Source organism: Arvicola amphibius, chromosome 18, assembly GCF_903992535.2.
Source record: "Arvicola amphibius chromosome 18, mArvAmp1.2, whole genome shotgun sequence".
NCBI lineage: Eukaryota > Metazoa > Chordata > Mammalia > Rodentia > Cricetidae > Arvicola > Arvicola amphibius.
Genome location: NC_052064.1, coordinates 24,218,014 through 24,290,102, shown reverse-complemented (window position 1 = coordinate 24,290,102; position 72,089 = coordinate 24,218,014). Strand labels below are relative to the sequence as shown.

The 72,089-nt window shown below is 45.3% G+C and overlaps 1 protein-coding gene and 1 long non-coding RNA gene across 4 annotated transcripts; both read right to left on the bottom strand.

Annotated features, from left to right (window-relative positions):
* Positions 1-17,709: 17,709 nt before the first annotated feature.
* On the bottom strand, positions 17,710-59,042 carry Nab1 (NGFI-A binding protein 1). Of its 3 annotated transcripts, none has more exons than XM_038315197.1 (8): positions 58,911-59,042; positions 47,941-48,775; positions 38,053-38,186; positions 36,670-36,721; positions 26,931-27,020; positions 24,970-25,129; positions 22,246-22,362; positions 17,710-19,594 (listed from the first exon to the last, which is right to left on the bottom strand). In XM_038315197.1, exons 2-8 carry the CDS (start codon positions 48,754-48,756, stop codon positions 19,506-19,508), a joined length of 1,458 nt encoding a protein of 485 aa, XP_038171125.1. In that variant the 5' UTR covers positions 48,757-48,775; positions 58,911-59,042; the 3' UTR covers positions 17,710-19,505. The 3 variants fall into 3 exon arrangements, with proteins under 3 accessions (XP_038171125.1, XP_038171128.1, XP_038171126.1); XM_038315200.1 differs by having other exon boundaries at positions 24,970-25,126; XM_038315198.1 differs by lacking the exon at positions 58,911-59,042 and adding an exon at positions 58,552-58,674.
* Positions 59,043-60,131: 1,089 nt separating this feature from the next.
* LOC119803975 lies at positions 60,132-60,993 on the bottom strand. The gene is made up of 2 exons (XR_005283772.1): positions 60,775-60,993; positions 60,132-60,655 (listed from the first exon to the last, which is right to left on the bottom strand). It is a non-coding gene; the product is annotated as an uncharacterized LOC119803975 (long non-coding RNA).
* Between the last annotated feature and the right edge of the window lie 11,096 nt (positions 60,994-72,089).

Genomic DNA, 72,089 nt, shown 5'->3' with positions numbered 1-72,089 from the left:
AATGCTTGTTTGGAGATTATATTCTGTTAACAATAAAGACTCATGGGAATCAGTTGTTATGCCATGTTTTTCTCTCTCAGAGAAAAGTTGTGTCAAGGAAGGAAGGTCTTACTGAAACAATAAACCTTACATGTTGTAAAGCAGAGAGAGGTCGAAATTTCATGTGCTAAAAGGGGCTGTTCTAGAAGGTGGCTATAGGACTAAACAGAAGTGTGTGTGTGTGTGTGTGTATGTGTGTGTGTGTGTGTGTGTGTTAGAGAGAGGATGGAATAGGGACAGAAAAAAATAAAATAAAAATATCTGGAGAGATTGGTGTTTAACTAAACATGAATAGTACAGAGACTCAGGTTTTAAAGATGACTTGTTTCAAGTCTAGCTGAAGAGTAAAAGATTGTCGTGAGTCAAGAGTTTGGGGAACGTGAAATGTTCCTCATAGGCTTGTGGTCCCTGAACATGACTGACACCATCACATGGGGTTGGGGGTTCCACCATGATGGGCTGTATACCCTCTTAAGCCATCTGCCGAAACAAACCTTTCTGAAAACTTAAGTTGCCATGGGGAATAGAGTCCAAGAGCCCCAGAGGATGCCTGAAATCAGGGTAATAACAAATCTTCCATGTATATACTAAGTCCCGCCCCAGAGATATATACCAATGACAGAATTTATGTTAGGCACAAGGATGATGAATAAGAATTGTAGATAATGGCGAACTTCCATGAGTCACATTCTGAGGTACTGGAAGAATGGATTTTTTAAATGAATTTTGAGGAGGGACATAATTCAGCCCATGGGATCTGAAAAGTCTTTGGTACTTAAGAATTTAATGACATTTAGCTCTCATTTGAGTGACAATAGAACCTTGCCGTCTCAGGTAAGTCGGGTCCAAAGGTCCCCCAAAGCGCACCAGCCCTGCTTGCACCCCCAAAGTGCACCAGCCCTGCTTGGCTGCATGTCAGCCTTTCTTTCGATTCCTTTACCCAGCTCCATCCCATTCACCTGCTCCTCTCAAGGCCACTGGGAGAAGGCTCACTGTGTCCACCAGCTTGTGAGACCTCAGGGGTTTATCTCAGGTGCCAGTCTTTGGGGGTATTCTGGCAGTGTTCCCAGGCATACGGATCCCTGAGCCAGCTCTCCTCGTACTCAATACTTATTGTAGCCCAAACCTGTGTAAGGGATTTGGAGCAGAAACTTCAATCTGCCCTTCCCATTTTTCTTCTCCCTCAGCCCACTTATCCTACAAAATGTCTTCTTCCCCAAATGGACAGAAATGCTAATCCTAAAAGGTGGAAGCATTTACCCTCTCAGGTAAGAACGTGTGTAGGGATGGTGAGGGAGTTTGGGGTGGTGGGTGGCAATGCCCTGTGTGGTGCTGAGTTGGTGTTTGAATGAGTAGCTAGTGTTGGTTACCTTGGGAGATTTTAATCTTTTTAATGCCAACTGTTGGAAAGTTTCTTCGCATCTGAACTGAACTGATAAACTACAGATCAAATGGAGAAAAGCATACAGACTCATCTGACGGCTGCTTCTCGTGGCACAAAGAAACAAAGAACAAAAGGATCCATTAAAGTCAGTGACCTAAAATCTGCAGACAGAATTCCACAAAGAATATGTTTCGAAGAGACAACCAATTCTGCAAGGCTTCTTCAAGGTCTGCATAGTGTCCTCTCCGCTTTGGCTTCTACTCTTTGGCGAGGAGACTGCTGGCTTTCCTCCAGGTGAAGAAGAGTGTTTTTCATACGGGAATGTCTCCTCCATTTAAGAAGCGGAAAATAGGTCAGAGCGATCTTTTCACACCTGCTGCCGCTTCTTAAGTGTTTTTAATTCAAAATAGTCAATATGCCAAAGTGCTGTATTTTTAGCTCCTCCACTGTGTAGAGATATGGTGTCATAAAGAGGACCATGGAATCTTCAGAGCGATGAGAGCTACCACAGCTACTTCTAGAAGTATCTTTAGAATTCAAATAAAGAAACTGGGGCACGAGAAGCATGGTGCCAAAGATGATTAAAACAGTTAGTAAGCGATTCAATTCTGCAGGTCTGAAAGCTAAGATATATAATGATTTGTTCCTATGAATTAAAAACCATCTGAAGGACTGGGGCTCAGAGGTTAAGAGTGCAGATTGCTCTTCAAGAGGACCTGAATTTAGTTTCCAGCACCCACGTTGGGTGGCTTACAACCTCCCGTCCCTCTAGTTCCAGTGGTATACGACACCTCCAGCCTTTCCCGGAACCCACACAGAGACACACGTATACACAACTAATTCTAAAAAAAAAAATCTTTAAAGCACGCGTAAGGTCCCATGTGAACTGGTTTATCAGTGTGCCGCCATGGCATGAAACAGCTTCTTTAATTTGCCCAGCCCCTAAATTAGGTCAGCCTCTCCATGCACCGGCCCCATTTGGTTGGACTCGTGGACTTCTAACCCAGGTGTTACGATTTCAATCCTGCTGCTACGATAGATACTGTAGCAACAAGAAACTTCTTGGAGAAAGGACTTATTTGGCTTTTAATTCCAGTTTTACCAATATGCTTGAAAAGTGTGTTGATTTACGACTTTCTTTGTTGATACTTTTAGCCCCTCATGAAATAGCACATCACTGAAACATAGCATTTGGGCAGGTCTGAATTTGTGTTCTGAACCCAGGGTCACTCATATTTGTCTCTGGAATAGACTGTCATTGTCTTCCTTCGTTGCGAGAGCTGTGTTTTGGGGTCAGCATTGGCAGCGTCTCTTGGAAGTGCTGATGGTCTATAAGGGCACACGAGGGACCCACAGGTTCCTGAGTCTGAGACACCAAAGTGCTGTGTTGATGGAAGGGCCCCAAGGTAGTAAAGCAACAACATCCAACTCACTGTGGCTCCTGCACAGAGTGTGTGTGCTCATTGTCCATACCTGCAAGACAGGCTGGGCGCTCGGGGTTGCTTCTAGCCAAGGGCAGCAAGGTCCTCGGCTCTCTGTCCCCACGCCATTGGCTATGCCATCTCCTCATCCTGCTGAGTTCACCAGTCTAGGCTCCTCTTGCCTTGACTTCTCTCTTCCTGGCAATGGGTAGTGTCAGTCCAGACCTCTTTCTTGTTGTTCTTAGGACACATAGACTCTATGCTTGCTTCCCTAAGGTCTTCTCGTTCAGCTCTCACAGTCCTTTAGTTCTCAAACAAACAAACAAACAAACAAACAAACAAAAAACAAAAACAAACAGACAAAGTCCACCAAGCTCAAGCTTGTGTTTCTAATAGCCTTTTGCAAAAGAGTCTATTTTGTAAATCGAAACAAAAATCTTTAGAAACACTGTTTCAGTCTTTGCACATGGGCTAAAATGGGTAGAATTTCCTTTAGTCAATGTGGATTGTTCTCTGTGAGCAGAAGGACATGAATAACATAAGTAAAAATGAACACGCACACACATAGTAACATACACAAAGGATCACAGAAACACACGCAAACACAAATATATAATGAACAAACACACAGAAACATACACCAAAAGACAAGTACACACAAACGTTTCTACTGACACATAAAGCTAGTCTGTATAAACATAAAACACACAAAACCAAATGGATATACACATAAGAACTAACACATACATCCCAACATAGAAAAATACACATCATTACACAGACATACAAAACACACAAAAACACACCAAAATACACGATCACACATGCATAGATACAGACACATAAACACACTCACACAAAACAACAAACATACAACAGAGGCAGACAGACAAACATGTACACAAATGCACTAGCACATAATACAGACATACAGGCACACAGAAATACAAAACATAAACACAAAGACATAAGCACACACAAAATAACCACATACATACAAGAACACACATATACCAAATATATCAAAATATATACAATAAACACACAAACGCTCATACATGCAAACCCACAAACACAATAAAACACATGTGAATGCAATACAGTATACAAAGAGACATGCAGAAACACAAATCCAAACACACCTGAGAAACCACAAACACACACATTGACAACAGATACATGGAAATATAAATAAAATGCAAACACAGAAAATACAGAAATACAATCACACAGGCAAATCCACACATACATGAATACAAACACAAACATAAAATCCCAGGCAAAACCTTTCACAAAACAAACAAACAAGCATATACACAAACACATAGACACTACAAACACAAACATGAAAACATATACAGATGCACACAAACTACAGCACACACAGAGTACATAAACACAACCTAGAAAGATACAACATGTAACATAAATGTATAGACACAGAAAAATGCATGACACTCATACATAAACACATACAAACACATAGAAAAGCATATACATAAACATATAAATAAAAATATATATAAGTGAACACACAAAACACACCAAAATTCACACAAGCATAAGCACACAAACACAGTCACATGTAAAAACACACACTACACACAAAACACATAAATAAACACACACAATCACACACCAACACATAAGCACAAACATTAACATACCAATACAGACACATAAACATGTAAGGTTATACAAGCAGACACACAAAACACATAAGCATGAATTCAGTTACAAACACAAACAACATATACATACAAACTCACACCAATTCAGAAACACAAAATTAGAAACACAGAAACATACAAATGGAAACATACATGAACATGTTAAAAACATACTCATGAATGAAAACACACAAATACATAGACCAGCACAAACACACATGATGTGGGATTCCCCTCTGTATGCTGTGAATATGTTTTATTACCATTGGTTAATAAAGCTGTCTTAGTCAATGGCTTAGCAGAGTAAAGCCAGGTGGGAAAGAAGGGGAGAAAGAGAGAGAGAGAGAGAGGGAGAGAGAGAGAGAGAGAGAGAGAGAGAGAGAACAGAGTCAAGGAGATGCCATGTTGCTGCCAAAGGGGACAGATGCCCAGAACTTTATCAGTAAATCACAGCATTGTGGCAATACACAGATTAATAGAAATGGGTTAATTTAAGATATAAGAGCTAGCTAGAAATACGCTTGAGCCATTGGCCAAACAGTGTTGTAATTAATATAGTTTCTGTGTGATTATTTTTGGGTCTGAGCAGCCGGGAAACGAATGAGCAATCTCCATTTACATACACACATAAAGACAGATGCACATATGGAGACATAAAACTGCAACCATGCACATACACAAATACCAATACACACAGACACACAGGAATACTCAAACACACAGACACAATACAAAGAAACAAACACACTAACAAATACACAAAACATACAAAAACACACAAACACAAAGACATAACCACATACAAACATATATCAATAAACTATTACAAACACATATAAAGACAAACATAAACACCTAGATACCAGAAACATACAAATAAAAACATCAGTAATAGCACCTATGCCCACATCAACACACACACACACATGCCAGCATGCACAAGTACAGAGACAGATAGATGCACATACGCACAATCACACATTTACACATACAAGTAGAAATACAAACACAAGCATACAGGCATGCATATACAGCGTATATATACACAGCACTCATACATATAAACAGACAGAGAAACATATGCTCCAACCACAACACTAGCATGCACACAAACAGGAGAAAGTCCTACACCAATGTTCAACTAGCTTTCCTGTACATTACAGGCCTGTGTACCCTGGGTTGGCCCCGCCCACAGTGGGCTGGGTCCTCCAACATAGTGTGCAAGCAAGAAGATGCCCCGTAGACTGCTCACAGGCCAATCTGCTGGAGACAGTTCTTCAACTGAGGTTCTCCCTTCCTATGTGTGTGAAGTTAACAGCCAACATTAGCTATTACATGCACAAAACGCATGGCAAACAAACAAATACACACTGACAGACAAATACACATGCAAAGGTGTGCAGCATATGTGCACAAACACACAAATCACCCTCACATGCAAACAACATGCAAACATGCAAACACGAACACACAAATTACTCTCTCAAGAAAATCACCTTGAGAATGGGTGGGCTCATTGTTCAAGTCACATTCTCCCTGAGAACTAGGGAGCTGATGAAATTGCTTACAGAGATGCAAATGTATGGAAATCACAGCGACGGTCAGGGTAGCTGGTGGCGTCAGGGATGCTTGAGTTGGTGGCATGGTTGAGGTCTCAACCCACTCCATCCCTCCACTGAAGATGGCCTTTCATCCTTAAACACCCCTCTTCTTCTTTCTAAACGTGTGTATGTGTGTTTATGTGTCTGACACCTGCGTGCCTGTGCCCAGGAAGCCCAGGAAAGGGCTTTGGATCCCCTGAAGCTGGAGTTACAGGGGCCGTGAGTTGCCTGATGTGGGGGCTGGGCACTGAATGCCAGTCCTGTGGAAGAGCAGCAAATACTCTTAATCCCTGAGCCACCCTTCCATCCCACCATCCCTGTGCTTGTACAAACTAAATTTGAGATTTTCCTTAAGTTAGCTCAAGCCAGCTTCTATTTATAGCAACCAAGGCAGTGCTGCTTATTAATAGGGTTTTATAATTTCAAAGCTAAGCCACATTTCCCCAACTGTCTAAAAAAAAAAAAAAAAAGAAACACTATAGAGATGAACATCGCAGGCAGCTCTATGGGCCAAGAGCTTTCATCATGAAAGTCTGAATTATTCATTGCCGCTGTCTTTCATCCGTTCCAGGTGAAGAGTTCAGATTGCCGTGGCAACTTCAGGTCTTCAGGGCTGGAATCATCTGGAAGACGTAGAACCAAGGTAGTAGAATCCCCTGCCCTCTGAGTGCTATACAGGGAACAAGTGTGGTGCCCATGCTAGCTAGCTATTGCCCCGACTGCCAACACGGTGATCTGTTTGTCTGGATTCCAGACATGCCTTTCAGTAGAGATGCGTTCTCTCCTTACGGTTTTCACTCAGACCTGAAACTGATCAGTGGGAAACCGGGTAAGGTTCCTTCTTGGAAATTTTGCTCCATATCTCCTACTAACCAAGCAGTCGTGCGCGCCAGCTTCTTGTGACTCACTGGGTCACGTTCACGGCCATCGTGGGAGCAACCACATTCTCCCTGTGGGGAATTTGGAATCATTCTTAGCGACTTTGGTGAGTGTTGTGAGGGTCTGGTCAGAAGGGCATTGCTGATCTGAGCAGGACAGCCAGGTACACCCTGAAGCAGATACTGCTGCCCTGAGGTAGAGCACCTGTGCAGAAGGATGAGGAGACAAGACACCCTCTCAGAGAGGGGGAGATGAGAGCCACTGCCTCGCAGGCCCCGGCATCCCGGGTTGCAGATGCCCTTGAGGCTGGGTTGAATTCTGTTCTCAGATTCCCTGGGATCTCTGTGTATTTCTCCCTAGAATACACATTCTCAGATCTGAATGTACCAGAATGTATCCTGTGGCTCTTTACAGGCAAGGGATTAATTGATAGAGTTGGTCTGTTGCCCCATCACCTGATACTCAAAACAGGTAAATCAAGAAAAATAGCACAGCCCAAGTTTGTCTCCTCCCTTCCCATGCACGGCATCAGAACAAGGAAGGGTGTTTCAGCTTCTGGGCATTCGTGTTTAATATGTTCTCAGATTACAGAGTGTCCAAAGTAACATTGTGGTTTTAGTTACAGGCCTAGATGTGACATCCAAAGAACGATCTAGCATCAAGGCAAAGCAACAGCTTCTCAGCGCTCACTCCCATCCATTTCCCCACAGATTCTACTTGGGATGAACTCATGATTAGCTCAGCTCCCTGCATCTGATTTTAGTTGCATTTTGCTGAATAAAAAAGCCAGCTGAACGTGTAATGCCACCCTGTCCCAGTCAGAGGTAGCTTGGGTGTCATATTCCCAGTCACAGTTAGAGGAGATGAACCAGACTGGGCTTGCTGGCCTCCTGGTACCCGCGTATGAAGGCCAACCAGATCGGGGCCTGCTGACCTGGTATCCATGCGTGTGAAGGCCAAGCAGATCAGGGCCTGCTGACCTCCTGGAACCCACACGTGTGAAGGCTAGAGGATGATAATGGGTGTCTTTCTCCATCTCTCTCCACCTTGTGGTTAGAGACAAGATCTCTCACGGAACCTGAAACTTGCTGACTTGACTAGACTAGCTGGCCGGCGGGCTTCAGGAAACCCCCTATGTCTTCTTAAACCCCTTTCACAAAAGGAAAATGAGATCTAGCAAAAAAAAAAAAAAATCATGATGTAGGGGCTGGGAATAGTGGCCTGTGCCTATAATCTCAGAGCTTGGAAGTCAGAGGCCAGAAAATGTGAATTCAAGACCAGCCTGGACTACACAGCAACACTCTGTCTCTGAAAACCTAAATAAGTAAGGTTTGTTAAGTAACCCATGAATGCAGTGGCAGAATCCAGGTGCTGGCAATTACCTAGTTTTCTTTTATCATAGCCCTTCTGCAAGCTTAATGAAGCCCCCAAAGGTGAGAAGGCAGCAAATAAACAAACCCTGCTCTTCAGTGGAAAGAGAACATTTGTGGATACTGAGAATTCTTATCTCAATACATGCTAGTGATTACTTACACACTTAAAGACAGAACTTGGGGGCTGGGGACATGGCAATGGGCAAGAGCTTGGCATGCAGGCCTTAGGACCTGAATTTGACTCCCTAGCACTCAAGCAAAGAGTGGGGATGGTAGTACACTACCGTAATCACACTTGGCGGGTGGAGACATCAATGGTCTTGGTGGCAGTCAAGCAAGGGTAGATGAATTGGGATTCCAGCGTTTCCTACGCACTTGTTGTAAAATGTCCCTGCTATTTGTCACCCTCCCCTTTTATGCTGAGTCCAGTTTTTGTTGGCTGACTACTTCTGCTGTGAGCACTTGCCCTGCAGTGGGATGTCATGGAATAGAACATTTGTTTAGCTATTTAAAGATGTGTTGCGGTTTCACCTTGCCTGCCTAAGGCACCCGATTGGTCTAATAAAAAGTTGAATAGTCAATAGCTAGGCAGAGGAGGGATAGGCTAGGCTGGCAGGCAGGGAGAAAAGGGAGCCAGGCAGTCAGCCAGGAGCCAGGCAGCCAGACATGAAGGAGGCAGGAAAGCAGGATGGATGGTTTGTAGATGAGGTCAACGACCCTTGGAGCAGCATTTTTGTGAACAGAAATGGGTTAATTAAAGTTTAAAAAGCTAGCTAGAAACAAGCCTCCACGAAAGCTGAGTCTTCATAATTAATAAGAAGTTTCTGTGCCATGATTTGGGGGCTGATGTTCTGAGAAAGCCTGCTACAGTGGGGCCAATATAGCATTGAAGAATGCCAACTTTCCCGCAGCAATTAAATATCAACAGTTCTCCAGTGAGAACAGGACTTCACATCTGCTTTCCCTCTCTAAGCTGGGATTTGCCTACCTTGAGCTTGGTCTGACCTGAGCTTGCTGTCCCAGCTGCTGTGGGGTCACAGGGACATGGCCCTCAGTGTGTCTGAAAACCACTGGACTGAAGTCATTCGTGGCCTCTGGCACCTGTAATCTGTCCGGTGTGACACAGACATCCCATCTGGGGCCAGGCACTGTAAGCACTCTCGTTTTCTGTAGACTGTGGGATTCTGTGTCGGTTGTCACCCTCCGCAAGAAGTAGCTTCTCTGAGGAAGGTTGAGTGATGTAGACCTACGGGTACAGCAAGAAGCCAGGGCTTATTTTATTGTCATGTTTATTTATCTGAATAATAGAGTAGGTGCTTCCCAGGGGTCCATGACCTGTCAAACAGCAGGAAGGAAACAAGCATGGAACAGAGGGAATCTCGCCACACTCTCTCACCTGGGTGGTGCTCAGCCATGGCTTGGTTTTGAAACCATGACAACTACGGATACGGAGTAGTAGAAGTTTCAAAAAAAAAGAGAGAAAGAAAGAAAGAGCGATGACGAGAGACGAGAGACTAGAGAGATTCCGTCCGGAGAAGAGACGAGAGAGAGGAAGGAAGGAAGAAGGATCAGGAAGAAGAAAGCAAAGAAAGAAAGGAAGGAATAGAAAGAGAGGAGTGAGAGAGACGATGTAAGAGAGACGAGATGAGAAAGGAAGGAAGGACGGAAGGACGGAAGGAAGGAAGGAAGAAGGAAGAAAGAAGGAAAGGAACGAAAGAAAGGGAAAAATAAGCAAGGTTCTTAGGGACCATCATGATGTTTACAAGGGTTGGCCTATGACTACGAGTCAAGAATCACTTAGTTATTTTGTAGTTTTAAAAGTCATTTCTACTGAAGAAGAAAAGAAAAAGAACAAAAAGCCAACAACATGGTTATCTGTTAACATGAATCTGCCTCAGCTAAGAAGTTAATGGGGGTTGCCCAATCTGTCATTCTGTGGGGTTTCCTTCTGCCCTTTGAGACACATGTTGTGATAAGAACTGGGAGGAGAGGAAATTAAGAGTTATCGGCCCTGAATTCACAGGCATGCATAGAGTATTCATATATGCCAGGCAGTTCTATGGGACTTTCTAGCCTGTGAATGGACTCAGGATGAGGTGTCTGATGGTTAGTTTTATGTTTTATTTTATTTTATGCGTGTTTAGCCTGCATGTGTGAATGTGTGCCGCGTGCATGCCTGGTACCCATGGAAGCAGGAAAAGGGCTGTCAGGTCCTCCATATGGGATTGGAGTTACAGATGGTTGTGAACTGCTACATGGGTTCCGGGAAGTGAACCCGAGTCCGCTGCAAAGGCAGATGAACTATCTCTCCAGCCCCAATGGTTAGTTTTAAATTAATATCAATTTGTTCAGCTTAGAATCATCTGAGAAGAATCTCAGTTGAGAAAGCGTCTATCAGGTTGGCGGTGGGCATGCTTGTGGAGGGACTATCTTGATTGTCAATTCATAGATGAACACCCAGGCCATTGTGGGTAGCACCATGCCCTGGGCAGGAGGTCCCGAATGACGAAAGACAGGAGAAAGAGAGATGGGAGCAGAATGCAGCAAGCAGGGTGCATCCGATTGCTCTCTGCTCTGGACTATAGACATGGTGTGACTGAGTTTTCACCCTGACTTACCCTCGGGCACACACTGTAACCTGGAACTGTCAGTCAAACAAGTCCTCTCCTGTCTAAGTTGCTCCTTGTCAGGGAGCTCTGTCACACCAACGGATCTGAAACCAGGGAGGATATTTATCAGAAAATCAATAATTCTCAGACATGCAAAGACACCTTATATCAAGATCATCACTAATGCTTATATAGATTACTTTTTATCAAAGTGTTCTGTTTTACTTGCGCATATTCCATTAGACAATTCCAATATTGGTACCACTTGCCAAAATGTTACATAAATCTCCTTGAGTCAACTCATCTTCCTTGACTCCTATGACTGATGCCCTTTATTCTGGGCTTCTTCCTGCCTGGCTTCCAGAATGCCGTTCCTTTAGTTGTTAGCTCACCTCGCTGGCTGCTTAGTTCTTGGATGGCTCTTGTCATTCTAAACGACAAGTATTATACCAAATGAGCTAGTATTTCCAAGTCTTTTCCATAGTCACCTTCATTGCTGGTATTCTCATTTGATGCCCTGGCTTCAGCTGCTTTAGCAAAACTCTGATGACTCACGAGGGGAAGAGATTTTTGATCTGAACTCCAATCTTTTGTCTCTACACAATCTTAACTAGCTCTGAGATAAAAGGTAATTCAGCGTGTTCCAAACAGAGCTTATCTGCACGGCTCTGGAAGGCGGCCAGGATGACCTCCAGTGTGTCCCATCTTCCGGGATCACGTCCATGAATCAAGGCATAGGATGGGCCTGTGCGTTAGGTATAGCCGGTAATTCCTGCTTAGTCCCAGCATATCCCATAATGCTCTCTGTATTCAATCATACACATTCCTGGTGTTCTCACTGGGCGAGTCTCACAAGCTTGGACAATGGTTTCTTGTACTTAAGTAGCCTCTGAGGTTTTTAGCTTTGTTGTTATTTTTCGAGACAGGGCCTCACTAGCTCTGGCTGTCCTGGAACTCACTATGTAGACTAGGCTGGCCTTGATCTCATTGAAAATCTGCCTCCCAAGTACTGGGATTAAAGATGAGGACCACTACGTTTGGCATGCTTTTCAGTTTAAAAATTTTTTTTTCTTTCATCATAAAGGCCCCTAATGAGCATAACCAGGGTAAGAAATGACATTTCTATTTGGGCTTGAAGTCATCTTAAGTTATCCACACGGTTTCCCCTCAGCTTCTGCACAGCCAGGTCACAGGGGCCCTGGAGAGGTGACGTGTGCTTTTGAACAGTCTGTGTTTCCTTCCTCATTACAGAAAGCAATCAGGACAAAAAGCAACACACAGCACGAACACGGGTTCCTCCTCTCGGTATCAATGGGTTCTGGAATTTCTTGGTGGTTTTCCTTTCAGCACATACGGATGCCAGCACCAGATTCTACCGGCTTGTAAGCTTTAGGTCACAACTGCAGCGATAATGTTAACCTCGCAAGCTCTAAGTAAATGAGGTTCTAGAAATTTCTCACTGGGTGCAGGAAAGGAAGACAGAGTTCAGGATAGCCAATTAACCCTTCCTCATTGTAATTTACAGATGCAAATGAGGTTAAAACGAACTGCGGTCTGAAATACAGCTAACTGGCCACCGCTTTTGAAACTGCCACCTCTTGCGGTCCATAAAGAACACACAAAGCACACCTTAGCCACTCATCACAGGGTTCCTGAGGGTTTTGTGTGTTGATGCCTGTGGGGGCCAGAAGACAACAGCCTGTCTTGTTCCTCCCACGTGGTCCTTCCTTCCTCTTGCCTTTCTTTCTTTCTCTTTCTTTCTTTCTTTCTTTCTTTCTTTCTTTCTTTCTTTCTTTCTTTCTTTCTTTCTCTCCTTCTCTGCTCCTCTCCTCCCCCCTGCCCTCCCATCTCTCTCTCTCTCGTTATTCCTCTCACTCCTCCTTCTCCTCCTCATCCTCTTTCTCCTCTCCTCTCCTTTCCTTTCACTTCCGTTTCCTTTCCCCTTCCCTTCCCTTCCCCCCCTCCCTCCCCCCTTTCCCCCCCCTTAGACAGAGTCTCTCACTGACCACCAAGTGGGCTATGCATGAATGTCACCATGCCACCACACCTGGCTTTTTACATAGGTTTGGGGCTCAAACTCAGATGAAGTCCTTAACTCCGGCTTAGATCTTACTCTGTCTTTGGTCCTTTCCTTTCTAAGCCCCACCCCAGTGCTGGGAATTGGATCTAGGGCCTCACCCACGCTAGGCAAACACTCCTAATGAACTCTGTGTCCAACGCCCTCTATCATTTCTTGCTGTTTGCAGGACAGCTCTGTCCACATAGGCGAACGGCTCCAGAATTCTCCCAAACAAAATGTTGAGTACCAAACTTTCCTTCCTAAATTTCCCTTTGGAAAGCCTGTTTCCCAAGTTCCTAACCATGGTTAATTTCTATCCAGTGGTCACAAGCTAGACATTTAAATTATAAAGTCACTTCTGCTAGACAGAGGTGTCCCTGGAGGCAGGGACAGCTAAAGATCTTCTTTACCTACTTCCTAACCCTGCGTGTACCTGGACATCTTTAGGCAAATGTCTTTTTGTTTTTTGAGATAGGGTTTCTCTATGTAACTAGCTCTTATAGACCAGGCTGGCCTCGAACTCGCCTCTGCCTCCCAAGTGCTAGGATTGAAGGCGTGCGCCACCACCACCCAGTTTAGGCAAATGCCTTAGCAAATGTTTGCTGGATGAACTATCAACTGACTGCGTATCCTTTATGCCCTATTCTGAACATTCAGCTTGAGCTGAGGTTGGGCAACTCCAACAGCGCCCTCACACCGCTTCCCACAGCCAGAGGCCCCATAAACCCTGTGGAGCTTCTTGAAACACTCAAGCATCTGGTCTGTATTATTCTGGGGGTATTTCCGACCTTCTTGTGCCATTTCCCTTCTTCTTCAAAAACTTCTGTTTCTCAGATAATCCTTTGCCCAGTTTCTAGGGATTGGGTTTAACTGGGATTCTCCTTGCTGTTTCTCTCTGATCTTTATTCAGATTCTCTGCCTCATCCCTAAGAGTATGGGCCTGTGTCTATTTCACACCCCACCTTGGCGGTTTAGTCCCAAAGCAGTTGATCTATTTAGTTTCTGGCTTCAACCTTGGCCTTCACGTGTGTTGGCTGCCTTCAGGAGTCTCTACTGAAGTCCCGACTCATACTGCTATCTACATGATCACCTGACACTATACTATACTGCCATCAACATGATCATTCCATGCGAGTCTAGGGTTTCTTCATATTTAAGGCGAATCCGTAGAACGTGCTCACTGGGCAGTGTCCATGTTCCTGGGTTTCAGGGATATCTGTTTATGGTGTGATGGATTAGCACAGGTATGTAGTAACCATTACCACATCTCAGGGGTGTGTCCCATCTGCATAGCCGGGAGACTGTAGATTAAATGTATGGCTGTCGGCCTTGTGCCAGGAAACTGGATTTACGACACCCCACCATTGTAGTTACGACTAGTTTAAGATTAGGTCATCTGCCCCACTAGGCAGAACCAGTCCTGGCTTTTAATACGGGACCAAAGAAAAAAGTGACTCTCTCCCTTGTAAACACAAGCTTGGTCTCGGCGAAGGAAACGCCTTTTTCCCCATCTAAAACATTGCAGTATCAAGCATGTTCTTTGGAAAATTACATGATTTCCATTTATGTCACCGTCAATGTTAATTTTAAATGGGAACTGTCATTGGCCATGCTAAGTATTGGAATAAAGTGCTTAGCTGTCGCTGAGATAGCCTGATCCCATCGCACAAGCTGCCTTGGGCTTTATCAGTTGAATCAATGAACCAGTTAGCTATGAACGTGGATACATACATACATACATACATACACAGACACATATAAGGTGGAGCGATACAGTAAATACGGCCAAGCTTTGACAGCGGACAGACTGGCTGGAAGGGCAAGGACGGCCCTGTCAGCATTGACTGTTGATGGAAAACCACCCTCTCCGAGTCAGGACCAGAGAGGGGAAGGCATGCGTGTTAAATAAAAAACAGTGAGACCTACGTGTGAGGACATAGGTCTTCACAAAGAAAGCCCCGTCTGGCAAGGACAAGAGCAGGTCCAGGGCTGGACCAAAAGTGACAACTGACAACAGCAGTCAGCTTCAAAACGTCATGGATGGCCACGCTGAGCAGGTTACTGGCAGGATCCCACCCACAGACGCACTCCTTAATCATCTCCCCAAGTGCTCACGCCTAAGTGACCTGCCAAGATAGGACGCCAAAGACCGTTAACGAATGGCCTAGGATGTGCGTGGGTGCTAAACACGGCACTCTCAACCTAAATTTATGAGGTGCAAACTTTTAATACGAAGATGACTCACGGGGTTTCAGAATGTGTAAATACGAAGCCCCATGTAATTTATAATGTCATGGGCTCTCACCCACAGCGAGCCTCGTGTGCTGATCAGAAACTTGTTTGGGCTACCAGGAACCTTCAAAATGTGGCCCTCTGAGGTTGATGGAGAAGGCCGCTGTTGCAGGATTCCCACCCTGAGCTGGCGTGGTCCCGTACTCCCTGCACGTGAGGCATCTAAAAATGTTTCTTTGGGGTTGTGAGGAAGCAGGTTGATTCTTTGGAGAACGAATGAGACATTTAGACAGCGATTATAATGATTAGAAAACATGGTGCTAAGAACATAGCTCGGTGACAGCGCTGGACGCAGGGGACTCTGCGTTCAACTCTAGGACAATAAAAATGGATTTAGGTTCTGGAACCTAAAACTGTCTTCATGTCAAGTTCTGAATTTCTATCGATGTTAAACTGTTTTGCGGTGCTGTGTAGAATGACTAGTTCAAAACCACTCTACCGAAGGTTTAGCAAAGGCAAGCAAACTGATTAAGTGTGAGCAAGTGCCAGTCACGCACCATCAGGGGACACATTCCTACCCAGGTGTCTAGTTGGTGACAATCAGCGTGCACGTTATACAGCAATTAAAAGAGCAGGGCTGCCAATGTGGCCATGGTAAAGGTGTCGCGCAAGCCTAGCCACCTGTGTCCAAACTCGTACCAAGAGGGAAGCCAGCTACACCAAGCTGTCCTCTGCCCCACACACGTGTGCCATGGCCCACGTGCCACTCACATATCATGCACACACAATAGTCACATTTTCAAAAAGAATTAATGGTCGTTTGGTACACTCGAATATACACACTTTTTATTTACTGATGCATGTTTTTCCTTTTGAGACAGTCTTTCTGTGTAGGCCGAACTCCAACTCACAGTGATTTTCGCCTCAACCTTCAAGGACTGCTTAAAGACTGGCCTTCTACTGGACCAATCAAATATTTTAAAAGGAAAAAAGGAAAAATAATAGTAGCTAGCATTTCACATGAATGCAGAGAGAATCCCTAAGATTAATGTTATGTGATATATTTCAAATGTTTCTGAGGGTCGTACTGAATGACTACAGACATCTTAGATCATGAATGCTGAAACCTTAAGATTAATGTTATGTGATATATTTCAAATGTTTCTTTTTGAAGGTGGTACTGAATTGCTACAAACATCTTAGACAGATTCTTTGGTTGAAGATGAACTGGCAGAAACTAGCCTTCCATTCTTCTACGGGGAGGCTTGGGTGTAAGTGGAACTATCAGAAGAACGATCGTGGAAATTGTGACCAGAGAATCGGACTTCCAGGAGACCAGACTTCAAAAGGACACTGTTGTAATGCCTAAGAATCATGTGGCCTAACAGATGGGAAAATAGGAAGGGAAGGAGGAAGGGAGAGAGGGAGGGAGGAAGGGAGGGAAGGAAGAAAAGAGTTCTAACAACTAAACTTATAATGAAACCAGCTATCATTTATGATTCTTTTAAAAAACCGTGGTAAAAACTTTCTAAACAGACAGAAGAACACATGTAAACCAAATGTAAAACTTAAAAACGTTAAGAACTCAAACCTCTTGCTCATATTTTCTGATAAGAAACAGTGATTGTTTTTCTTCATTTTCATAATCAGTAGAACCAGAATCCACGGCAGTTTGGAAGACTGAACCATTGCTCATTCAGAAATAAAAATGCTACCACAGCGTTAGCACTTGATCATTTAGGTGTTGCAAAAGTTTGTCTTGAAAGGTCACTACGGAGTCAGCTATCACCAAGGTTTCTGGGATCAATTTGGGTTTTCAACAGCAATGTCAGGATGCTTGGTTAACGTGAAGCCCGCTGGAGACTCTCATTCCTGAGAATGCCCACAGTTAAGAGCAGGTAAACAGGCTTGAATTTCCCTGAAACGACGCTCGCACACAGCTGGGCCAGAAGTGGGGTTTAATGATTTTAAATATTTGCTATAGTATCTCCTCACAATCTGAATCTTCAAAAGAAAACCAAGCACATGTCACTGCAGTGAGCAGGAGCCCCTACCTGTCTCTTAGTTTTCTTTGGAAGATTCAGAGCAATATCAAAGCCATAAACAAAATGGTGCTGGACCAATACTACTTAGCCATCTCCAGTGTGAGATGTGTGAGCCACCCACTAGGAAGGGCCTCCCAAGGTAAACCACGACCTCTCTGGTCTACAGAGCGAACTCAAGGCCCGCTCAGGCAAGTTAATAATCCTGTCTCAGGATAAAAACATAGAACGAGTGCTGGGACTATCAATTAGTAGTAGAACCCTGGCCCATGTGTGAGGCCTCCATGTTCAGCCCCCAGTGTCACGGGAAGAAGAAAGATAAAGTCACCTTGTGCCCTGACAACGCCGTAAGCGAGGCGAGCGGGCGGCGTCACGGCTGTTGAAAGGCTCTAAGCATCGATCCGTGAGGCACAGAAGTCTTTATTGCCACAGGAAGCGAAGTACACTCATCTCTTCTTATCAACAGTTTGAAGAATCACAAAAAGTTCAGAATTCACACAATAAAGATAATACAGACCTGGGGAGAAATGGTCCCTGGGGTTATATCGGCTGTAATACTGAGGTAACCAATTGACCTTGCTGAGTGAAAATATCTTAAACCAAATGGAAAAAAAGAAATCACTAGTTATAACATCTAATTTATACACACCGTTCAAATAAAAATATATATTATTTGCTTTAATGTATAGCAAGTTTAATACATTAGTGTTTATAAAATAAAAAAATGTATTCTACTGAACTTTTTTTCATTTTTTTGTGCTTCTTTATCTCTAAGCTTGGAAGTCAGAAAAGTACGTTACTCAAGGAAACCTACTTCTAGAGTCAAAGATGCAGGGTCTAGGCCTCGGAGAGACAGTCCAATACCAGCTGGAAGATTCCATCTCCTAAAACCTGCACGTTAAAAATCTACAATCCTGAAATGTAAGACACAAGTTTGTTTGTTTGTTTGTTTGTTTAAAAAAAAAAGAAGACCCCATACATTTCTCAAAATAGATTACAGAACACAAGAAGTGGTTCATGGGCTACTACTGATCAGTGCTGTGGCTAATATTAAAAACTGAACGTTCTATTCATCTGCTCTAGCGCTCGCTCTCCACAAAGTGTGCAGGGAAACCACAGCAATCAGCGTCAAGGTAGCACAGAGGCTGAGGTCCATAAGAGACTTCTGCAGTGGGCAAAACGCCCTGGTCCCGTGGGAACCGTAGGAAGGGAGAGAAGCCATCTGAAGGCCTGAAAGCTGCTTCCTGGCATTTCTACTGTGACCCTCTTCTACGGGTCACCACGGAACGCGACGGTGACAGTGGTTAGAGACTGGGGTGCAGCCACCTCACAGGACACGCGGTCAGCGGAGTTCCGCAGAGCGGAGTGGGGACCAGTATTTATTACAGCCGTGATTTACTACAGAACTAAAAACAAGACACATACGCCATGCCGATTCACCCAGGCCGCCATCTTTACCACGTGGAGGGGTAGCTTACTATGCCTTAATTTACTCAACGTATCCGGAAATACCAATGGTTACGTCAGGGCTTGCACACGTTAGCTCATTTATTTCAAGTCGCCTGTCCAACTTTCTTACATCTCGAGCGGCTGTCATGAACCGGCTATACATTTCCCATGAACCAACATCAATTTGAATCAAGTAGTCAGTACACAGCCTCTTCCTTGGTGTAAACTGAGTGGTTGCCTCCCATCTTTCTCCTGTCGCTGCCTCCGTCCGTGCCCATCGCTACGTTGCTTAGGCTTTCTCTGTATGACTGCACAAGTCCTAAACGTTGATGGTGACATTTACTGTAAATACATTTAGACAGAGTTTCAAGTAAAAAGAATGGGTATCCACATCTATTAGACCTAAGGTTTAGACAAAAGGTTTCAACACCTAGATTTGCATCTATAAATTACACAGACACGTTGTACACTCTTAAATAGTGGATGTTTACAATATTGGGCCTCTCCATACGAACAACTTACAGAGAAAGGTAATGGTCAGTGTTTATTACATCGCAACGCTCTCTTGATTTCCTCCTCTGTGGCTGTTGCTTTGTCCTGGTTTCCACAGACTCGTGTGAGTTCTTATGCTTTGGCTGTGATCTGTTTGAGCTGAATGAGGCAACAGTGGTTATTAAGGCTTATTCTATGATGGAGCATTATCCTTGAATCCGGTGCCGTTTGCAGAGAACAATGGGAGAATCTCAGCTATCTTGGGTCTTCTGGCTCCGTCTTAATAGTTTTCTTTTCCAAGGGGAAAGCAGAGTGAGGGTAGTCTTTTAAGATGCCAAGGCTCTCTACATTAAACAGAACCAGAAAGAGTCAAGTTATTAAAGCCCCAAATCCCACAGCAAATAGTATTGACTAATAATAATTGTGAAAGTCTACATGGAATTTTATTTACAGACTCGTGGTTAAAAGCATGCGTTTTGGCTGAACATGGTAGTGATGTATTCCCAGGACATTCCCAGGAGGTTGAGGCAGGAGGACTGCCTTAAGGAGGAGAGCAGCTAGGGAGCCAGGACCACAAAACAAGACCCTGTCTTATGGAAAACAAACAAAAAACAAAACAAACAAAAACAAACCACAGTTCCATTTAACCCCCAACTACATCAACTGCTAGCTATAAATCAATGAATTACAAGCTGTACCTTCATGTCCTTACCTATAAAATGAGCAAAGTATCTTACCCAGAGCAGGAGGGGTAACCACAAAATGTATATGAATAAACAGACCCTTCTAAAATGCTCACTGCACTGTGGTCAGTACATAGACTCAAACAGGTCACATACAAATGTCAAGAGCTAAAATATTTACTATAAAACTGTGATCGAAATACATCTTCAATTTTAAATACTAAACTACATCTAAAAACCTAAAAGCCCAATGGCATTCTAAACCAGGGAATCAAGTGGGAATGAAGAATGAAAAGTTTACTTTCCTAAGCGAAGATTCTATGGAGTTTTATAAATAGTTATTTTAACAACGGAGACCACTAAATGTGAAGTGCAATCTTTACATAATGTACTAATACTTGGAGATACTCTCTCTCACACACACACACACAAACACACACACACACAACATATGTGCAAACATGTGGACTAATACACATATACATAAATCACACACACACACATCCCTTGAGAGGGCTATAGAAAGGGAACCAACACACCTACCCCATGTGAACACGGGCAGATAACTCACTGTCTGCAAGCCTCTCTACACAGAAAGGGATTTAACTTGCACTGAGGGGTAGGAAGAACAGCCACAGTCGTTTGATTTTTTACCAGCAGGACGGTTCACACGCTCTTGGTCATGGCTTACAATGATCCTGTGGAGTACCCACTTTACAGGTAAACTCACGAGAAGCGGGGAGAACAAACTCTGGGTCACATGGAATACGTGTCATTTCTCCTCATTTTCCTTAAGGAAAAGATTCTTCGACGGACTGACACACGGTACATATGAACCACACTCTGGGACAGGTCCCATGTTCAGGAGTCACTGGCCAACATGAATCAGACTCCATGGTTTTTGTTGTTGTTCTGTGAATGCATAGGAGTGGGAGTAGGTTTTCTTTTTAATATAAAAATCGCAAAGTTGGCTGAGCAATGAGGTGGGGACAAAATGGAAGAAATTGTGGGAGGGGAAGGGTATGGTCAATATAGTTTATGAAACTCTCAAAAAAATTAAGACTAAAATTAAATCTTAAAAAAAAAGCAACAAAAAGCCGGGTGGTGGTGGCGCACGCCTTTAATCCCAGCACTCGGGAGGCAGGCAGAGGCAGGCGGATCTCTGAGTTCGAGGCCAGCCTGGTCTACAAGAGCTAGGTCCAGGACAGGCTCTAAAAAAGCTACAGAGAAACCCTGTCTCGAAAAACCAAAAAAAAAAAAAAAAAAAAAAAAAGCAACAACTCTTTTTTTTTTTTTTAGGTATTGCTTTGTTCTGTTCTATGTAAAATCCCAGCTTCACTAAATCTTCATAGAGCAGAGACACTAATCGTGGTGAGGCAAGAACGATCAATGTAATTGCAGCATGTCTTTTATGAAAGATCTTCGAAGCAATATGACTTTGTAGAAAACATGTTAGCTTGTTAAGGACTTGAAAGAAGAGTTGGTTTTCCATAGCGATGAGAAGAGAGGATCGATTTGCTGTCATTTTGGGAGGGTTTCACTTGTCATCTTTGACAGTCAGGTGAAGCAGAGGACTGGCGGGCATAAGGTTCAGACCAGTATCTAGACGTCAGGCATTTCCGGAAGCCAGCTGCTCCCGGGCACATGAACAGGAAGACGCAGACTCTCGACAGACTTCCTAGACAATCCTTAATCCACTGTCAGCTCTAAAGCCGTGTTCCTGCCGCCTTAACTGTCCGATCCGCTCTCAGCTTCCCCTACATACTTAACTCTCTGATCTGCCCTCAGCTTCCCCATCCCTAAAATCAGTGACTGCGTTCAACTGATCCCTAATGTTAGCTTATTCAAAGACTAAATGATACCAGATTCTTCTACATGGTGCTGGCATCTACTAATGGACGCTGTGAGATTCATTTTACTTGCGTAAATACCTGAAACCTTCCCCCTAAAATGCTTCTGCACGGAAAGTCAGGTTCTGGTAACAAGGCTCTCTTGGCCCGAGAATGGATGCAGAGCCCACCTGTGTCACGTCACAGGTCAGCCAAGAGAGCCAGTCCAATTCATGATAACCATTACCACCCAGCTTAGACCACCGCCAAGTTGCCACCCATAGAAAGGCAGCCCAGCAGTCTCAACTCTACGACTCTTCCCTGTCATCCCTTATAAACACTGTAATTCTCAAAGAGGCTGACTAATATTGTGGCGATCTATGATTTCCACAGGGGACTGACGTGTTCAGCGGGGACGGGACGGGAGAGCAGAGCTAAGGGAACGTTATCCAGGCTTTCTCTGGCGGCAGACTGCATTCTCACCTGACGAGTGGGATTTCCCCTCGCTGGAGTAAAGTCTGCTCAGCTCCCCATCGACCACAAAATGATGGGGCTGTCGGTTCTGTACGTTAGGCATTCGGAGATTCAAAGGTCTTTCCCCTAACAGAAGGAAGAAAGAAAAGGAAAACGAAGGAACGATTAAAACATTCCCAGTGGGTTTCTTTCGTTTTCTGTTGACTTTGTAGATAAAGGCTCACAAATTGCCGGGGCAGACCTTACGAAGAAAGGAATGGGTCCACAAGGCACTGACGCACTTATGTTAACTGGGAAGAGACATCTGAAATACCCACTTCCGAAGAAAATGGCGAGACCTGAATGCTAGCACCCGAAGTGTACAGCCGTTGGGGTATATAGAGCAAAGATGAATCTAACAGGAGAGGGACATTTCCAGGCGCTCTCTAGCAATGCACTAACACAGCTCCCTTGTAAGCCATTTTCCTGAACGCTGGGACCATGTACCCAGCATGCTGTCACCAAACCACACAGGTAAAAAGGGAGCCAGAGACAGCTTCAGGCCAATTATAGTTTTGTGTTGTCTTTAAGCACAATCCATGAAAAAGTAATTAGCAAAATGCTTTATAAATTATTACGTTATCCATCACAGAAAATTGATATCCTGCTGTAAGCTACTCTAGTGTCATAAATTGAGTTCCACCAAATCTTTCTTAATTGTGTCTGCTTAACTGTTAGTTCTTAGCTACTAAGACGGGTCAGAGAAGTTAAAGACGACCTCAACTAACACGTTTTTGTCATGTTTTAGAAAGAAAATCTTTCTTTTTATCTTGTGTCATGACCTAGGGAGCAAGATTTCATCCCATCAGTAGAGAATGCTTGCTAACATGCTATTCTTGTTTGGATGGGGAAAAAAACTCCTTGGGAAGACACATCATACAAGGGATTAATATCTAGAATGTTTAAAGGAGTGCAGAAATTAGTCACCAAAACCTCTAACCTTCCTATTAGTAACTGTATTAATGAAATGATTAGATAACTCTGAAAAAAAAGAAATACATATGAATGCTCCCCAAATGTTTGAAAACCTGCTCAACATTCTCAGTTATCACGTAAAAACATACTAAAATTAAATTGCTTTGATAGTCTCCTCATCCTAGTTAGAATGGCTAACATTGAGAAAACAAAAGCTAACCAATGCCAGAGGGGATGCGGGGCAAGAAGATCCCTACTTCTGCCTGGCAAGAGCCTACACTGGTACTGCCACACCAATGGAAACCAGTGTGGAGGGGTCTCAAAAACCAACAGGACGGCCACATAATCTAGCTATACCACTCCTGTGTCTACGCCTGCAGGGTGCCAGAAATTCTGCCACAGAGATATGCACATGCTTGGTTATTGCTGCCCTGCTAGTAACAGCTAAGGCATCAGCCGGGCCCCGATGTCCATCAGCGGATTAATGGTAAGGGCCATGAGGCACAGATGCACACGGGAGTTGTGTTCATCCGCAAAGAAGAGCAAAATGATAACCCTTGCAGGAATGCAGACGGAACGGGAATCATTATATAGTATTATAAGTGAAATAAGCCACATTCAGAAAGACAGACACCACATTTTCTTTTGTATGTTGAACCTAGTGTGTGTGTGCGTGTGTGCGTGCGTGTGTGTGATGAAACTAGAAAGACTAGGAAGGGAACAATGAGCCGGGAAGAAGGGATTTTAGGGGAGAGGGAGGGGAGAAGAGGGTACTGCAAGACACACGACATGAAAGGGGGTGTGGGAGGGAGGAAGGCACTGGGGGAGTAGGGTAAATAAGAACAACATCTTCCCAAAATGCCACACCAAAACCTGTTCCTTTATATGAACTGGAACCATCTTTTAAAAGATGGGTTCTTACACGGGAAGAGGAGTTGCCAACAGTGGTAACCACTCGCTAGAAAGTGAACACTACATAAAACAAGACAACATGGAAACACTGTTTGCCTTCAGCATACTATACGGTGATATTTGAAACTGCAGGACCTACTTACAGGCTGACATGGCACGTCTCTCTACTCGAAGCTAAGCTGCCCATGAACAAGGATATCTTTTGAGTTGCTATGCCTTCTGGGCTTAGAGGCATGCCTGGCAGACAGAAAACACTTCAAAAAATGCTCTGAACGAGGGGATCACAATGACTTGGGATTGTCTTCAAGATGGAGACATGACAAAAGTAAGAGAATTTTCATGGTGGAAATACGGCCCACAGCGCTCTCTGACATGGTCTTGTGTTCTGTGTGTTTTAGAAATAACCAAGTCCTCTTAGGAAATAAATACTAGGCATTTTGGACAAACAGGTTTTTGAAATTTAAAGAAAGATGTTTTGATCGTTTTGAAAAGGCGAGCGTGTACCTCAGTGGAAGGGCCTAGATTCAATGCCTGGCAAAACAAGGGAACAGAGTCCCACCTAAGAACGGTCTTTGATGGGAACTGTTTCTTTGAGAAGTGGCCTATATGCTCACATCTGCATCCTGACCAAGCCTCTCTAAGACACATGTGCAAACTATAGTACAGGAAAAATAAAACTTAAAGACTTCAGAAATGAAGATAAACAGGATGAATAATTTCCTTTGGAAAGGAACTAGTTACAATAGATTTTCACAGAGATAAAGTAATCCCCTCACAATATTGATTTAGTTCTAATCCATCCTCCCCCCTTTCTCTTGGAAAGGCGCGTGGTGCCGCTCTGGAGGCCAGGTCACCGCGGAGGCCCACCTTGTCCGTCGGAGCCATCAGAGGGCAGACCGTCTGGGCTGTGCTCTCCGGAGCTCTGCCTGTAGAGCCCGGCCGCCAGTCTCCTCTCCTGCTGCAGCCTCTCATAGCCGGCCTGGGCACACAGGAGCTCCATCTGCTTGGCCACGCCCTTTTCAGCCTGCTAGAAAGTAAAGCCAACACAAAACCAGTAACTGCAGCATCCTAGATTTCCTAATAGGTTAAAGATGCCAATTTGAGACGCCAGCAAATGTATTTAGTATTTATTAAAATGAGCTCACACTTTCTACGGTATGCTTGTCTCCCTAAATAGGAATAAATGTCTGTGCCCTGTGAAATACTGATTTTCAAAAGGTTTCTTTTCAGTCCCATAAAGAGAGTCCTATGTAAGCTCAGAAACAATTTAACCTTCAGCCTTCATTTTGTTTCCAAGGTCCTGGGTCTTTTAAAGGATTTCCCTTCCTTCAAAAAAAAAAAAAATTACCCAAGAGCACCAGCAACATCTGCTATCACCTACTTTGAACACAGGGCGAAATCCTGGCATTTTATTTTAGGATTTGGCGCTACCCAGACTCTGCTATGATGACAGCCTGCTTGGAGGAGAGAAGGTGTAAAACGCCCGTCTAGAAGAACAAGACAGACACACCTCCCACCAAAATTAAACAATGCAAATTATGCGGAGAGGCCTTCTTGCCAGCAAGGCTCTCTGCCTCCGCCCAGACAGAAGCAGCATCACCCCAGCCAGCACAAATGGACATGTTTAAAACACAAGGCTGGTGTGTGACACACAAAGTCATATCTGCATGAATTTCAAAGCCCCTTTCTTAGGCACTGTTCTAATTGACTTGCGTGTGATATTCAAAGTAGTGTATCTATGACATTTGCCAAGGAAGCAATAGTCAAAATGCAGAAGTGATTCATTACCATGTTACATAAAAGTACTATAAGAATTCTGCTATATAAAATTGGTTACCAAAGCCATGATTCACAATTTTAAAAATCAATAGATGGAGCACATAATGAATTAGGTAACCAGAAAGAATGCCCAGACTTTTCTAAATGTGCACAAACTAAGTCAAAGGTAACAATAACTTCATCTCACTTGGGATGTCAGCCGGTGAACGTCTGACATTTCGGCAGGTAGCTCCACACGGGAAGAGGCAGGGATCCCTCTCGTCTCCCCAGGACAGGTTTGGCAATACTACACGGACACAAACATCCCCAGTGTCTACAAGGGGCACTCACACATGGACTTTGGAAATATCCATTTCTGAGTACATACAGAGTTAACAATTTACTAGAATTTGGGAGCAGGGGGAGGGTTCATGCAGCACAGAGCTGGCTGAACAAGCCTGAGAAGCCACGTTCAAACCTGGGCATGCACTACGATCCCAGTACTGGGGAGGCAGAGACGGGTGGATTCCTGGGGCTTAGCAGGCAGTAAACAAGATCCCATCTCAAAAAACCAAGGTGGGTGGCTCCTGAGGAACGACACTCACGGCTTTCCTCTGGCCTCTACAGACAAGTGCACGCACAAACACGCACTCCCTCACATATGTACAGAAATTAATAAGATTATCCAAAGCTACCCACTAATTTAACAATTCTTCAGTAAGGCTTTAAATGAGGTAAGAGTCACAATGTTGACAATATGTTATTGAGATCTTGTGTTATTTCCCCTCCGAATTGTGCTGTACAGGGTCACGGTGAGACTGGCTGCTTCCCCTCAATGCTAGAAGAATGTCTCATTTGCTATAAGTAAGGACTATCTTACCAGACTTTGTTCATGAACCAAATGAAACCAAGCTGTTTCGGCTACCTTACCGATAGGGCTGTGGAGAAGACATTTTAACAATAACCAGAAACAAACTCAACCGTCTAAATCCTCAACGTGAAGCCGGCTGAAGCGGCCCCCTCCCTTCCAGCCTACAGCCATTTCCTCAAGGCGTCCACTGTGGGGTTACCTGAGAACTGAGCGCCGCAAGCTCCTCGCTCTTGGCTCTGGCCTGCTGGAAGAGCGTCTGCACAGATTCCTGGAAATCTGGAAATCCGTCCTGCGGGGCAGATCACAGGGCCAGGGTGTTTAGACTTTGTTACCACACAAAGAAAAATAACACTGCAGTAGTAAACAATCTGCTGGGGCTGTAGAGCACGTGGGTCATCGGCTACCACGCCTCACTCTCTACAGTCGGCCACGAGTGAACAAGATGGGAAACCCAATCATCACCGCCACCAGCACTGCCAAGTGGACTCTGGTTTTATGAAGCACTGGGAACTATTTCCATGGAAACAGCACTTTCGTATGGGTTCAACGAGCCAGAAGGAAAAACATCATGAGGAAGAACCCTCCACCATGACATCCTCTGCCACTATTTGCGGTGATTCCAAACCTTCCTAATACCGCGACCCTTTACCACGGGGTTCCTCATGCTGTTGCGACCTCCCAACCATAAAGCTGTCACCATGGCTACTTCATAGCTATAATTTTACTACTGTTATAAATCATAACGTAAGTATCTGTTTTCTTATGGTCTTTGGAGACCCCTGCGAAAAGGCTGTTTTAACTCCCAGAAGGGCTGTGAACCACAGGTTGAGAACTCCTGGTTAAAGCCCTCCATGATCCATCTGACCTAACTAGTATGGCTTTCCCTGCTGGCACTGGGTACCGCTGGGCTTAAAAATATTCTTTTGTCAATTTTTTTTGTTTTGACATCCAAAAAATTAATTTTATACGTGATAGTTGCACAAGCTTCTGGGTTTCCATGACGTCTACTGCACTCAAGTTCAAAAGGAATTCAGTAAATGGCCAAACTGCCAGTTGTTCAAAAGTTTTTATTTCCCCCAGTTGTTTGTTTGCAATCCATCTAAGACCTCAGTTATGTATCATGTGATGAAGACCTAAAGTAAAAGAAAAAAATTGAAATTGCCAACGTGGATTTCCCGGGACTGTCCGGTGGGTCCCTTGATGACAATGGCCATGGAACAGCAAAGAACTCCAGAGCATGCCCTTCCGGGTACAGTCTCCTTGCAGGGAGGTGAAGACAAGAAAGCCTGTTGGAGCTGCTGGGATGACCAAGTGGGACGAGACGATGAGACCGTGCCTTTTGCACGGTCTTTTCGGAGGGCATTCTATGCCTGCGTAACCCTTCAGCTACAGCGGGTCAGGTCATGTATGTCGGGGTGAATCTACCCACCATTTCTATCAAGTTTTTTTTTTTTTTTTTTTTTTTTTTTTTACCTGCCTGCTTGCTGTTCTACAAGAATATAAAAGCTACGGGCAACCATGAGGACTTTAGTATCATTAAGGAAGGCCACGAAGGCTCTCCTTACTGAAACCAAGGCAAGCTTCCCCTTGGTTGGGTAAGCTATATACTTTTAACACAGGGTTAACCATTAAAAACCATTTTTTTTTTTTTTGGTTTTTCGAGACAGGGTTTCTCTGTAGCTTTGGAGCCTGTCCTGGAACTAGCTCTTGTAGACCAGGCTGGCCTCGAACTCACAGAGATCCGCCTGCCTCTGCCTCCCGAGTGCTGGGATTAAAGGCGTGCGCCACCGCCGCCCGGCTTAAAAACCATTTTTTTTCCCAATAACCAAGTAGAAAAAAAATGCTGCAATGTAATAAAATACTTTACTTTGAAATATAACATATTGGCTCAAAACATTTTCCCATTATGGTCTTTATATGCCATGCTTTCAAATATTTAATCTACCAAATTAATTCCCTAAATAACAATGATCTGTTTTTAATTTTAAAATGATTTTATGATTTTGAGACGTCTCATCCTACTGCCCAGACTGGCCCAGAGTTTACAATGTAGCTCAGGCTGGCCTTAAACCAATAAGCTTTCTGCCTTGGCTCCTGAGGGCTGGGATTAAGTGCGAATTGTCTGTTTTACGTTAGACATGAAGTAACATGATTGGTGGCAAAAAGTGACTAACTCTGACCCTCTGACCTAAGACCATGAACGTGGATCGTTTTCTCAGTTATTCCATTTTTCTCTTAAGAATTGTTTGACTCCTAAAACTCTAGCCTCAACTTGAGCAAACCTTTCTTTCTTTTTTTTTTTAAAAATATTTATTTATTTATTATGTATACAATGTTCTGTCTGTGTCTATGCCTACAGGCCAGAAGAGGGCACCAGACCCCATTACAGATGGTTGTGAGCCACCATGTAGTTGCTGGGAATTGAACTCAGGACTTTTGGAAGAACAGGCAACGCTCTTAACTGCTGAGCCATCTCTCCAGCCCCGAGCAAACCTTTCTTTAAGCTCAAGCTAGTGGACTTGAAACAAGCATTGAGAAGAGGCCGCAGCCAAAGCCCGCTGGCTTGCAGGAGCCCAAGGTCCCAGTTCACAGCATTTTCTACTAGCCTCAGAAACGATGCTTGGTTTCCTGCAGTCCACAGCTGCAGACACTAGCTCTGAGCCTAGGCTCAACCCATACGTTCCTCACATGAAGACATCTTGGAAACACCATCGTCATGGCTGGGTTTGTCCCGGGTTTGAAATCTAATCTTATTGTTCTTGCTGGTATGCAGAACAGACCATTTTGCCCCTGGGTATATTGCTCCATCTGTAGGATGCTCCGGCAGGCAGTTGTGAGGCTTAATTTATATCATCATTTTCAGAGGAACAAAAATGCATAGAAAATACTCAGGTCAGTGCTTGGCACGTAGGAATTACACATGAAAAGTATTTTTGTCATTTAGATAATACAACTAAAAAGCTACCGGGCTTAATGAAAATAAAACAGCCCAATGTAGGTGACATACCATTCCAGTTATATAGAGGGGAAAACATGTTTTAGGGATATTTACACAGTATATCTATTGGAGGATGAGTGGGTGATGTGGGAGTCCCCTCTGCGTGCTGTGATTACCATTAATGAATAAAGAAACTGTTTTGGACCTATAGCAGGGCAGAACTTATGTAGGCAGGGAAAACTAAGCTGAATGCTGGGAGAAAGAAGGGCGGAGTCAGAAAGAAGCCATGGAGCCACCACCGGAGACAGAGCTGAAAACTTTACCTAGTAAGCCACAGCCACATGGCGATATACAGATTAATAGAAATGGGTTAAATTAATATGTAAGAGTTAGCCAATAAGGAGCTAGAGCTAATGGGCCAAGCAGTGATTTAAATAATATGGTTTCTGTGAGATTATTTCGGGTCTAAGCTAGCCGGGCGGCCGGGAACCAACAAGCAGCGAGTGGCTCTTTGCAACAAGTGGGAAGTACAAACTTTATCACCAGCAAGAAAATCCTGGGTATGGGCAGGGGTGCACACTGTTGGAAAACACAGGAGAAATCCAGAAGCATCTATTGGACAGAGACCCAGAACACCAAGGAGGCTCCCTGGAGGGCATGATGTTGACGGGATGCCAGCGCTTCAGGAAAAGACGGTAACTCGGTAACTCGCATAGAGGCCCGAAGGCGAACCCGCCAGGCTGCAGCAGCACCGTTTTATGGTGGCTGCTGTAAGACAAGCCTTAAGGAAGAGAGCGGCAGGAAGGCTAGAGATGCACAGCTGGATTCTGTGGGGCCCGAGCAACATCTGAACCTCATCTCAAATACATGGAGCAAATATTCTCCTTCATATAGAGAAGCCACTGACAGACACTCTCTGAAGACCTGATTAAGGCCACACGAGGCACAGCTGAGATTAGCTGATGCCTATGCTGAAGACAAGAGCAGAGGTCTGGCACTATGTGGAACTCCATTTCAATCGAGGCTGCAGGGCCAGGCGTAGCTTAAGAGAGAACTAGAGACTGGTTGGATTCAGTCAAGAGGCAAGACTTTCTGCACACAAACCAGGCGTAGTGAGGTCGGGACTGGAGACTCCAAGCAGTTACCAGCTCAGGCAGGCTGTGGGTGGAGCTGCTCACACCCCAGACGCCCCCACATCTCAAACACCCTTGGAGGAGGCTTGTGAAGGAGGAAGAAGCTAGCCAGTCTTCCGCTAGAACCAGATGTGTGGTCTCAGCAAGTCAACCTCATTATTCTTGGCGTTCCCAAGTTTTTGCACAGAGATTGCATTACCTGCTTGGCGGGCTCAGGGGGAAGAGCTGTGGATATTAAATGAACTAATGCAGATGGCAAATCTTGGCAGAGAGTGCCTTCATGGTCAGGACTGTCCAGCCATGAGAATAACACAAGGCTGGGGAGGGGCCCTCCAAACGGCACGAGAAAGCTTTCTGGGAAGTGGGTAGTGCTTTGTCCTTAACAATGAGAAAGAAGCTATCTGGAATGTGTGAGAGAGAAGCGAAAGAGAGAACACGTCCTCACCTCCCACCCCCCTCTCCAGACACTGGTGCACTGGTAGAGGAGGCTTGGTCTCCTTCTCTGGGTTTGGCACAGGACTTACTCTGGGTCTCTGTAGCTGTCTTTCCAGGAACCAGCTGTTCCGTGCTATGAGCAATTTATCTCCACGTCACACTGCTGGCTGCTGCCATAATTCACAGTGTTCCCTTGGTGATGAGACTCTGGGCCTCAGCACTGAGAGAATAAGATACACGTCTGGAGGCTGTTCCTGCCCTAATTAGTCTCACCACCCTCACCGGTCTCCATCTCTCCCGCCAAGCACCAGCGGGCTGTTCGAAGCACTGCCCAGCTGTCTTGGAGTGACGGGGAGCGGCAGATGTTCCTAACCCCGCGTGTTTCCCCCTTTTCTCTATTCACGCTTCCTGGATGAGGAGCAGATTGCATGGCTTCTGCCTACTTCAGGCTCGCCAGCTTTTCTTTCCAGAAGCCCGGCCACGGGGTAGGTGGGCATGCTGACCCCGCCCCCCGCCCCGCCCCGCCCCCCTGGAGCGGCCGGCAGCTGTTTCCTCTTTCTGGTCCAGACCCAGTTCTCTTGACTTTCTGGGCTCCACTAAGAAATTCAAATCCATTCCACTCAGCTGCTTCTGTACTTCTCCTCCACAGGGACGGGGCATCCCTGCCCTTTTCCTAGCAGCTCTGGTGGAAGAAAGCTAACAGGGAAAAGACACACAGCAGAGAGTCCATCCACGCGCTCGGCGGCCATCAGGGGTCGGGACTGGGCTCTGCCTCCCTTTCTAAGAAGCTCCTGTGACTGTCATTACTGGAGATTATGACGGTTTGTCCAGGGAACCTCATGTGTTCCTAAACCAGGAAGAAATGCTACCGACGGACTCTAGTTTTAACCAGTATTTTATAATTTAAAACAGGCCAGGGATTCTGGCTCCTGACTCTTCATAGTCTATGATTGGCTGTCAAGCCATCTTACCCTGTTCACAGGTAGAGAATAAATAAATCAGACTGACTTTTATAGGTATACTCTACTTCCCCAACATACCTTCTAACCTCATTCTAAACAGGCAGAGTATTACACGGTGCTCTCTTTCATATAAATATATTCTGTGGCTACCACAGTAGTTACCATTTTCTACCGAAAAGTTACAGCTGTTTCCCAGTCATCCTTGGACTAGAAAACAGCTACTGCCATTCCTCTTCTTCGGAGACCACCAGTTCCGTACACGTTCCCTTTACAAACACGGAGCGGGAAGTTCTAAGCCCAACGGAGCTTTCCTGAGCCGTTGAGGTGTTTTGAGAGGGCTCATCGCCACCCAGAAAGGTACTGCCTGAAGCTCAGGCGTAAGACACAGGCTGGAAACCCTGACTCTGGCCCCTGGACAGCAGCATGGCGACTCTGGGTCCGCCGTGGCTGTCAAGCAGACGTCATAAATGCTTATATGCACACAAGAAAGTTTGTCACGGATGTCTAGCGTGACTGGTATAGGACAGCCTGAGTTAGAAAACCATCGTTGTTACGACTGTCCCGCGCTAGATGCTCCAGGGTCCCTGGTGAAAAGTAAGAACATGAACACACAGTTCATTCTCGGTTTAGCTAAAGGTGGGCTTCATGCAGCTGCTGACTGGCGCAGGTGTTTCCGAGCCTGACGTTCTAACACACAGGGCTTGGGGAGGGGCTTTCCCTGGAGGCCCACTTCCCTGCTGCCTCTGCCAGGCTCACCTAGGCGGGCAGGGTCTCTCTGTAATCATCTCATTTAATCTCGAAATTGAAGAAATAAGGCTCAAACTCTCTACATATTTTAATGTCTCACATACCTTGTAAGGTAGTATACTGGTGAAAGACAAAAGATAGATATGTCTACAGAGTGTATGTTGATGCCTGAGAAAAATCTAATTATGGCTTCTGTTACGGGACGACACTATGTTCTCTGGGGAGGAATGTCAGGCTACGCGTATTTAAGATTTATCCCACCCGACCCTTCACGTGCAGATCAGGACCCAGCAGTCAGCAATAAGTAGGGATCTGACTGTGCCTGGACACAGTGCCGTCTGACGTGCACCCCGAGACACTGATAACGGCAGCAGAACCGTTTCCTCCCTTAGCAGGTCAAATTCCTCTGATGTCACTTCTATCTGCCGGACATCACACTTTTTCTGTTTGTCGTTCACTGCAGAAATAAGTCTGTTAAACACGGGAACGAAGGAACAACTTGCACGTGCGCTTCCTGGCGGCTGGAGGAGATTTTGGAACAGAGGGAGAGAAGTAGCAGCTGCATTACTTTTGGCCTAAGCAACTAGGACTCCATCCCACGTCTATTTTTATGTTACTATCTTCAAATAAGGAATAAATTGAGAAGCACAAAGAAGTTGGCTAACGTGAAGGTGAAAGAGGCTCCAAGAGTTCTAAAGCCTCTCTGGTTTCGGGTTTCATTACGAGGTCCTCTGCATCAGCCACGCCTCTAGACAAGTCTATCTATTGTTTTTTTCTGAGCGTGTCTAGTATTTTGCTGTCTTTGTCTTCCCCTCATGCCGGTTGGTCTTTACGATGCCACCCTGAATACCCACTGGTGTTCCTACCTTCTTTAAAACCCAGCTCAGATGACACCTCCCCCAGGCGGCCCCACTTACACGTTATCCTATGCCACAGTCTCCCTCTCCAAAGTTGCCTCTTGGAAGACAAGCTCTTCCAAGGCACGGCTACTCGGTGAAGTGTCACAGGAAGCAGATCCACGACAGTCAGTCCTCCCCACCCCAGGAGCAGTTTCCAGAAGCAGAGGGGCAGAGACGACACCTGACCATGACTCAGAGCAGAGCCAGGCTGGGACGATGGTGGACCCCAGACTGGGAAACACGTCACGACACACACCGCGTGCACAGGACACACCGCGAAGAGGCTGACGACAATTCCTAGGTGCCTTTACAAAACTAAGCAAAACGAACGACGAGAAACGGTAAAAAGCGAATCACACCGTCCTAAATTCAAGCTAAGGTCTCCACTTGTTTCTAGGAACAAATCAGGAGTCTAGTGTTCACGCGAGCTCTAAAGAGAGGTGAGCTAGTTAGTCACTGGGCTTATTAGGAAGGATTAGAACTTTCACAGGAAAAAGGCAATACTGATCATTTTAAGCCTGAACAGAAAACTATTCAAGTGGCTTTATGACCCTAAAACAAAGATGAGCCCACCATACAGAACTATCCAGCTAAATTATCTCCAGTGAGATGTCTTTCAAGGAACTGAAATTTCACAGATAATGCAATTACCCAACACTTGAGTTCTCATGATAAACTGTAGAAAGAAGATGAAGTTTCAGCTCAGGGACACTGTGAGGGTCAAGAATTAGCGGCAGCTCCAATCAGCCACGTTTCAGCGTGGAACACTTGGGCTGACAGGAAGAGCAGACCAAGTCGTGACCACATCGAGGTCCCGTGCTGAAAGGAGACACAGGTAGGCCTCTCTCCCTGCAGCAGCCACGGCTAGGGTGAAGGGCCCAACAGCACAGGCTGGGTAGTATCTGTGTTCACCTGTTCTCCCTCAGTAGCAGCAGCAAGCCAAATCTACAAGGATCTTCTCCAGGCCCTTACCTTGGTGTGCGGTATGATTAAATGGTCTCACCACCTTTCGACACAGCCTGTTAGACAATGCCAAAAAACCTCCCGAGTGGTTCCCGAGGCTAGTCCATCTCCAAGAGTTCTCTACAGTGAACACCAGGCCAAGATGACAAACAGGAGCACAACTTAAAAGGGAACTGTCCCTTGGAAACAGAACACTCGTCTGAGAACTTTTACTTGAGGGCAAAGCTTTGAGAAATCAAAGCTACTTCTCCAGTCACTCACTGTTTTATCCGACAGCTGCTAATCATGCCTGGCCCACAGGCCAAAACCCTGCTCATCTCCAGCAGGGCAGACTGGCCCGGAATTAAACACAAACATCCTAGAATTCCAAGTAATTGTGCCTGCTATGAAACAAGCTGGCCAACAGTCAGAGTGTGATTTGGGGTACACAAGCCCCATTCCCCGAACTGGAGGCAAGGGAGTCAGAAAGCTCAGGCATAAACCAGGGATGGGCAGCAAACATCCATGGCCTTTGTCGGTCTGTGCAGGTGGAAGAGTGGGAGGAGCAACGGGAAGCAGCAAAGAGTAGAAGCCTAATTATGAGGGTTACAGATCTGTGTAGTAAGGAGGTCGCTTGTTTGGTTCCAGAACGCCTGGGGAGCTTAGACCCAAAATAATCACACAGAAACTGTATTAATAAAAACACTGCTTGGCCCATTAGCTCTAGCTTCCTGTTGGCTAACTCTTACATCTTAATTTAACCCATTTCTATTAATCTGTGTATCACCATGTGGCAGTGGCTTACTGGCAAAGTTTCAGCATGTCTGACTCTGGCAGAGGATCTATGGCTTCTCCTGCCTCTGCCTTCTTCCTCCCAGCATTCAGTCCAGTTTTCCCTGCCTACCTAAGTTCTGCCCTATCAACAGGCTAAGACGGTTTCTTTATTCATTAACCAATAAAGATAACACACAGACAGAAGGACCTCCCATACCAGATCTGGGAGGGTTTAAGCAATTAAAAATTATGTTTTCACAAGATAATTCTGGCTTGGTAGCAATAAGTGACTCTGCCACACAGACACCAGGCAAGGATAACATAGTGATGGAAAGTCTACTTTCAAATATCTGAAGAGAGCTATGCTTTTCTTGTTCAATTTCCACCTTTCCATTTACAAGTTAAAATTACAAGAACAGTCTCAACCAGGGTCCCTTGAGAAACGTTTGAAGTACAGTGATGTTTCCACAATTGTCAATTTCCTCAGAAAATACAAAGTGCTGCATTTGGCTCCTGAGTGACTAGCAGCAAGATGGTAAGAAAAGCCATTTGACCAGTGAAGACTTACAAGTCCACAAGACACTGATCACTAACCCAACCACTGATAATCTAGCTATCAATCTAGTCAATAACAGTTTCTTTTTAAGAATCTCTTGGGGGAGCAGGGAGAGACCTGACAGGTGGCTCAGTGGCTGAGCACACTGGCTGTTCTTAAAGGACCTGGGATCAATTCCCAGCAACCACACGGTAGCTCACAACTCTCCAGCGCTAGGGAATCCAATGTCCTTCTCTGGCCTGCATGAGCACTGCACACATGTGATGCATAGACATGCATGCAGGCAAACCATACACACACCTAAATAGAAATAATAAAATCTAAAAAACATTTTTAAAAAACAATCTTCTTGGCTTGCTCACTGAGATTACCACAGGTACTTGAGGGTAACAAAATTCCATATTGCTTTTAAGATTCTGTAATTTTTTTTTGTTTACTAAATGGCAGAGCCATTCTTTTTTGTCTGAACTAAGAAGATCTTACAATATTTTTGGTGATCTTATAAATGAAGCAATGCTTATTAGCACACACATATATTCCATGCAGCCATACCTCCACTTTAATTCTCTTCGGAGACAATTCTTCTCGTTCGCCACATTTTAGCCTGAAAGGAAGGGAGAAAGAAAAAGCTTGAGACAGCAGCAAACCTCATTCCCGAATGATCTCAGTCTGAAATGTTCCCTAGGAGTATTTAATTCTGAAACCACACCGTGAGAAATGACACACAGTAACCATTTACATAATCAAAGAGACAGTCTCCTCATTTCCAAGTCAATATTAGGGGATATCTAAGTAATATTAAATACTGTAAACTTGAGAACTCTACCAGAGAAAGCAGTATTTCATGACAATATAACAAAAAAATAAACAAAAAAAGAAAAATATTCAAGGGATGTGTCTCTTTAAGAGTTCAGCAGGAACCATTTAAGGTAACACAATAAAAATGGTCATTTGAAACAAAAGCTGTGAGGCGTATGAAATAAGATGTTTTGTGCCCGTCTCTCGACACTCCGGACATTCTTGCCTGACTCGGTCTTCCTTCTGGGAGCTATCCCAGGGTCACACTAGCATACCTAGGCATCCATCAGCACTAGGGCATCCCGTGCTTCAAGGCTCCACCTTGATGTATTCTAGCCAACTAAATTACAAAGTCAATCTAACTTATACGTCACTGTCAAAAAAAAAAAATCCCTTAAAATGTAAAAAGTGTATTTTGGAATAGGCAAAACACAAGTTTACTTATTGTGGCATTATTTCCAATAACCAAACATTACAAACAGGAATCCACCCAAGATCTCGTCTTCTTACACAACCAGCAAAGGAACCAGCTTCCTCACGGCCACCACCAAGCCCGGCTGTCTGTGAGTGTGTCCATGTGTCCTCAGCTTCACACTCAAAGCTGAGGTCTGCGTGAGACAATGTCTACCTGTGGCCAGAGCACTACACCCTTAGAGACTGAATCTTTCATACGTGGGGACACAGAGGAGGATCACACAAATCAAAACCTGCTGTTAAGATCAGAAGGCCCAGTGGCCACCACGTAGTGGGCTGCTGTGGACACATTACATACAGTCTATTTATCTCGAAACCCAGAGTAAGGTTTCAGGATGTCTTCATTAAGAACACATGTTAAGTGCTTGAACAAGTAGATTTAACAGCCGGTTTCAACATCATACAATGCATACATGTATTCCAATACCAAATGGTACCCATTGATCCAGATACTTTTAATGTTTTTAAGAGCCAGCTAAAAATAATTTAATCAAAAAAATTTCTTTGAACACTGTTTTGAAAAGTGACTGCATTACTTAGCACTGTTTAATTCTTCTGTATTAATTATATCTTACCTTTTCTGGAACACGCATATGTTAACCATGAACGATGTTTCAAACTCTGTTCCTACCCAGTGTGCAAATGCACCCCTCCCTGACGTACCTGGTGGTCCTGTACGTGTACTTGTAAGTGACTTCTCGAGAAACCTGCCTGGCCAGGGCGAAAAGTTCATCTCTTCTCGTCAGCAGGGCGTTATCCTTCACACAAAGCTGAGCGGCTGCTTCGTTAACAGTGAGCTAGGCATCCAAAAATAAATAAATAAAAATAAATAAATAAACATGTCTATCTCGTTAAATAATAGAAGGCTTCACTTAATGTGAAAAATTCACATCCTGATGGGAAGAAGTAACTCAGAGAGCTCCATTATCCCCTGTCTCAGACTGCAGAAGGGGCAGCTGACTTTGTCTTCTGGAGACCAACCAATTCGACATAATTATCCTGTTTTTTACCTACTTGCATTTGCATATTCTGTATTTTTGACTTAGGGAAGCTTATGAATGATAAAGAAATATTCTACATCTCATTTCTTTTATGGAAGAAACCCTACAAATTGGTTTTTGAAGTGGTGACAGTCTTTCTTAGTTCAACATGACTATACGCAGCTGGCTGAGTTTCTCACCTGAGCGGACATGAAAATTCCCAATGCAGCACTCATCAGATTAACTTCAACAGCACCGTAGTGACGAGTCAGTGTGGCACTGGAGAAATGACATCGCAGAGACCAACTTTCTATATTGACTCGATTCAGTAATTCTTAAAATACTGCCAGCATCATCACTGGCTGGTCAGACACCTGTGCTGAAACTTCAGACGGCACAGGAACTCGCTAACAGATCTGTATGTCCTCCACAGTTCTGCCAAGCTGACGCAGGGAGCTACTGGCGGAGCAGCCATACTTCTTCCAGAAAGCAAGAGACGCCCTCCACCACAGTGTGGGCAGTGGCAGGAAGGAGGGCTTGGTGCTGGCCAGACCTGGTGTTAATTCTGTACCACCCACCGCTCATGGCGGGTGCGTCTGGACAACAAAAGGCTCTGTCTCCAGCCTCGGGGAGACGGCACCCCTCAGAGGCTCTCACACGAGGTTTGAGAGGTGTTCGGTTCTCACTTTTGCTTTAATTAGAAAGTTCAGGCATTCACTTTTTCTCTCTCCCCTGGCACTTCACCCTCACTGCTAATAACTTCTCTTATTTCTCTGCACTAAAACCTTTCGAGTCCTTTTCCATGTATGCAAATCTGTACCTTTTATGTTTTTCCATGGTTTACGACGAAAAGTTGGCATAGTTACATCGGCACCGGATATGGCTTCTATGCACAGGAAATATTGTTGGCTCATCACTGGATTTTAAAAATCCTTTATGTTATTTTTGCTACACATAACCAAGCCATTCCGGGAAAGAGCAATACATTCTTTATCCCAGCCTCACCTAGGCAACCCCAGTCCTTCACTTATTACAGCAGAAAAACACATTCATAAATGTTCATCTTTGCGTGCCTATCTAATAGTTTACTTGGCATAAACTCCAACAAATAGACTTGTGAGATCATAGAACATACTAAGTTTTAATACGTTTTTTTTTTAAGATTGATTTTTATTTATACGTCTTGAGAGTACGTCACATGTGTGCAGAGGCCCCGAAGAAGCCAAAAGGGGGTGTAAGGTCCCCTGAAGTTGAGAAAGCTGCCAGACGTGGGTGCTGGAAACTAGACTCAGGCGCTCCAAGAGCAGCATGCCACTCTCGAAACACTGAGCCACAGTGCCAGCTCCTACTAACTTCTTATGCCCTACCACAGTTCCCCGTTAGATAAACTTCTCTAAATGACACCATGGGCACTCGCAGGGAGACTGTTCCTAGAATCCTGCCCTGTGTTGCTTCCCTTTAAAAAAGCAAAACAAAAAATAACAACAACAACAACAACAACAGAAAACTTTACCTGCTTCATGTATGTAACTGGAATCTGGCTTTGGTTTCCGTGTATCTGACTAGAAATCAATCCTTTCCTGTGTCTATTTCTGAGGTCTATTGCTAGTGGCACGCCAGTTTCGTCTGTTGTGGTGTCTCGTTTTCCTATGGACTTCGGGAAGTTGAGCACTAACTTTGAATCATATGTGGTGCAGGTCTCTTTTCTTACATTTTTCAACAGCCTTATAGTTTTTCCCTCTGGATGCTGTCTTAGTCACTGTTCTGCTGCGAAGAAACACCATGTCCAAGGCAATTCTTATAGAAAAAGAAAGGAATTTAACTGCTTACAACTTCAGAGGGTGTCTCAGTCAGAATTTTTTTTTTTTTTTTTTTTTTTTTTTTTTTTTTTTTTTTTTTTTTGGTTTTTCGAGACAGGGTTTCTCTGTGTCTTTGGAGCCTGACCTGGAACTCACTCTTGTAGACCAGGCTGGTCTCGAACTCACAGAGATTCGTCTGCCTCTGCCTCCCGAGTGCTGGGATTAAAGGTGTGCACCACCACCGCCCGGCTCTCAGTCAGAATTATTATCGCTGTGATAAAACAGCGTGACCAAAGCAACTTAGGGTGGAAAGGGTTTATTTCACTTACATTTCCTTCCAGGTAACAGTTCATCCCCGATGGAAGTCAGGGCAGGAACTCACACAGGGCAGGAACCCTGAGGCAGGAGCTGATGCAGAGGCCATGGAGGGGTGCTGCTTACTGGCTTGCTCCCCATGGCTTGCTCAGTCTGCCTTCTTACCACACCCAGGACCACCAGCCCAGGGATGGTTCCACCCACAATGGGCCCTCCAGTATCAGTCACTAATTACGAAAATGCCCAACAGGCTTGCCTACAGCCCGATCTTATGGAGGAGTTTTTCACTTAAGGTTTCCTTTCGGATGACTCTAGCCTGTGTCAAGCTGACATAAAGTCAGCCAGAACAGAGGTTTGGTCCATTATCATCATGGCAGGGCCAAGGCAGCACTCAAGGTACCCGGAGCAGTAGCTGAGAGCTGTATCCTGAACCAAGGGCAGAGAGGCAGAGAGGGAGAGAGGGAGAGAGGGAAAGGAGATGGGGAGAGGGGGAGAGAGGGGGAAAGGGGGAGGGAAGAGAGGAAAAAGGGAAGAGATGGAGAGAGGGAAGGGAGAGAGGAGGGGAGGGAGGGAGAGAGAGGGAGAGGGAGAGAGGGGGAGAGAGGGGGAGAGAAGGAGGGAAGAGGGGGAGGGGGAAGAGAGGGAGAAGGAGAGAGAGAGAGAGAGAGAGAGAGAGAGAGAAGGGGGGAGGGAGAGAGAGGGTGTGTGTGTGTGTGTGTGTGAGAGAGAGAGAGAGAGAGAGAGAGAGAGAGACATGGAAGGAGGGAGCAAGCACACCTGGGCCTGGCATGGCCTCTGAAACCTGAAAGCTCACCCCAGTGACACACTTCCTCCAACAAGGCCACACCTGTAGGAGCCTATGGAAGCCATTGTTATTCAAACCACCACAGGTGCCACGCATGGAAACTCTTCCTTCCCTAGAAACACTTCAAGGTTCCTCTGTCTAAGCCCATCTTACCTTTCCCACGTTAGCATTTAATCCACCCAGAATGTGTCATAGTGTGTTAGTATGACAGAAGTGTCTGACATCATGTGTCATGGTATGTGGTATGACACGGATGTCTGACATCATGTGTCATGGTATGTGGTATGACACGGATGTCTGACATCATGTGTCATGGTATGTGGTATGACACAGATATCTGACATCATGTGTTATGGTATGTAGCATGACACAAGTGTCTGACATCATGTGTTATGGCATGTAGTATGACACGAGTATCTGACATGTGTTGTGGTATGTAGCATGGAACAGGCATCTAACATGTGTTATGGTATGTAGCATAACACAGACGTCTAACATCATGTGTTATGGTATGTAGCATGGCACAGATGTCTGACATCATGTGTTTGGTATGCTGTATGGCACAAATGTCTGACATCCTGTGTTTGGTATGTCTACCACCACCCTCCCTGGATTTCCCACTGCACTGTAGTACATGTTCTCAGGGTGCCTTTCCTGCTGACTGCAAGGCTGAACGACCTGTGGTGAACTCACGGCTGAGCTGAGCACCAGGGCAGCATCAAGGATCAGCTGCGTCCTCATGCGTTTCCTTTTTCTTATTTTTGAGGGTTTTATGTAGCCCAGGCTGGCTTTGAACTCTCTAAGTAGCAGAGGATGGCCTTGAACTCCTGCTCCTCCTTCTCCACCACCCAGCACTGGATCACAGGCGTGAGCCACTACACCTGGTCCCTGCTTTTGAAGGTTAAAGGGAAATACACCCTACAGAAGGACACCATGTGACCTGCAGGCCCAGCATACCCGCCACCAACAGGACCCTTCTCAGATTGCTTTCTGGGTAGCCGTTTTTTATACTTGTAAATCTAAATGACTATGGAAAGCCCTTGATTACCAGTGAGATAGCTGGGTTACTCACATGCAGAACTACTAGTTTAGATACAACCACAGAAAACAATTTTTCAACATAAACTGAAGACTGTTTCATATGCCTTCTGCAAACTTACAGGACAAACAACGTAACACATACACGGTCATGGAATTTCAACGCCAACGGGCCGGAAAAGAAGGCGGAACTTTCCCTGCTCTAGAGGATCCTGCTGGTGAGAGACTGGAGTGAGAAGCTAAGTCATGGTCCCCCCGTTCTGCCCGTCTGTCAGTGTTCCCCAGATTCCATGGCCTCTACTTGGCAATAGCTAGTGTAGGACCCAGCCGTGACAAGCTCAACAGAGGCCCGAGTCTCAGTAGTTTACCATAAGAAAGACCATGAGGGGCTGGAGAGATGGCTCAGTGGTTAAGAGCACTGCCTGCTCTTCCAGAGGTCCTGAGTTCAATTCCCAGCAACCACATGGTGGCTCACAACCATCGGTAATGAGGTCTGATGCCCTCTTCTGGCCTGCAGGCAGACACATAGATAGAATATTGTATACATAATAAATAAATATTAAAAGAAAAAGAAAGACCATGAATGGAGATCACCCAGGCACTACACAGGAACAGACCATCCAAAGGAAATTCCTAACGTTCCAACCATTGTAGACAGGATCACCTGACAGCACACACCCATCGCCTTTCACCAGGACACCCCAAGACAAATGTCAGCCAACCAGAATTGAACCCATCACTCCATACCCTGCTAATCTAACTTTTCTGGTTTTTGTCTTTAAATAATGCCCTCAGAAGGGCGGGGACCTCCTCCTGCTGCTGCTGCACTGACGAGGTCCCTGCTGGCTTGTAATGCTCACACAATAAACCTTGCTTTTGCATTTCCTTGAGTCGGTCTCCCTGGTGGCCTTCTGGGGTCCCTACGGCCTGGGCATAACATTAGCACATCTGTGACTACTACTTTTGAAGAGGACTGCAATTGTTGTCTCGGGCACTGCTGGCTGCAGCTGAGAGCCACCACTGCAGCTTTCCAGAGTAACAGTCAGGGCTGTGCTCCTCGAACGGGCTCATGCATTTCTCCTGCTTCCTGTTTTCATAGCCCCACATCGTCAGATTCCATTCCTATCTTCGCCTCGAAGATGAGCTCTTAGTCATTTACAGCTGAACCGGAAACAGCTCAGTCATCTTCGTCTTCAGAAAAAGGTGGTTCACCAATTCTGTGACTGTTCCTCTCAATGCAGTTAACATGTTTATCACTAGTGACCGAATTATTTAACTGTTGTAATGGTAAAAGTCAAATGTTGCAGGTCCCCGAGTGGCTGCGGTGGGCCATGAGTCCCAGGCAGGGAGCTGCATGGTGGGTGAGACCTCGATGGGGCAGCCAGTCCCACGAGGAGAGACAGACGGGCACGCCACGAGGCCACTGCAGGCCTCCACAGGCAGTTGGTTCAGGGCAGGGAGACATGAGCGAGCGAGAGACAGAGACATGGATAGGCACGCCATGCTCTGGAAAGCTATTTCCTTCCGGGGGGGGGGGGGGGGAGGACTTCTAAAAGCTCTTAGGGATATGAGTTCAGTCAAAGAAATCAGACATCACAAACAGGGCCAGTGAGATGGTCCAGAGGGTGAGGAGCTGCACCAAGCCTTCTTGACTCAAGTGCAAATTCCAGGATTTCACAGTGGGGAGAACCAACCACCAAGTAATTTAGACAGGAACCCTTAGAATAAAATGACAGTGGCAGGGAGGATTCACTCATGTTTAGAAACAACAACAAATTCTAAATAACTCATGAGTCAAATCACAAAGAGAAAACAATAAAAAAAAAAAGATCAAAACTTAATGAATCCATGCATGGTGAAAGCACAGAGCCACCACAGGTCCACAGGTTACATCAGAAATATAAGAAAAATGAACACTACTGAACCCAACACCCAGTTTAATTTATAGGAGACCATAGACACGACCCAACCCAAACCTCCACTAAGATAACAAAAGTTCTTCTTCAAATCAAATAAGCTCTTTCTGTAAAACACAGAGGGACACTTTAGGGTTCATAGGCCGGATGCTGTTCGGCTGTTCAACCCTGTCATTGTAGCTTAAAGACAACCACTGAGATTGCACAAAAAAGCACGGGCTGTTGCAACAGTTTGTTCACAGAAACAGGAGGCAGGCCTGGCCCACTGACCCTTCCGTGCGGTTTTCAGAGAAAAACTGTCGAATTTCTGGGCAAGGGTGGTAGGTGGGGGAGAGACCATACAGACTAGGCTAGGTAATAATTACAAATAACTACGTACCGGTGTTGGGAGATGACCTGAATCGACATGTTTAGAAAAACGTAAACTCACCAAATGATTCAAGAAGAAATAGATTACCTTCATAGTCCTACAACTAACTTCTTAAAGCCATCCAAGGAAAACCCAACACGTCTTTTCAAGCGTCAGGTGCTGCAAACCACGCCCTCTGAGTGGAAGCGGCGGAGGAAAAGCATCTCTGTGAGCAGCATGCCCTTGTCTGGGAGGGCCCCGGGTCCACTCCTTCTTCTCTCCAAACTGAGGCTGCTGGAATTCTGAAGCCTCTCCGCTCTGGTTTCTTAGACTGTGCTGGCCCCTGACTGAAGCTGGCCTCACTGTCATGGGCCTGGGGCTTGATCTTGGTGACTTCTTAGCAGCCTGGTCTCCTACAGTTTTGACGGAACTGCAATCTATGAGCATTTCCACCTGGCAGCTCTCAGTTCCTGGACCAGCGACAAACGCCGGGCAGGGGAGCCGCTAATGAGCTCACAGAGCTCTAAGTCCTGCATGCTCTCCCGTCTTGCCATTTCCAGTTTCCAGTTTATTTCTCATCATCGGTTGACTCAAGATCCGAAGCACACTGCCCGCCTTCTTGACCCCATCCTGTCTCCTACTATAGCTCTGGACAGAAAAGATCTTCCGCCGGCTGAAATCCCTAGTGCCATACCTGGGGTTGTCCCTGTCCTATACCAAGAATGGGAGTGGTTGTAAGTGTGTGTATGCGTGCGTGAGCGTGTGTGTGGATCACGTGTACATCAACTACCTACTTTGTAACTTTAAAGCTACAGAACAGCGCTCTATTGTATAATTCTTGACTGTATAGGACACAGTGCTTTGGGGGAACAAATACAAACATGTTTACAAGAAAAGAAGAATTTAGCCGGGCGGTGGTGGCGCACGCCTTTAATCCCAGCACTTGGGAGGCAGAGGCAGGCGGATCTCTGTGAGTTCGAGACCAGCCTGGTCTACAAGAGCTAGTTCCAGGACAGGCTCTAGAAACTACAGGGAAACCCTGTCTCGAAAAAACCAAAAAAAAAAAAAAAAAAAAAAAAAAAAGAAAGAAAAAAAAAGAAAAGAAAAGAAGAATTCTACGGACTTCTTGGGGTTGACATTTCCCCCCTGGCATCGGAGATGGTGGTTTTAACCACTACTAACTAAAGATTTAAACAAAAGCATCGAAGTTTTTTTGTTTTGTTTTGTTTTTTTTTTTTTTTTTTTTTTTAACAAAGAAAGCTCTCAGAACAGTTAGATGGAGCCAAGGAAGTCAGATATTTCCTGATGGGGAAACTGAAGGTAAGTAGGTGGCATTCTTTCGCTCTAAATATCTATAAATATTAAAATGTCTTTCTCTGATTTATATAGCTAATATTTTCATAATGCCTGGAAGGCCTCAACGGCGCTTCTACCTTCTTGTCTCTCATTAATTTCAGACTTCCAGTGTCCTCCAAGGTCTGAGAGAGTCGGGGAGTTGGAGAAAGCCGGGTTTGTTAACTTCTACCCCCATCTACAGTGTTCTGATAAATGCACACACTTGAGCTCTAAGTAACAAGAGCTGTCCAAGGGAAATTCTGAGGCCAGAGGACTTTCCCAAAGCTCCACCCCCATCTCCCAGCACCCACTGCGCGTCTGCGGCTTAGGTCGGCCTCAGGACTTACACACCATCTACACCTAATGAAGCAAAGAGCAAGCAAAATCAAAGGCCTTTGCAGCAAAGGCCTAGCAAAAACATGATTCTCTCGAATCGTTTAATTTAAGGAAGGGTGGTTTTCATCGTGAAATTGGTTAGGGTTATTTTGTTTTGTTTTTTGTTTTTTTTGTTTTTTGTTTTTCGAGACAGGGTTTCCCTGTAGTTTCTAGAGTCTGTCCTGGAACTAGCTCTTGAAGACCAGGCTGGCCTCAAACTCAGAGATCCGCCTGCCTCTGCCTCCCGAGTGCTGGGATTAAAGGCGTGCGTCACCACCGCCCGGCTGGTTAGGGTTATTAAAGTAATTTTGTAAAAGTTACTTTGACATTGGTGAAAGTATGGGATTTTTACTCAACTTTGTGCTTCACCTGTAAAACTTTAAATATTATATAAAAGATTAAAGTGCGAAGCTAAAATCCCCAGCACGTTTCACCCTTTTCCCTGCTAATTACGGCTTTCTAGCTGGATACCTTTATTCATTGACAGGTGATTTAAAAAGGCACTGAAGAGCATGCAAACGCTCCAGCACATGGGTGCCTGTGAACCAGGAGACAAGGTGATACCCCATAACTGTTTGTGCTAATTCCAAAAGAGACCATTCAGATCAGCCGTTCTTGCCAACTAACTCTGCAGTCATAAACCTTGGCCTTCATATCCAAAACGATTTATGTTAAAAGATCAGAGGGTGAAACGCAGATAACAAGATTAACATAAAAAAAAATCAACCATGATAGCCATGAAATGGGTAGTGAGGGAAAAATTCTCATACCCTTTTACATCTACTCATACCATTAAAGCAGAGAAGAAAATCAAATCGATGCAATAAAGACATTCAATATACATAGAATCTGACCAAACAAGAAAATACATGTGAATAAAAGAATTACAAAATTTCTTACTGAGGAATGTAAAAGATCTAAATAGGGAAAACCATATACTGTACCCACACATAGGTCACATTACTATAAATATGCCAAATATTATCAAGTCAACTGCACGGCAAAACATTTTTAATAACATATTTTTTAAAAAAGGAACTTGATAAATGTATCTAGAATTTTGTTTAGAAGGAAATGTGTAAAATTACCAAAACCTTAGAAACCAAACTAAACCAAACCCAGAAAAGCTGTAACACAAGAGACAGACATACTTGTTTTTCCGAGAGACAGACAACATCGTAAGGCTACCTAGTCTATACAGTGCGTGCCACTGAGGGACACAAGACTCTATTCAGCCGAACAGAACCACATCAACAGATATAGCTAAGTAAAATAGTGAATGCCAAAGGACGAATGGCCGTATGTGGAAACAGTATTATATCAGTCAAGGGTTTATGTCCATAAAATATATGGCGTTTTCATCAATCTTGGTTTGTTTTTCTGAGATAGGGTCTCACGATAAAACCCTAGGTGTCATGCTTCCGTATTTTCAGGGCTGTTCCTCCCCTGAAAACCATAAGCAAACTCCTTGCTGGGAGCAGTAGCACACGCGGGCTTGCTCGCGCACACCCACACCCACACACCCACACATGCAGGAACTCACAGGCTCACCCACACCCACCCCCATCCCCTCCCCCCCACACGCCCACACATGCAGGCACTCACAGGCTCACCCACACCCACCCACCTCGTTCCTTACCTCATGCAAAGTGAGGTGTTTGCCATCCTTTCTCTTGGAGTCGAACCGCCCATAGATGGCGCTATACTTTCGAATCTCCTCTTCTTTGTGAGGGTCATCATCGCTCATCTCGAAGATGTGACCAATCATTTTGGCCAACTTCTTATTGTTCTTGAGCAGCTCTTTCACTTCGTTCAAGTCACTTTTGGGCAGCGTGGAAGCCATCCGCTCCACACACTCGGCCACAGAGAGCGCGGCGGCAGCATCCAGAGCCTCGCTGCTTTCCTTCGGGGAAGCCGGGGAGCCCAGGTCGGCTGGGGAGAGGCTGTGCTCGCTCTCACTGGCGTGGTGTCCTTGCCAGAGCCTGGACTCGCTGACGCTCTGCAGTGCCAAACTTCCCACCTCTGACTTGCCCTGACCCAAGCTCTGCACACACGTGGTGGCGGCGCACTTAGGGATCTTTAAATGGGGTTCCCGCGCACTGCTGTTCCTTTCATAACTATTGCAGGATATGCCGAGCCAGGTTGGTGATCCCTCTGGTAATTTATAGATGGGTATGCTACTGACCGGAAGGGAAGTCAGTGGCTGATTGAAAAGGCCAGGGTTTGTAACCCAGTCTCTCAAAGCCTTCTGCAGCCTTCTAACGTGAAGGGGCTTGCTTGCCATGCCCACGAGAGCCATGATTTCCAAAAATTCCTCTTCTCCAGCTTCACAAAGTTGCTGGACGTCATCGCCACCTTGTTGGATGAAGGCATCGAAGTAAGAAAGCAGGTTGGCCTTCTGCAATATTCTGTACAGCTGCAGCTCCCCCAGGGTCCTGGGTAAGGCCGTGGCCATCACTGTGGATGGGCTTAACCTACAAAAAGAAGGGAGAGAAGGCTCAGCACACTCACTTCGAGCTCCACCATTGGGCTGAGACAGGCAACACAGGCGGAAAAAGACGCGAGCCATCCGCAAAGGGTTGATAGTTAAGGATGCTATCTCCCGACAGGCATACTTTATCCAACCCTGCACTCGGCTCAGAAAGACAGTCGCTAAACTGACCTATGCTCTCAAAGCAAACAGCGATAAAACACAGACTGGGAACTCAGAGCAACGCTCGCCAGGTTTAGCCAACATTCTTAACTTTACGTTTTCTTCCCTTCAGTGTGGATGTGGTGGCGAAGATGAATAAAAATTAGCAAGAAGGAGGAAGCCATCACAATACCACTCGCTGAAGTCTTGTGTGTGTGTGTGTGTGTGTGTGTGTGTGTGTGCGTGTGTGCGTGTGTGCACCTGGCAACATGATAAATGCTACCATATTATGTCTAATCTTCAGGTAACCCCCCTGAGACATATTGTGCATCTCAGTCTATAATCCAGCCAGGGAAAGAGACATATTTCAATACGAATTGAAGGTAGGAAAACAGGCAGCAAAGAGGACAGAGCTATCATTATCAACATATAATGAGTTCCATGAGTTCAGGAAGGAGAGGTGGCAAGTACTTCCATGAGGCAAAGCAAGCTTGTAACCAAGACACCCATGGATTGAAAGGGGGCAATCACAGGAGGCCGACACCTTCACACCGTGGTGGTGGTGGTGGTGGTGGGGATGGAAGGCCAATTCTACCACAGAGGGCAGCTGACTGGAGACAACAGAAGCCGAGCTGGGAAACAGCAAGTCACCATGCCCAGACCTGGTTTCAAAAGCCACTAACAAGAACGCTATAGGAATTATAATCTCAACTATCAATAAAGGACTCTATTACTCTAAGAAGTACCTGCTCAGCCATATCTCCTAGGACCTCTGAAACCCACATTTTGATCAACTATCAACCTCCTTCAACTCCATGGCTCTCTTATTTACATAGACTAGTATCGGCATGGCCTCATGAATTTTCCACATATTAAACTATCAAGGACTGATCGGGGGCTTCTGCTGAAAGGAGACACATCCAGTGCGCATTTGGAAAACACTTCCTCAGTCCCTCCGCTCCACTGGGTGAGTTCTGAATTTGGCAAGCAATGCAAGCTTACATGATGCTCGGTCTCTGCGTCTAGGCACCAAACACTGCTCGTTCTGTGAGCGCCTCGCCCTTCAGGTCTCCCGTCACCCGCACACCATATCAGTCCTCCCAGGAAAACGCACTGTCTTCTAAATCACCTCAGTAAGGACCCAGGTGGGTAGGGTCCACCACCTATCTGGACACTGGCCCCCCAAACACAGCCTTGAGAGCTAGACCAAGTTTGAGCATGCATTACAAGTACACCATAGCACACAGAAGGTCTTCTGCATCATGGCTGGGGTAGAAGCAAAGAAACGTACTTCCTCATCGTTTACCTAGGGCAGCTGCGCTGCATGTTTTCACACTATGTGGGAAAAAAGAGATGTGGGAGTCCCCTCTGTGCTGTGACTGCCATTAATGAATAAAACAACTGCCTTGGCCTGTTGATAGGGCAGAACTTAAGTAGGCAGGGAGGACTGGACTGAATGCTGGGCAAAAGAAGGGTGGAGTCAGAGAGACGCCACGGAGCCGTCAGAATCAGACATGCAGAATCTTTGCCGGTAAGCCACTGCCATGTGGCGATATACAGATTAATAGAAATGGGTTAAATTAATATAAGAGCTAGCCAATAAGAAGCTAGAGCTAATGGACCAAGCAGTGACTTAATTAATATAGTTTCTGAGTGGTTATTTCTGGTGTAAGCTAGCCAGGAGGCTGGAAAGAACAAGCGACCTCCTCCTCCTACAAAAAAGTCCACACATAAAAGCATGTATATGCGGTCTTTTCCGTAAGAGGACGGTAGCTTCACAAGGTCTACGGAGTGCTATGCTAACTCACACCATTTCTTTCCCAGATTATGGGATACAGGAAAACAGTTCACGATAACAATAAGGTGAACATAACGTTTCAGTCCTTTATAGCAATGAGAAAAATGAGTATTTGTTAGACAAATATAAAAACACAAAAGGATCTTGGGACCCAAAAGACTTGGGCCTAGATTGTAGTCTTCTGAGGCAATGGTTTTACAAACCAGCAGTTTTCAAGCCTTACCCTGTTTCCTGTACTTTACCAAGCCTCCTGGCTCTTGAGAGAAAGTCCTTGCAGACTGGGGAAAGCAGTTCACAATGTAAAGGAGGACGGGGACAAGTGTACCATTTCCGAAGCCATAATAACAGATGAAAGACAGACATACTGCTCAGAATCCCAGGAGGCTTTCCAGAGACCCACACCCACAGTGGGGAGAAGAGGTTTTCTCCCAGAGCTTTCCTGCTGGAAGGCTGTGTCAGTCTCTGTCAAAGCCCGCTGTGATCATTTAAACGCCCACGACTTCATATAGTTACTTGATTCGATTTAAAACTCCTATGAGACTTTCTGTTTCCACAACATCGGTAACCATTGGATGAAGGTCAAATTAGCTGAAAATAAACTTCGCCTGGGTCTCTCTAAGCTGGGTATCAAGGGTCCTAACACACCGATACATACAGATAGTTGATGATACAATATATCCACTCAGCTAAAAGCTACACTACCTGGCACCATGAGCACCAATCGAGCCTCTGCAGCCTCTGCGGCTTAAAGAAAGCACTGACTTGTTCCTGCTGTCTCCCAGAGGTAACCCAGGCCCTACTGCCCTGCAAAGTATGCAATCCCTACACCTCAGTCAGCGAAAAGAACCGCAGCATCAGGAAGAGGAATTTTAAAAACAGGAAAAAAATAATTCAGAATTAGTTCTAGAACGCTTACTGCTCACTAAACGGTAACCTCACACAATGTTTCCCACCGTGGCCCATCCCTGAGTCGCACTGGTCACCTGTCTGGCTCAGGCTGTGCTGAGAGAAATGAGCAGCTGCCTGGTCACAGATCCTCTCTTACTCTGTCTGCTAGGGGAACAGGATCTTCCAGGCCTGGGGCTGACAACTCAGGGTAAGACAGAGGGGGCCTTTCGTGGGCATCCAGTCCACGGCATCAGGACCCACTGGGTTACCCAAAATCTCAGGGGACTTCTGACTTTTCACCAGGGCTTGCCTGCAATCTCCCGGTGGCTTGCCATGCCCTGAGATGTTTTCAATTGACTTTAGTATCGGTGTGCAGGTTTCCTCTCCCGTCTTCTCTTACTATATCCTAAGTTCAAACATGAAGATGTTGGCATGGAGGGGAATTTACTATGATGGCTAGACTAGTCTCAGGTGGTCCCCTGCCTCAGCCTCCCTAGTTAGTGCTGAGATGTCATCAGGTGTGGGGCACCACAACCGTCTCTGAGAGCTCTGAACTGCCTCTCTTTTCCAGGCTTCCGTGGCATGACTGGATGCTTTGCCTTACACCAGACGGCCAACTGTTATTGCGGCAGTCACCAAAGCTGTGCCCATGGTTTGACCAGGACTTCTTCAACCTCTTCTACTTGCCTTTCTGAGGAATGGTGAAAGAGACACCAGTGTACGGATATGAAAGACTATACAAACTGAACACTTTCTGATAATAAAACCATAAGGAAGCCTTTCAAGAAAGCAGTTCTTTAGTAAACATGCAATTTTACATTTATTAAAGATGAAAGCAAACTTACATGCTAAGGAGGCGATTGTGCTTGTCTTTACATGAAGAGTGAAGCTTTGTCTGAGCGTGTGAAGCGGTAGGACACACAGCATCTGCACTATTTTTCTGAGCTGATCAATATTTTTATTTCATAATCGTCCATGCTGCGTATGAGGCTTTCACATAAATATGTAAAAGGAAACGGCAGCATTCTGTTCAGGGCCACTTCAGACATTGTGAGAAATTCCGCCCCAATCTTAAGCCAAATTTTATTTAATAAAGTTTTGTGTTTGTTAAACTTGTCAGCAACTCAAAACAGCGACTTCTAAACTCAAGCATCCTAACATAATCAATCCACAGACGCTCTAATTAGATACTGACCCACTACAGAATGACGGCAGAAAAATAGAGTCTTTGTTTTCTGCAACCAAGCTATTTCCATAAAAGCAGAAAACATTTTATGTACAGTCAAAACAATGTAGTTCATAACCTATAATAGTCTCGAGGGTGAGTCAAGCGGTTTCCAGTTGCATTCACGGGTGCTCCGTGCGTGGAGTGAAAGCTAGACAGAGTGACACATGTGTGTTGCGTGTCCGGAACCAAGGCCTCAGGAGAAATGCAGTAGGCAATACAGGTCATCCAGCCAGAAACACCTTGAATACTAAATCTTGTATTTATCCAATTCTTGTTGAGTTCAGAAACTGTTTACTACTGCCAAAACCTTCACCGCCCCACACACTGAAGTACACGATCCTGCATGGGGTCATTACCCATAATTTCATCACCCGTGGCTTGGTAAGGGTAATTCGTGGGCAGAATATGGAGTCCCTACAAAGAGATCTCAAAGTAAAAATGAAGCTTTTTCGTTACAAATGAAAGTAAAAGAACACTTTTCTGATTTCGTGAGATACAGACTGATTTAGTGTCTTGCTCTGAGAACGGTCAGCATGTTGTCAACGAACAATGCTAAACTCACCCCGAGTGGGTGCAGGCTTTATATTCAAAAGCGATTCTCATGTCTGCAATACTTGAGGATGGTGAACCTGAATTGTTGCCTCTGGACTGGAGTTTGGCATCACCCAAGGACTTCCAAACCTTGCCTGGTGTGCTCCCAAACAGGGGTATGTATGGTCTCATCTTCTTCCAGCCTCCCGGATTCCCAGATGAGTTCTTTGCAAGCCCGTCAGTCTTTCTCAATGCACTAACTTTCCTGTTTCTCGGATTAATACAAATGTTTCGTCCTTGTCTTCTCCATGTCTTTGTTCAAATCTGTATGAGCTTACGCCATAACATCAGCCCCAGCCTTTCTTTTCCCCAAGCACCAATTCTGGTTTTGACTTCTTCTCGCCCGCTGCCCAGCCCCATCTCCGCAGGCCTAGATTTTCTTCTCTGCAAGTCTCCCCACTGCCCTCACAAGTAATCTAAACGACTCCTGCGGGCACCCCACCTAAACCTGCCTTCTGTCTCCCGTGGCCCTGTCCTGGGCAGCCCTCCATTTTCTTTATCCTTTCCCACAAAACCTTTCACACACAGCCTGGCTGTAGTTTTCTCCAGATTTTCAGGCTGCCCACAGTATCGTCTTCCTTCCTTTCTGTTCCCTGTTTTTTTTTTTTTTTGTTTTGTTTTGTTTTTTTTGTTTTTTTTTTTTTACTTATTCCCACATGGACGCTCTGAGCCAGTTCTCAGGACACCAAGGAATGGCTCCTTTATGAAGGACCAGTTAAGCGGAAGCACATGTCTGAGGGCAGTGCGATAAATGCGATACAAAGTATCGTACCATAAGTACTACACAAAAGGAGCCGAGATAAATGCAATACAAAGTATCGTACCATAAGTACTACACAAAAGGAGCCGGGAACAAAGGACTCAACAGGCTCTAAAAACAAGGTACTACCTGGTTACAGACACCCTGAGGGTAGGAATTAGGTCTCCTTCATCTTTGCCTTTATTCTCAACAAAGCATTCTGTGTGGAATACTATTTCCAGACTTCTGTAGCGTGAAGCCCAATGTTTGAGATCCTTTCGTATTTCGAGGGCTACCCTCAGTCAACTGCTGCCTTCCCTAGGAAACTGCCAATCCAGCAGCAGGGTGTTCTTCTACATCCTGCTCCGCCATTCTCACTCACTCATGCTCAGCACTTCTCTTTCCCAGGGGGCTACGCTGCAGACTCTGACCGGCTCTTCGCCCAAGAGATCAAGGGATGAATGCCACCGAGGAACTGCACATGTTCAGAACTGTAACGCGCACCGTGTATGAAGTCACCCCCTAAGTCAGCGGTTTTTAAGAATTTAGTTCGACAAGCATAGGACCAAACTAGTCCCTCTGAATGTGGTTGACAGTTGCATGGCTGAGGTAGTCTGAGGGGCCACTGGCAGTGGCACTGGGATTTTTTTTTTTAATTATCAGTGAGTTTATTTATTTATTTATTTAATTTATTTATTATGTCTACAATATTTTGTCTGTGTGTATGCCTGAAGGCCAGAGAGGGTGCCAGACCTCATTACAGATGGTTGTGAGCCACCATGTGGTTGCTGGGAATTGAACTCAGGACCTTTGGAAGAGCAGGCAATGCTCTTAACCACTGAGCCATCTCTCCAGCCCGTGGCATTGGGATTTATCTCTACTGCATGTACTGGCTTTTTGGAATCCTCTTATTCTCTTTGGAGGGATACCTTGCTCAGCCTAGATATAGTAGGGAGGGCCTTCAACCTTCCACAAAGCAATGTGCCTTACCCTCTCTTAGAATTAGATGGGGGTGGGGTGGGAGGATATGAAGGGAATGGGAGGGGAGAGAGTAGGAATTTGGATTGGTATTTTTTAAAAAATAATCTAATAATTTATTTTTTTAAAAAAAGAATTTAATTTGATCATGAGAGATTCTGGGTAATGATTGCCCGTGTTCTTAAAAATCCAATATGGTGTGTTTCAAACAAACAGCAAACGCCTCATAAATCATCACTAGCCTTTAACAGATTCATGTCTCTTCTTAAGTATTTTTCCCTCAATGCTGTAAGAATGATTGGCACATACACATTTAGCACCTGTGAATATATACTCTATATGCTTTCTGGAAGTCTGTGGCAGTCCAGAAGACTCGGGACCAAGAGCAAAGCCTTGGTAAGGCCTGACTTATTTATGCAACATAGCCTGAATTTTTACTTCAAGGATTCAGAGTTAATAACCACCTCTTAGGAAACATCATGTAAAACCTTAGCAAAGACCTCATGCATCACTGACAGATAGAGAAGAACTAACCTCACTAGACTTTTTATCTCTTAACACCTAAGTGAGGTCTGCTGTCCCATCAAGTGAAATTTTAGAAAGGAAGGGTGCGCGGGCCTTAAAGCCTCTGAAGCCCCAGCAAGTTTCAAAGTGTAGCTTGGAAGCAGAGAGGCTTGGGAGAAGGGAACAGCAACCACAGCAAATGATGAGACTCCAAAGTTCAGCCTGGGAAAGGAGAAGCCAATAGGAGACGGCATTTTCTCATTTTCCAGTACTGGAATCCAGAACTTGTCTGTAGTTCGCTGTGGTTCGGTTGCCTTTCATGGGCTAAGGCTGCCGAGTTCTCCTGGAGACTTATCAGCCCCCGTGTGCTTCCCAGGAAGCATGGGGCTATGGGTGTTCACCTTGTCTGGGCTTTGCTGATGATGGAGACTGGACAGCCAGCCAGAAGCGTGCTATGCATACACTCCTACCATGAGCTACACTCTGGGACCCACAGAGTGGTAGCTCTGAAGACAATTTCAGGTCTTATTGCTCACGTAGCTATGAATTCATACTAACTTGGGAACATTAAAGTGTCTGTCTTTATATATTCTTCCCTCATATCTGAATAAAACCAGGAGCAGGTTTTCAAGAGATTCCTTTTAGTTCTGCCCGAGCCATCGAAGGGTAAGTTAAAACACATGGATGAAAATTAGAAAAAGATAAATCAGAGTCACTTGGCTACTCAACAACTACACATTAATATCAACAGACAAACACTAACATCTCTATGACGGCTGGGAGCCAATAGGAAAGGCACACGACAGCCACTAAGAAGCTGGGCAGACCGCAAGCAAAATGTAGACACATATAAACCCGATGGTCCTCAGACGTTCCTCTGTGAGAAGTACTAACCTACCATGTAAATTAATACACAGCCCCTAAATACAGTGCGTTGAAAAATGACATATTATTTGAAAGCTTAATGATATGTTTTAGCTGTGAGAAGTCTCAAGATGAACATTAGTGCTTTTCCCCAGCATCAACTTCTGAAATTTCCCTCTTGTTCCATTACCAAGACGAGAGAGTATATTCTACCACTGTAGGAGTTATTGAACATGTCAGACCAGAAAGGAAATTTGCACTTACTATAATAATCACACTAGACTCCTTTCTACCTCTCAAGGGATCAAAAGCAGCACGTGAAACAGGAGAGACCCAAGCAAAGCAGCCGGTGAGCTGACGTTATACTCAAGTGGCTGTCTTTTATTCTGTAATATAGTTGGTAAAATCCACAATGAAATAGGCACATGCAAAGGAGCTGTACATGAGCATGATCTTAAACTACTCATAAAATGGTCATTTCCAGGAAAATAACCAAATAGATGGTGGCCCTGTGGTATCCAGAACACAGCTTCACATGATGTCAAACACAGAGCTTTTCTAAAAAAAAAAAAAAAAAAAAAAAAAAAAAAAAAAAAAAAGTGGTAAAAACAGGTTTATTACAATGAAAGTTAAGGCCTAACTGTAGAGCAGATTCTAAGTCACCAAGCACAAAATTCTAACACACTTGTTTCCATCCAACCATCTTGTACTCTAAAATTTGTTCATGAAACAATATCTGCCTCCCTTTAGAATTTCTTCCTTCAAAGCATCTACAATACAAATTTTAATAAATCATTTTTGTCCTTCAGTTGAAGCAAAAGAAAATATGAAGTGCTTTAGCTGATAGTCTAAATAACAAAGAGGAAACAAGGCTAGGCTTTCTATAGGGCAGTGGGAAAACTTGTAGTTTGGCTAAGATTATGCAGTTGTTACACTCGTTTACTTATTTGATGTAATTTATTAGACATAACAGCTCACTAAAATTTCCTGTGTCGGCTCTATCTTAAGAATTTGCCATCTGAAATCCAGTCACATCCAAGGGACAGAAGGAAACAAAACGTCCAATGCCCGGAGTTTTTCTTTACTGTTGTTACTGGTACAGTCCCACACAGCAGCAGGCTTAGCGTCAGGAGATAAAAAGTGTGCTCAGTAGTGGAATTGGCAGGTTAAGCAAAAATGTTCACGTCAGAAATGTAAAAGCCAAACAACCAAAAATCTCCCTCGCATTCCTTGAGGTTATTTTCTTTCAAGATGTAACGTTCCAATATCTAAACTGGAAACAGGGATGAAGAAAGCCGACCCTGACGCCCATCTATAAATGCTCAACAGCATCTTTATGGCTTACTACGCTCAATGAGAGAACAGAACTGAAAGTCTCAAAAAGATGCAAGGTGGAGGAAGAATCCTTCAATCAAAGTCACTTGTCCTGGCACACAGGCAGGGCATGAGGCAGCTCTTTCACCCTCGGGAAGATAGCCTCCACCCAAAACATCCTATACATCTTCTCTCCAATATCTGTTCCTAAAACCGGAACATGAACTATAAATATCATAACATATATTATACAAAGGAAGAAATTTCAAAAAGTGAATATTTTAAAAGGGTAATTCGCTGCGTGTACAAAACAGCAAGGCATTTCGGATGTGACTAATCTATTTTAAATCCGGCTCCTCTGCAATTTAATATTACCTATTAAAACTGCCAAAATATTTTTAAACGAGATCCCAGAAATCTCCCTCAGAGATTCTGATCTTTGCACTCCGTAAAGTTGGCAGGCACGTCACTGGCAAACCAATCAGTAGTGACAAGTTACTCCAAACCAGCTCTTTCGGATCAAACTGTAAATTAACGAGACACTCCAAAAATTCCCAAGCCTCCCTGAGCCAGGGCATGGTTCCTCCTGGTCGCCCGCTGCAAAACTTGGTCTGCGCAACCTACGAACGCACAGTCCAGCTCTACCTCCGGGAGCCTCTTTGCACATCTCCTGTTGGACCGGACTTCGGTGTTTGTCCCCAGAAGGCCACACACCTGCATCCAAAGCTTCTATGTCCTACACGTGTCTGCACACTCCCCACTCAGCCTCAGAGGCTCGGCGACTCTCGCTTCCCTGCACCTGGGTGCCAAGTTTCTGCGAGCCACTTCCAAGCAAAACTCTCCTTCCGCTTTGAAAACAGAACTACAGTAGGAAGGGGCGGATAACAGGAAGAAAACGGAGACGGAGCGGCACTTTTAGGAAGTCGCCGTTCGCGGCGGCGCGGGCTCCCCACGCGGGCGGCGGGCGCGCGCCCCCCACCACCGCGGCCCCCCACCGACCCCCGCCCGCGGCCGCCCCGCCGAGCCCCGCGCCCGCGCCCCCGACTCCTGCCCCAGGCCCGCCCGGTACCTACGCGGCCCGCGGCTGCGGCGCGACGACGGCTCAGCCCGGCTCCTGCGGCGGCTGCAGCGGCCGGGACGCCCCCGCGCCCATCGAGGGGGGCAGGGACGCGGTGGGCGCGCGCTCCGTCCCCCGCCCGCCCCGACGGCGCTCGGTCGGCCGCGCGCGCGCGCGCCCTCGCGGGCGGAGGCTCAGGCGGAGGCGGGAGGCGGCGGCGGCGGCCCCGGGCGCCCTCCCTCGGCCTCTCCCGCCGCCCCTCCCTCCGCCTCGCCCTCCCCCGCCACCTCCGCCGCCCCCACCCCCCCACCCCCCCGCCCGGCGCGCTGTCACATCGGGAGATTCCGCTCTTGCTCCATTCGCCGCTCCGGCTCCCGCCCACGCGCGGCCGAGTGACGCAGATCCCGGCGTGGGCGGCCGCGGGGCGGGGGTGGGGGCCGGCGGGGCTGGGGCTCGGCGCGGTCCCGGGGGCGGCCCATTCCCACGGCAGCTGGGAGCGCGCGGGTGGGCGCGCGGGGACGCGGGCCCGGGAGGATGCGGCCGCGGTGGAGCAGACAGTGTGGCCGGCCGAGCCCCGCGCCCCGCCAGCCCGGGTGTGTGTGGTGGGTGGGGGGACAGCGGCGGACTGGGAGCCGAGCGCGCCCGGGCTGCCCCACCCGTGCTGGGCGAGCTGGCCGCGCACCGAGCACGCCCACAGGTGCGGCGGGACTCCCGCCTCGCCCACCCCACCCTGTCCCCACCCTCGCCCGGGCCTGGGCTTAGAAGGGAGGAAAGGGAACCCTCTGGCCTGGTAACTTAATGCCGCCCTTTTCACCATCTGAAAACCCTGTGGCTGGTCTCTGTTGGCTTCCTGTAGGCAAATGACACCGCCAGTACTGTCTTGGAGTGTGTCAAAATAGAGTTCTTGAGGCACTGCTGTAGAAATTTTGAGCTTGGTTTGCATAAACTTTTCTAGCCAAAGAAAGCGTTAAAGCACCTTCAAAATTGAAAGTGTTGCCAGCAATTAGAAAAAAAAATAAATAAATCTGTTTTTGCCTTCCTTTGCAAAAAAAAAAAAAAAAAAAAAAAACTATCCAAGCTTTAATGGTGTACCCTTCTGCAATACAGGTAGAATCCTGTTTTAATATACACATAAAACCCCAGTTTTATATAGGAGGCTGTTCCCACTTCCTGGCTGGCCTCCCAGAGTGTGCCTACTTGGTTGAAGGGGATACAAGGCATTCTTTGAGAGGAGAAATTCTTCAACCACATCTTTATGTTGCAACAATGGATGGGATGATAATATTGAAAGAAAAAAAAAACCTTATTAAACAAATCTTTTTTTCCTTTTGTAAAAACATGATCTACAAATGAGTGACGTCAATGAAATAAATATGTACTTAGATAAATACATAGTTAAACGCACACATATATATTTTTAAACTGAAATATCTTTCCTGTTAGTGACAAGGTCTATCTGGAATAATTGGTATTTTAAATAAATATGCTTAGTTCCTCAAATTCTTCAGAAGAAATCACTGCTGGGAGTTTCTCCCCGCCGCTCTAAATGTCAGGGTTTGTGCAGCTGTGGCCCCGCTCTCCGAAGAGAAAGCTAATTTGGGTGGTTGCGGTATGGCAGTACAGTCAAGGCTACCGAGGCAGTTTTCTTGGCCGGCGTGGAAAGGTAGAGGTTAACGGATGGTTGGGCAATGAAATCCACAGAATTCTTCTATTTCTTCGCTGGAACCCTGATGGTTTGCAAACATTGTTGGTTCTGAAAAACTGGGGTGGAGGTGACAGGGAGGGGAGAGCCCTTAATAGCACGTAGTTAGTGAGTCATGGACCGATTTCACACACACTCCCACCACCACCACCACCATGGCCTTCCCTGGAATAACTACTTGCGAGGCTCTCCCAGAGCAGGTGTCTGTCGTGCTGAAGGTGATGTTGATGAAGAAGTGGGGCCGGAGAGTCTGACTGGTAGCGAGGCTATTTCTCCAGCTAAACACTCAAGCCCTTCCTTGTTTGTTTTCTGGGCACATTAGATAGTGTGTTCTTCCCACATTAAGAATGGCATTCTGGGCCCACTTCGCTTCGCTTAAATGCCCTATGGTGCTGGGCGAGGTGGTGGGAGGAAAGAAAATGAAAGAGAAAATCTGAAGCTTTTAGGCATCCAGTTCAGTATGACGACACTGGCGTCGACAGGGCTTCTGGGAAAGAGCTGAGGTATTCACCTGTATGTGAGAGAAACTGGAGGAGCCAGCCCTGATTTCCTGTCGGGCCTCGCCCTCCCATCCCTAAACCCCACCCACCTGGTGCCCTAGTGGTTGGTTAATGGTAGGAGAAGGGATCCACTCTGTGAGGTAGCAATTAGGGAGCTGGGTTGTTCTCTGAAGGTCCTCTGGGAGACATTAGACAGTTTTAGAATTTCTTGGAGGCAGTCCCAGGCAGTTCTAAGAGAACATGGCAACACAAACGGTTCTTGAGACCATTTGGATATCTTTGTTAAAAAATGATCCCTGCAGTGGCGGCTTTGTTTCTTCTGTTTTGATTTTTCCCATAAATACCTGTATGCTTAAGTTACTCATGCTCTCTGGGACATCTTGTTAAGTGCTAATTAAGTACCAAGTTTAAGGTTGAGTTCTTGGCACGCGAATAACCAGTTTAAATCACGGTTCTACTCCCAGGACTTTTCTATAAAACCGCAAAAATAAGGAGATCAAAGGAAAGCCAGCAAGCCGAGGACCTTGCTCTGTTTCTTTGTAGCCTTTTATTTCCTATATACTCTCACAGATGCGGGGGCTAACAATAACACCATCCTCGGGGGCACAACTTTAAATACAAGCCACAGTGAGATACAACCAAAGGTCTTTAAAATGGGGGGGGGGGATCCTGTCTCATATCCCAGAAAGAGCCTAAAGGTTAATGGAATGTCATCTCTAATTGGCAGATGTTTCTGTCTCTTGATCTTTTGTTTATAGCTGTGTGTGTTTGTGTGTGTGTGTGTGTGTGTGTGTGTGTGTGCACGCTAAACAATGGCTGACTCATACCAGTCAATCAATATTTGTTGAGTAACTGAATGAAATAGAAAATAGGAACTTGCTAGCAAACGATTTCTTGTGTACTTTGTAGATGGTCTTAGCATGAATTTCATTTCCTAGTAGAAGAATCTAAAATGTGTATTATCTACTTCTGAGCGAATGTGTAAATCATTCAATAAAATATTGAGGCTAAGAATATGTTTACAATAAATTGCAATATAATAAGTTCCAAAATAATGCCTGACTATTGGAATAATTTATATTACATTTTCAGGCATAATTTAAAAAAAAAACAAATTGCCAAGGTTGTTAAATACACCAAGTTCTGAGCTCAGCTTTAGCAGTTTGGAAAGAAGCCTAGGAAGTATTGCCCCTCATCCCTTCTTAAGTTGTGTTTATTCTCAGAACACCATCTGCAGATATCCCAGGGTTAGCTCTTATCTGCTAAGGCAGGGATAGACAGAGCTACTTCTCATGACTCAAATCTAAATTGTTCTAAGTTTTGAAAACACTTTTCTATGAAATCTGAAAGTTCTTTTCTAGACTATTATCTTAGCTTTTATCCATCCCTGATAAAGATGGATTCAGGAGCTTTTTTTTCTCCCCTCGACTGCTAATTTTAGCCGATGTGAAATGTGTCATAGCATATAGTCAAGTCTAATATTTATCCTGAAAGAGAACCAAATTTTCTCTTCTGACTTTAGAAATTATAATTTTGGAAGAGTTTCTGGATGGGGAATTCAGAATGATAAACGAATATCCAGGAGGCCATCCAAAAGTCACAATGAATGCACGCGGCACACCTTTCAAAACAGGCTGGATGTAACCAATGAGCGCTGCCCCTTCCCTGTCTTCTAATGGCTTCTCTATCATGGGAAGCTGGCCCAGGAGAATCAAGACTGTGGTAGATGGTGGTTCAGATAGCAGTAAATTACATGCTGAGAAAATGATTCCCTTTGCGTTTCTCCTTCTGTCCTTGGAAGAGAGAAATCCAAGTTGGTGCCAGTCTGCCTCTAATCCTCTTACACTTACTAAATTCTGCCAGAGAAAGAGAGAGAGAGAGAGAGAGAGAGAGAGAGAGAGAGAGAGAGAGAGAGAGAGAGAGAGAGAGAGAGAAGGTTTCCTTCAGAGCCTCTGGCAGGCCTTAGTCTGTAGCTAGAATCTGAAAACATTGTTTCCCTTTTAAGGTTGTCCTCTATGGAGGCAAATGAGATTCACTAAAATAAAGATACCAAAATATCTTTTAAATAGATGTACTTAAGTAAAGGAAACCCAACTGTATAAAAGAAAACTGCTAGGGGATCTAGGTTGTGAACTTTGTGATTAAGAAAGGTAAATTATGAAAAGCGGTATAAAGTTTCCTTAAAATTCAAAAATAGACTTGCCAAATCATGTGTCGATAATCAAAATATGCTCCTTGGAATATATTGAAAGGAACTTGAAATCAGTGTCAGAGAGATGTCTTTGACAGCCAAGGTATGATCAACAAGTTCTTATCAGTGGATGAGCAAAATATATGATGTATATAGCGCATGGGTATATGCACGATGCAATGCTATTCAGTCCTTACAGGGCACAGACCCCTGTTGTTTGCAGCAATGTTGGTGAACCTGGAGCACGTTGTGTTAAATAAAATAAGCCAAGCACAGAAAGACAAAAACCCCATGACCTCATTCCTGTGGAATTCAGGAAAGCGGCTCTCATCATAGAAGGAGAAAAACAGGGATAGTTAATGGGAGCTGGGGTGGCTGGGGGTGAGTGGGGAGAGGTGGGCTAGAGGATGTACCAGGCTTCAGTGAGTAAGTCTGGAGATGTACTGTACAACTTAGTGACACCATTAGCAATAGGCTATAATCGTGAAAATGTTTCCACCATGAAAATACTGACTGTGAAGTAATAGGCATGTCGCTTAGCTAGATTTGACCATCCCATAGTGCTAGTGCGTATGGATCCAAACGTACTGGAGGGGCTGAAGAGAGGGCTTAATGGGCAAAATATTTGCTGTGTGTCCACATTTCCCTTCCTGTTTCTGTGACAGAGTACCCTAACAAAACGCACCTTAAACAAGGCTTCGTGATGGTTTGACAGAAAATGGCTCCCCAAAGGGAATGGCACGATTCGGAGGTGTGGCCTCGTTTCAGGAAGGGTGTCACTGTGGGGGCGGGCTTTGAGGTCTCCTTTCGCAAGTTACGTTTGGTGTGGAAACACCGTTCTCTTCCTGTTGCTTGCAGAGCAAGATGTAGTACTCTCAACTCCTTCTCCGACGCCACATCTCCTGCATCTGCCTTGACCCGTTGTGATGATAATGGGTTAAGCCTCTGAAACGGTAAGGCACCCCAATTAAATGTTTTCCTTTATGAGAGCTGCTGTGGTCATGGTGTCTCTTCACAGCAACAGAAACCCTAACTAACACAAGTTGGTACAAGAAGTGGGGTCTTGTTGTGATAGGTCAGACCATGGTTTTGTTTGAAGGAGTATGGACTTTGGGACTATGGATTAGAAAAGAATTTGAATGCTTTAAGTAGGTCTTATGGGCCATCATAGTAGGAACATGGAAGATAGTGGTGCTGAGGGTTATTTGAACTTGGGGCGGGGGGCTGGCTCAAGAGGTTTCAGAGGCGAAGAACTTAGTATATTGCCTAGAGATCACTCCTGTGATGTTTTGGTGAAGAATGTGGGTACTTTTTTGCTCTTGTCCAAAGAGTCTGCCCGAGACTAAAGTGAAGAGATTTGGATTAATTCCATTAGCGGAGGAAAACTCAAAACAAAATAAGCTGTCGTGTGATTCTGTTGACATGAATGAAGATTTGCCATGAAGAGGAGCAAGCTGGGCGGAAGGAGCATCAGGAATGGAATTAAGTCCTGCGCTCAAGGAGACAAGCGGATTAAGAAATGGAGTGAAGGCCCCGATGACCTCAGGGAAAGATCCCACCCAGGTAAGTTTCCAACCTGCAGGAAGTAACTAAAGAAAACCTTAGAACCCGATGTCTTGGCGCACGTCTCCAATCGCAGCACTCCAGAGGCAGAGGCAGGAGGATCTCTGAGTTTGAGGCCAGCGTGCTCTACAGATCCAGCTTCAGTACAGCCAGTTTAGTCAGTGAAAGAAACCACTGAACACAGAAAGCTGGTGAAGATGTAATTGAGTGAGGGGGCCCTGCCCCAACTCCAGCGAGTAGTAGCACTTGGTAGCTTCAGCCACGTGGTTCTGGCTTTAGAGGCAAGGGTAGAAGAAACGAGCTATGGGATATCCCTCCAGTGCTAAGGAAAGCCGCTGAGGCCAAGCTTGTCAGCAGTGTCCCGTAATGGAAGTCCAGAGGGGGGCCATTGCGTGAAGCTGTGAAGGAGGAGCCCGGATTGCCTTGGAGACCCCAGGATGTTGGAGACGCCAGAGTTGTGGGATACCTGTCAGGGAGAGCTGGTCACACAGAGTGAAACCGGTCCAAGAGAAAGAAGTGTATTGCAGTCAGTCAACCAACCTGCAAAGGAATTGGCGATCTGAAGAGCTTTGGCATGGGACATGGAGATGTAGAATTTGGAGTGTGCCCAACCGACTTTCAGTCTTGCTTTGGTGCAATATTTCTTCATTATCCCCCCTTCCCTACATTTTGGAATGGTAATGTATATCCTGTGTGGATATATGTAGGAAGTACAGGGTCTACTTTTTGGTTTTGATTTTACAGGGGATTATAGTTAAGAGATTACATGAATCTCATAACAGACTTGGAGCTTTAGACTTTTAAATAAGTTTGAAGCTATTATAGACTATGGGGACTTTTGAGGTTGTACTGAATGCAGTTTTTGCATTATGGTATGGCTACCGGCCTACAGGGGCTAGGGAGTGGAGTGTGGTGGTTTCAAAGAAAACGGTCCCCAAAGGGAGTGGCACTATTAGGAGGTGTGGCCTTGTTGGAGGAAGTGTTTCATTGTGGGGGGGTGGCTCTGGGGGTCTCCTATGCTCAAGCTATGCCCAGTGTGGAGCACAGTTCACTTCCTGTTGTTGCTTGTGGATCAAGATGTAGAAAACTTAGTTCTTTCTCCAGCTCTATGTCTGCCTGCATGCAAACATGTCCAGCCATGATAGTAATGGACTGAACCTCTGAAACTGTAAGTGAGCCACCCCGATTAAATGTTTTCCTTTTAGGAGTTGCCATGGTCATGGTGTCTCGTCACAGCAGTAGAAGAAACCCTAACTAACACAGGGGTTTTTCTGGCTCCCAGTTTAAGGGTAGAGGCCATTGTAGCTGGGAAGTCAGAACTTCTGGAGCTCGAAGCAGCTGGTCACATCATATCCACGACCAGAAAGCAGAAAATAATGAATGCACTCATCTCTCTTTCTCTATCGTGTACAGTTCATGCCCCAAACCCAGGAAATGGTGCCATCCACTTTTAGTCTCTCTCTCTCTCTCTCTCTCTCTCTCTCTCTCTCTCTCTCTCTCTCTCTCTCTCTGTCTCTCCCCAAGACAGGGTTTCTCTGTAAAGCCCTGGCTGTCCTAGAACTAACTCTGTAGACAAGGCTGACTTTGAACTCCTCCTGCCTCTGCCTCCTGAGTGCTGGGATGAAAGGTGTGCGTCACCACATCCGCTGCTGCTGCCACCTGGTTGAGGCTAGCCCTTCTTACGTCAGTTAACTAATCAAGAGAATCCTCCCAGGCAAGCCCAGAGGCTAACCCAGAAAATCCCTACAGCTGTGTCTAGATTTTGTTGACCTGAATAGTACCACCTGTTACACTAGGCAACTATGCCTGAGTTTGAACCCCAAGATCCCACATAAAAGGTAAACACAGTGGCACTCATTTGTAAATCCAGCGTACCTACCGCAAGATGGGAGGCAGAGACTAGAGGCTGGAAGTTTATGGACCCACTAAGGTGCCTATGCAAGCAGAGATCCTTCCTCAAACAAGGGGAAGACATCCAACGGTGTCCTCAGACAGCCACAAGCACACTGTGGCATGAGTTGACCTCCCCCACATGCATGCATAACATATACACACATGCTCAGCATACACACATGCGTGCACAACATATATACCCAATCACAACACACACACAAATACACACACACAAAGTAAGTATGCTTCCATACTTGACACGTTATGGATCAGCTTAAAAGTAAAGTCAGTAAACACTATTTTAATGTTGCATGGAAATAAATATCTGTCACCCACTGTGACACGTTATAAGCATGAAATCTGTTGATCGTTGCTTGCAATAGAAACCATATGCTGTCACTCATGTATGTAATCACCTGTTTCAATTCATAGGAGATTGGGGGCTGCAGGATGGCTTAGTTGATAATGTGTTTGCATGAAGACCTGCATTTGACTCCCCAGAATCCTCATTTTAAGAAGCAAGGTGCCGCGCACATGCCTGTAATCCTGTTGCTGGGTAGGTGGAGACAGGAAGAATTCCTGCTTTTCTGGCCAGCCAGGTGACCAAATCCAAGAGCTCCAACTTTATAGCAAAAGACTGTCTCAGAGCTCAGGGAGATAGTGCATGAGGAAGAAAACAAACTTTGAGCTCTGATCTCTAGACACGCACATGCATGCACACACTCATCACACACACACATGCACTCATGCAAATGTACCCCCACACGCACGCGCATGCACAAACACATACACACACAGAGGAGAGTCAAATGCGGAGTATTGAAATACTAACTCCCGTACGAAAGCTAGACTACAAAGTCAAGGATCATATCCCAAAGCCTATATCTCTACTGTTACACCACGGAGCTCTAAATTGTCAAGCCTTGGCTAGAGATTCCAGAAGTGCCCACTTGAATGTTTCTTTTCTCCTTGAAGGTCAAGACGCGCCATCCGTGGCAAGCACAGTCCCTGACAGCTCCCACATTCCCAGTGCACTTAGCTTTGGACCACAGGCAAGGTTAGTTGCTGCATTGGTGCTCAGCTTTCTGAAAGATGGCCCCTGGAAGGAGGATCTGTGCTGTGCCTTGTACTGTGGGATAGCCCCTTGGAAGTGGACCTGTTGCTTTTAATTATTAAAATATTTCTGGTAACTAGTGCATTTTCAAAATCAAGGGGCTCAACAGTTCAGAGCATTGGCTGCTGTTACAAAGAACACTATAGTGCGGATCATAAAAATCCAGAGACAGATATTAGGGTGCAACCTGAAGATGAGAAAAGCAAAGCAGCCAACTACTAGAGAGATCTTTTACCTCTATCATATCTTCAGACGGAAAGGAATCCTCAGGCTCCACACTCACTGAGTTCCTATCTTTATGTCTATATAAAGATATATCCCTTTATATTCCCCTCTCCACCCAGCCATATGGCTCCTGTCTCCACCTCCCTAGTACTGTGATTAAAGGCCTGTGACCCCAAAGTGCTGGGATCACCTTTCTGTGAGCTCTGTTTCTCTTTCAGACAGAGTCAATCTTGTGTAACCCAGGGTGGCCTCAAACTCACAAAGATCAGTCTGCCTCTGTCTCCCAAGTCCTGGGATTAAAGGTGTGAGCCACTACTCCCTGGCCTGTGCAGCTGACTAGTGTGGCTGCTTCGCTCTCTGATCTTCAGGCAAGCTTTATTTATTAAAACACAAATAATATACCACTACAGAACACAGGTTTGAGCCCAGCATCCATGCTGTAGCTCACGACTGTCTGTAACTCCAGTTCTAGGGGAGTCAATACCCTCCCACAGGTGCGCAGGCAAAACACTGATGCACATAAAGTAAAATCAAATTCTAGAAATCTCTCCTGATTAACTCTAAAGACGTCTTTAATGAAAGGCCATATGGGAGGTAGTGACTGAGAGCTGAGTGGAAATGGCACTGGGAGCTAATTTCTTACTTTTAGAAAGATTTCTTTTAAAAGCCTCAGTGACTCAAAACAAAAGGAAGCATAGCAGATCTCGAAGGAGAGAAAGTAACGCTCGGGCTGATGGCCCCTAAAAACCAAGGTCAATGCAATCCTATTATCCTCCATTACTGTCTCAGAACAGCTCCCTGCTTAACGAATTTTCCACTCTGTGTGGCGCTGATCCTGCAATGAACTGAGTCATGCTCAGCATCCGTATGACTGGAAATAGATTCAAATTTCCCCTATTTTGCAATATGAAATATAAAACCTTGAAAGCACATTGATGATTAAATAGATTTATTTTGAAAACTTGAAGCTCTTAAAGTATATGGAGGATATAAAAAGCTGAATTAAGAGATTTATTATCTTTCATAAATTAAAGATAAATACAGTAATTGAGGAACTTAAGAGTTACAAATTAAGAAATAGCTTCTTTTCTAAACAAAACCAAACAAATTAGTATGCATTGTGTTTAAGGTGCTATAGAATTTTAAGGGGTAAAGGTTATAAAGTTCCCCTTACTTCAACCTCCTTTGGATGTTTAAAATGTATTTAAATACCTCGCAGAATGCAAGTATTCAAGTAATTTTAGCTTCCATTAGTTTCTTTGTAAATCGGTAGTATTGAGCTCTGGACGCAATGCCAGGCAGCATGCAAGCAAACGGAATGGTTAGACTTTTAGGACTGACTACAGAGGCTTGTGGCCGGCACGGGAAGTTATTCTGTTACAGTGATCTGGGGAAGTAGACAGGATCTTAGAAGTCAGCTAATCCCCCTAGCTAAGGAAATAACTGTACAGCATAGGATAGGCGACCAATCTGCAGGGCGGAACACACGATCCTCGGTACTAGCGATGGCAAACGTGTAACTCAACAAATCTGGTCTCTGAGATTTGTTCTGACATCTTTCCCTTGCCCTTCAGCCTTAGGCCTCTTGTGCCTCTCTGCTCCAGGTTGCACCTCTTAGGTGGATTTGCTGAGATTAGCATCCTCTGCCCATTCTCCCGGATGGGTCTCTGAGCCGTCTCCATCAGGAGGTTGACATTCCTAGGAGAGGACGCAGCTCCCAGTTAGGAGCTCCGTGTACAGGGAGAAATTCTGTTTCTCTCCTTGACTCAGCAGTCAAAATAAAGTCCCCTTTCTGCTTCATAAAAGGAACAAAGAAATAAGGGGAGAGGGGAGAAGCTGCCTGAATGGGGCATGGCTGTCACGGAAGCACTGTTATTCTATCGAATGCTCAGAATGTATCACTCAAGGTAAAAGTGGAACGGCAAAACAACAAATGGTCTCCCTACCCCGAAAACATGGGAGGATGTGCTAGCTGGTTTGTGTCGATTTGACACATGCAAGAGTCATCAAGAGTGGAGGGAACGTCTGTTGAGAAAAGGCCTCCGTAAGATCGAGCTGAAGGCAAGGCTGTGGGGTATTTCTTTAATTAGTGATTGATGGGGGAGGGCCCAGCTCATTATAGGTGGTGTCATTTCTGGGCTGGTAGTCCTAGGTTCTGTAAGAAAGCAGGCTGTGTAAGCCATGAGGAACAGGCCAGTAGGCAGTACCTCCCCATGGCCTCTGCGTCAGTTCCTGCCTCCAGGTTCCTGTTCATTTTGAATTCCTGTATTGGCTTCCTTCCCTCCACAAACCATGACTGGTGATATATAAGCCAAACAAACCCTTCCTTCCCCAACTTGCTTTTTGTCGTGGTGTTTCTTCACGGCAATAGTAACCCCAACTACGACAGCAGGAATTTACCAAATGTTAGAAACTCAAGTTCGTGCGACGGCATCATAGACTATTCGTTTTCCTCTTAGGGGGTCTCTCAATTTTCCAGTGTCTTAACAATAAACATTCATTAATTTGAAAAGCAAGGAAAATTTTAAATTACAATGCAGCTTCAAAAGTTAACAGTGAGAAAGAAAGATTGTTTATATTCATGAGCTGTTTGAGGGAGCCATGAAAGTCAGGAATTTCTCTAACAAGCGTGTATTGAGCACTTAGTAGGTACACATGTATGTTGAGCACTTAGTAGGCACAAATGTACATTGAGCATTTAGTAGGTACACATGTATGTTGAGCATTTAGTAGGTACACATGTATGTTGAGCATTTAGTAGGTACACATATGTTGAACACTTAGTAGGTACACATGTATGTCGAGTACTTAGTAGGTACATATCTATATCGAGCACTTAGTAGGTACACATGTATGTTGAGTACTTAGTAGGTACATATCTATATCGAGCACTTAGTAGGTACACATGTATATTGAGCACTTAGTAGGTACTAATGTATATTGAGAACTTAGTAGGTACAGATGTGTACTGAGCACTTAGTAGGTACAGATGTGTATTGAGGGCTTGTAGGTAATCAGTTCCACAGGCTATTTTGAAAGTCTACCCCTCCACATTCTCTTTCTCTCTCTCTCTCTCTCTCTCTCTCTCTCTCTCTCTCTCTCTCTCTCTCTCGCACACGCACACGCACACTCACACGCACACACACACACACACACACAGAGGCTACTTGCTTGAATGGCTTTAATCTGATGCCATAAGTAGTCTAGTCTTTGTTTGGGACTGATCATTCATTATGTCTCTGAGCAAAACTCCAAAGTCCCTTGGCTTTTGTGTTTCACAGTGACATTAGTTGAGCAACAGAAGTGACCTCTGGGCAGGCTGAGTGGTCGTTTACCTGCAGAAAGACAGACAATACCGTAAGTCATGTTCCCCACAGGACCTACCCACAGATCACCGTGGTTCTCTGGGGAACACCGCCAGAGAGACACTCCCTTTGAGGCTGTAGCTGTCAGTCTCAGCAGTTCTTCCATTTTATGTCAACCATTGAAAGGACGGAGCAAATGCCTAACAGGCTGCTCAGTCTTCCCTCAGAGATCAGGCCTCCATTTCAGTTTCCTGAGACTGAATGAGCAGCGTCTGAGGAAAAGCCACTAACAAAGGACCATCCGACACCCCCGACAGCAAGGAGGAGGCCTGGTTCATGCAGTGCTGGGCCAGGCCTGAGTCCCCAGCCTCCACGGCAGCTCCAGGACAAGGCCTGGGACTTGCACGGGCCTGTCCAAAAATGGCAACGTGTAGCCCTGACTAACCCCCTGACTAGCCCTAGCAAATTACAGTGTCCTAATATGATTTCCACTTGCTTAAGTGAATCATGTCTGTATGACCTAACTTCCTTAGACACTCTCCTCAGTAAGGCTTTAAAGAAGACCCCACCTCCCTCATGGGGTTGTTGCCATCTTGCTTTTGTGTAGGATGGTCGGCCCCAGTTTCCTGAAATAATAATAATGAGGAGGAGGAGGAGGAGGAGGAGGGAGGAGGAGAAGGAGGAGGAGGAGGAGAGGGAGGA

Excerpts from the sequence above, each read along its gene's own strand:
- Nab1 (XM_038315197.1), bottom strand. The coding sequence starts at position 48,756 with ATGGCCACGGCCTTACCCAGGACCCTGGGGGAGCTGCAGCTGTACAGA. Across the intron at positions 38,187-47,940 it reads AACACCTCACTTTGCATGAG|CTCACTGTTAACGAAGCAGC; the intron begins GTAAGGAACGAG and ends TTGGATGCCTAG. Across the intron at positions 22,363-24,969 it reads TGATGGCTCCGACGGACAAG|GGGAAAGACCTTTGAATCTC; the intron begins GTGGGCCTCCGC and ends TCCTTCTGTTAG.